This window comes from Arachis hypogaea, chromosome 14, assembly GCF_003086295.3.
Source record: "Arachis hypogaea cultivar Tifrunner chromosome 14, arahy.Tifrunner.gnm2.J5K5, whole genome shotgun sequence".
NCBI classification, from domain to species: domain Eukaryota; kingdom Viridiplantae; phylum Streptophyta; class Magnoliopsida; order Fabales; family Fabaceae; genus Arachis; species Arachis hypogaea.
The window spans coordinates 28,958,150-29,030,238 of record NC_092049.1 but is presented as its reverse complement, the minus strand read 5'-3'; the positions used below and the strand labels follow the sequence as shown (position 1 = coordinate 29,030,238).

The window sequence follows — 72,089 nt, the reverse complement described above, 5'->3', positions numbered from 1 at the left end:
CCAATAAGAAGGGCGAGTGGCGAGAAGCTATGAAAGCAGAAATGGAGGCTCTAGAGAAAAATGGAACTTGGGAAAAGTGCATCTTGCCAGCAAAAAAGAAGCCGGTTGGGTGTCGGTGGGTTTTCACTATTAAACACAAAGCAGATGGTACCATTGAGAGGTATAAAGCAAGGTTAGTAGCCAAAGGCTATACACAAACGTATGGCATTGACTACTCAGAAACCTTCTCACCAGTTGCAAAGATTGACACCATCAGAGTCCTTTTTTCAATAGCAGCAAATGAAGATTGGCCTCTCCATCAGTTTGACGTCAAGAATGCCTTTCTCCATGGGGAATTGAAAGAAGAAGTGTACATGGAAGCTCCTCCAGGATTCTCTGAAAAATTCCAGAAAAATGAAGTTTGCAAATTAAAAAAGGCTCTCTATGGACTCAAACAATCCCCACGTGCCTGGTTCGGAAGATTTACAGTGGCTATGAAAAGGTACGGGTACAAACAAAGTAACTCTGACCATACTTTATTTTTGAAAAAAAGGGAAAATATGATCACATGCTTAATCATATATGTGGATGACATGATCATAACTGGGAGCGATATAGAAGAAATTGCAAGATTGAGAAGTAATCTATTCAAAGAATTTGAAATGAAGGATTTAGGAGGATTAAAGTACTTCTTGGGAATAGAGGTTCTACGCTCCAACAAAGGAATCTTTATTTCCCAAAGAAAGTATATTATGGATCTTCTTGCAGAAACAGGAATGGTCGATTGTAAGCCTGCAGATACTCCTATGCAGGTTAACCATGGGCTAAAGTTTGAGGAGGGTGCCAATCTGGCAGATAAAGAAAGGTACCAACGACTAGTTGGGAAATTGATTTATCTGTCACACACTCGGCCAGATATAGCATATGCAGTGGGAGTAATAAGCCAATTTATGCATCAACCTCAAGAAGATCATATGGAAGCTGCCATGAGGGTTATCCGATACCTGAAAGGGACACCAGGAAGTGGGATCATGTTCCAAAAAAATGGGCACTTAAACATTGAAGCATACACTGATGCTGACTGGGCTGGTAATCCAAATGATAGGAGATCCACATCAGGCTATTTTACTCTTGTGGGAGGTAACCTAGTGACATGGAGGAGTAAGAAACAGAAGGTGGTTGCCCTTTCAAGCGCAGAAGCTGAATTCCGGGAAATTGCCAAAGGGATAACTGAAATTTTGTGGATCAAAAAATTGATAACTGAAATTGGTTTTCTTCCAATACTACCAAGTCAATTAAGGTGTGATAATAAGGCAGCAATCAGTATCTCGGAGAATCCTGTACAACATGACAGAACCAAGCATGTTGAGGTGGACAGACACTTCATCAAGGAAAAGATTGAGGATGGTAGTATTGAGCTTCCATTTGTAAGGTCAGAAGATCAATGGGCAGACATTCTTACCAAAGCTGTCACAGCCAAAGCTTTTACTTGTGTTCTTAGCAAGCTCAGCATTGGTGATCCCACTGCTCAACTTGAGGGGGAGTGTTAGAATATCTGTTAGAATATTCTAATTAAAGAACAAATCATTGGGTATAAGAGAAAATCAAGGAAAATCAAATGTAATCAATTAGGATTATTTCTATATTTAGTTTCCTAATTACTCTATATTAAGAGAGCTATTGTAACCAAATAAGAAAATAACCAAAAAAAAAGACTTTTCTGATCCTACTCTCTCTATTCCTCTGTTGTTTTACTTATCCTAATCCTCGATACCATCGCAAGATAATACATGAATTTTTAGTAAATAACATAAAAAAAAAATCTTTAAAGGACCACAAATCTAAAACTAGAGGTGACAACACTACTCAAATTCGTAGGTACCAACTCCGCCCCTATCCGCTAATTACCTGTTCCGGTACGGGACAAATTTTTTACGGGATGGAGTCAAATTTAGGTAATACCCACCCCTACTTGCCCCAATATATATATAATATACGTAATACATATAAAATAATTAATAAAATAATTAATAATATTGTACCATATTTAAATTTTTATCATAATTTATGTTATGTATATGATGATGGTTATATAAATTTTAAAATTTAATTTTATTTGTTGGATTTTAATAATTATAGGGGCGGGTACTCGTAGAAGACGGGCTATGGTTCAACTTTTTACTACCCACAGGTAGGAGTGGGACATGTTATATGTGGGTTATTGTAGGGCGGGGTCAGTTAGGACAAAAATCCACCCCTACTCGCCCTATTACCACTCATATCCAAAATTGACTCACTCAACCAACAAAATATATTTAAATGTATTTTAGATTTAAAAGACACGTCAAATTGTTACAACTGACACAAGAATAGTTAAATCTCTTAAGTATTAGTTCAATATCACACAATTAATTCAGTAATAATAAAAACATATCATTTAATTAAAAATGACACATAAATTTTTAATAAATGACACTAAAAGTATTTAAAGAATCACAAGTCCAAGAATTTAACTCACTCAATTAATAAAATATATTTTAATACATCTTAGAATTAAAAAAATACATCAATTTATTGCTAAATGACATAAAAATAGCTAGACCTCTTATATATAAATTCAATACCACATCATTTAGTTGAAATGACACCGATACAAAATTTTAATAAATGACACTAAAAGTATTTTAAGAATCACAAGCCCAAAAACTTAACTCACTCAATTAATAAAATACATTTTAATGCGTTTTAGAATTAAAAAAAATACATCAATTTATTGCTAAATGACATTAAAATAGTTAGACCTCTTATATATAAATTCAATACCATATCATTTAGTTGAAATGACACCGTTACAAAATTTTACAAAATTTTGGTGTCAAAAAATTCCTCCTCCTCCTTAACATCATCATCATTATCATTTTTTTTTATTTCACATTCTCATCATTCTTATTTCACTTTTTTAACAAAAACCTATATTACTATTATTCGGTCTCAAAATTAAAAAACTTTTATATTACAGTTAAAAAATTTTAGTGTTATTTTTTTGATAAATTATGTACACTTCAAAACTCTTATTCTCCTCCTCTTCTTTTTCTTCATCATCACCTTATTTTTCTTTTTCTTTTATCTCCTCTTTTTTGTCTCACTGCCTTAACAAAAATCAAAATAAAAAATAAAGAAAAAAATTAACCAAAAAAACAAATAAAAAATACTGTAATAATTATCAAAAAGAGAAAAAAATAAAAATAAAAAAAACGTAAAAAAAAAGCTTAGGATTGATATTTAAAATACCAAATCAGCCTCTTTAAAAATTAATACAGTTTAAAACAGAACATAATTTAAACAAAAATAACAAATTCTAAATCTTAAATTTTATCACTGTATTTTTTATTTTAACATTTTACTCTAATAGTGCATGGTTGAATAATAATAATAATAATAATAATAAATAATGTTAATTAATTATATAATTAATTTTAGGAAATTTGGTGAGTGAGACCAATTCTAGAAATGAAAATTAAATTTAATTTGAGTTAGAGGTTAATTTTACAAAAACTGAAAAATGAATATATAAAAAATTAACGTAATTAATTTTTAAATCTAGAAGCTGATTAAAGTCCAAGAATTATTGGCTAAACATGATTCAACAAAAGTAAGAGTAAGTAATTCCACAGTTTCTTATTTCATTTGGATCAATTTGCTAAAAAATCTAGAGGAAAAAAAAAAGAATCATAAAATGTGAAACCGTGTTGGTGTTGGCCAATTGTTGAGAAAGTGCACCTGATCCAATAATAAATAAATATTCTTATTAATTAATTAATTAATTAATTAATTAATTAATTAATTCTTCTTGGCTCCTCTTACTTAAACTTCGCTCCCAACGTCAAAGTTTCTCAGAACCAAAACCAAAGCGCTCTTCTCTTTCAATTCATCGTTGAAATTTTGAAATTAGTTAATACTCCTCTCTCATCACTCATCACCAAACCTTTCACATTCTCTCTCTCTCTCTCTCAACCACGCCTTAGCTTCTATACTTCAACAGACATGGTATGTTCTCTCTCTCTCTCTCTTAATCTTTTTATTTTGCCCTACTTCTTAGTACTGTTCCATTGAAGAAATGGTTGAACCTACGATGCTCTCTTATTGTGTTTCTTGCCTACCATATGATGATTTATAATTTCATTTTGATCACAACAAAATGATTGATTTCTTGTTCTTCGTTAGTTTAATTATATGAATGATGATGATGATAATGAATTGGCTTTTGAGACGGCGAAAAGAGGGGTACGGTATTAACTATTAACCGCACATATTCGGTGGTACCTAATTAATTAATGAATTAATCGCAATGCATTTTACGGATTGTGTGAATGGAATATTTTACAATGTGGATGGTGCCTTTACTCTTCAACGCAAGGTGTAAAGAAGAAACAAGAAAGGGGATAGGGGTGGGTGTATTCTTTGTGTTTCCGTTTCCCATGTTTATTTATTGTCTCAAAACAAAAACATATAAGTATACAAATTTATGTACTTTATTTGACTGTTAAAATAATAAAAAATATTAACATACTTTTCATTAAAAATTACCTTTATTCCTACTGTTGTTAGTGACGAAGACAATAAATTTATAAACGTAGAAAATGAAATTTTGAAAATAAAACTATATAATTTTATGCGTATAATATCTAGTTTTAATTTTTTTAGTAAAATATTAAATACTAAATAGTAAATACACATTGATATCTGTGTTATTACATGTTTCGTGTATTAATAATGAATTTAGCCTACCCCTTTGCCATTTTAGTACTTGATTCTTTCCTTTATGATGATTAATTTCTGTCTCTTTCTTCCCAAATTGTTCTACTAAAATTTTATGGCTTAACGCGTATCAAGGATCCCTTATACGCTTAGCCCTTAAGTCAAGCAATGCAAATATCAATGTGGAATTTCTTTTTTCCCGCTTTTGTTATTGCTCATTTGTTATATGAATAATTTGGATTCTCGTAATAAGTGTTAAAAAATTATGACATATCAAATTCATTATTAAAATTAGTGTATTTCGCAATCGAAAGAGAAAAGTACGTTACGATTTTTTGAAAGTTTTAATTTTTAGTTTAGTTAATTTTTCTCTCTATAAAATTAGGTTTATATGAAGCAACTATTTCTAGTTTTATTTTTAGCCATTAACATTTAATATTTATTTTTCTTTTACCAACTTTATTCTTTATATATATTATTATATTATTTATAGAATTCTTATTATTTCTCTTTATATGAGTCTTTTTTTATTATTTATTATTTATATTTTTTATTAATTTTTTATTTGATATTATATATTTTTATAATGGTAAATTTTGTGCATTATATTTATTATTATCTTTTTATAATATAATTTATTGATCCCATTAGGTAGAATAAATTAAACAAAAAATTAACCATAAATAATAATAGTAAAAAATTATAGTGTAATAAAATAGAATACTAAGAGTACTAAAAATATACTATATAAAAATATATAAAAAAACAGTATAAAAAAATTTAACATGTATAAAAAAATAACATTATAATTTAATGTTATGTCTTTTTTAGTAATTATCTGTCTAAAAGTGATTTTAACTAATATTATCCAAATAATATTTATTTTATCAAAATCAATTTTAGAATAGAATTGCCAAACATAAATCATATTGACACAAATTTACTTCTACTCAAAATTAATTCTATAAAATTACTTTTATTCAAAACAAACCACAATCCAAACACATACTTAGTCGTATACATATATATAATTTAATTTATTTTTAATATATTTTATATTAAAGATTAATTTTACTATATACAACTTATGAAAAAAACCAATAACCGAGAAATACATATATAACTCTGAATTATTTCTTTCTTATGAATAATGTCCCCTTTTTTTTTGTTAATTATATTGCATCATTGACTGTGATTTTTAAGTTACAAAAATTTAGTTAAATCATCAAGTATCTGAGTTTTTCACTTTTTTTTTTTACACTTTAAATTATTTTGAAACTAAAATAATTTAATACCTGAGTTTTTCACTTTTTTTTTTTACACTTTAAATTATTTTAAAACTAAAATAATTTAATTAATTGGACCTTAATTTTGTATCTATTTAAAAAGAAAGGGTGTTGTCTGGCATCGTTATGTGAGAAATTTTTGTCCAATTGGCGGACTCTACTTTATTTCAATTTGCACTTTTGCAGGCCAGGCAACATTATTGCAAATGCACTAGCAATAGCATAGGAATTATCGTTAAAGCCGTATTATCTCAGTCTCACCTCTACTACTTACGTGTGCTTTGTCATTTTCTTTCGGACTTGAATATCTTTTCTTTTAGTTTAGTCCCATTGATGAAATCAGTACTTTGGTGTTGGGAAACTAATTTTGTTAACTGATGTGTTTTTTCCTTGCATCCAACTTGATAAAATTTATTTTTTGATCAACTAATTTTCTGTCAACTATTGTGATTTTACCTTGCATCCAACTATTATTTTTTTTTTTTTTTAAATTTACAAAATAATATTCAAATAATTGTGCTCAAAGTCTCTATCATTTTTTTTTTCTTCGTTTTATATTAAAACAGAAAAAGATTTGAAAATGTGGGTTGGTAAGTTGGTTCCACTTGTACGTGTATTAAAAATGTTACACATCACACATAGACACTTGATCATTTTTAAAAACTTTATAGGATCAAATTATTTATACTTTATAACTTCTTTTTCTTTTTTTTTTTTTTTGTTATTTTTGTATTGAAATTTAGTAAAAGATATAATAAAACTCAAAAATGATATTTTCTTATTTTAGTGATTAACTATATTCTTTGTAAAATTATAACAGTAAAGATTTAAATTAATTCTTAATAAATTTCAGATAAAATATTTTGATTTCTAATTATATTTTATTACTCTTAAATTTCTAAAACTATTTCTATTAGACAAATGGGTCTTTTTGTCGTCCTTAACAAATTTTATTTATAAGATAATTCGATTTTGAAAAATATCACAATAAAACAAATTATTCACCATTTCACCTTTCAATAAATACGTGATAGATAATTTTTGGAGACTTCTAAATTAATAAAAAATTTATTAGATATCAAAATGTCTAATCTAAAATTTGTTAAAAAATAATTAGGTATTTACTCAAAATGTCTAATCTAAGATTGAGAAACTATCAATTAAACAAGTACTCCTAATTTTATTTATTTTTCTTCTACATTATTGGTTGGCCTTCTTTAATACGCTCAACTATACCAGTGTTGTTGAATGTTGATTACTTAATCAATGCATTTTCTAGTAGCAAAGGGTAACAACTAACTACTGCATTAGAAAATTATTAATAGTAATATAATATGAAATATGTTGGTGGCAGGTAAGTAATGGGGAGAAGAAAGAGACCAAAATTGTGCTCACAAAGCCAATGACATTAGAAGGGGAATCTGATTCTGATTCTGATTCTTATAAAGCCCCTAATCTTTTGCAACGCATATTAAGTTTGTTTAAGAATGTGCGGCCAGGATCTGATCTCTCACGCTTTCAGGTAAATTCTTAAATTATTAATAGCTTAAAAGATAACTTTTATTATAAGTTCTTCGTCATTCTCTTCCTATGATGAGTTAGCTTTATGAATGAGTTAGGTTCACTTGATTAATTATAATATAATTAAAGTTTAATTTTTTGCCTTTTAAACTAAAGAACATTCAATCATGTATCTAGTTGTATATATTATAATTGCAATTTGCAAATATTAATAATCTATTAAGCCTCTATTTTTTTACCCTTTTTGCTCAACATATCAATTACGTCTTGGATCGGATAACTATGATATTAAAGGAAAAGTTGAGGGGCAGTAACTTTTGTATTTTTTAGCCAGCACTTAACCATCAAAATAAAAGTGAATAATCTCCTATCATTTAGATGTAATCTCACACCATTAAAAATATTATTAATAATCAATTAATAGTTACAAAATACCAAAATTGCTGCCCTAAGCATTCCTCGATATTAAATATGTACAGCGTATGTTGGGATACAACAATTTTAGAAATTGCAAAATATAATAAGAATTTGGTACTTATCTACAATGTATAGAAATTCTCAAAAATCGATATGGAAAATAGTACAATATAATAAATATACAGTTATGACAGATGATATTTTTATATATAAAGGAATATAAAATTGTTTTACCTTATTGATATTAATTTGCAGGTGCCAGCATTGTTTAATTTGCCAAAGTCGCAACTTCAGTGCTATGGTGAGTCAGTGTACAGCACAGGAATGGAGTTAATAAGAGAATGCAACAGAGGGCAGAGTCCATTGGATAGGTTGATAGCAGTGATGGCATGGTCCATTTCAACCACTCGCCCTGCAACTTTTGGTGTTGCTCCCTATAATCCCATTCTTGGTGAGACTCATCATGTTTCTAAGGGAACTCTCAACATATTATTGGAACAGGTACTTAATTAATCACTTCTCAATTCTATGTTACTTGGTTTATTTTTATATGTGAAAGTGAAACAGCAAAAGTGAATAAGAGTTTGCATGTTATGGTAAAAAAAAGTTAGTAACTATGTCAAAATAGATAAATTATGATAAATAACTATTTGTAGCTTTCAAAAGTTTTACAGGTATATAAAACATCTTATTATGGAGATATTACATAATTATTCTGATTGAAAAGTACATATATGTATGATCTATTTTAAATTATTTAATTCATTGCATCTTAAACGGAACTCAAAAATTTGTGTGTAAATTTTCTTAGAGTAAAAGTATTTAAAAGAAAAAGCATGTGGGTTTGATTTTAATCGACCTCATTATACATGTATAATTATTTTTAACAATATGACTATTTATTATAATGGGATACATATTTCTATTTGAAATATCATTTTATGATTAGATAAAGTACAATTTATCTAAGTATTCTATGAAAATGCAATATTTATATTCTTAAAAAAAATTGAGCGTTAGCTCTAATGCACCATCCAAGTGTTACTATAGAACAAAAAAATGTAAAACCATGATGTGAACACAACCTTTTATTTGTTGTTTTTATGTGTGCAGGTTTCACACCACCCTCCAGTAACTGCCCTTCATGCAACAGATGAAAAAGAAAACATAGAAATAATTTGGTGCCAGCGACCTATCCCAAAATTTTATGGTATTAATTATCCCATGATAAAGAACAAATATCATTTAGCTACACCAAAATGAATTATAACGTCACAACTCACAACAATAAGTTTTTCCCATGTTTTGAGCTTTGCCATGGCAAAAATAATTAACCTTATTTCTTTCATGTTAATGACTAACTGGATGTCATTAAAGAATTAATCAAATTAAGGGACAAAATTTTTCACATTAGCCATTTGCTTGACTTTAAATTTTTTATTTTTATTTTTATTTTTTAACATGTCAAAACAGGAAATTAAATCTATCCATGTCAAAATGCAAGATTTTTAACATTTGTTAGACAATTAATTCTCTCAGCTTTTTAATCAAGTGCTATGAATTTGATAATTTCAAGCAAACAATGAAGTTTATTAAGAACTCACAATGCCTGAATTTGGTCATAACTTTGGCATTATTTACTAATTTTACTAAGTTCTTAACAAATTAAAAATGTTAATTAAATCACATAGATTCATCACAAATGTAACAAATATGCAGGAACATCAATTGAAGCTCAAGTACATGGTAAACGGCAATTGAAGCTTTTGAATCATGGAGAAACATATGAAATGAATTGCCCTCATCTTTTATTTAGAATAATTCCAGTTCCTGCTGTCGATTGGATTGGCAAAATTAATATAAAATGCATAGAGACAGGACTTGAAGCTGATTTATCTTACAAATCAACTCCTTTTCTTGGATTTGGTGGAAATCAGAAAGTGGTCAAAGGAAAAATCCTTAATTCATCAACTTTGAATGTTCTGTATGAAGTTGATGGTCATTGGGATAGGTATTATATTGTCTTTAAAATTTTTCACTTATCAATTCTTAAATAATTAATTTTATTCTATGTTTAGATTTATGCTAATTTCATAACCATTTTGATGGTGCAGAACAATAAAAGTGAAGGATACAAGTAACGGAAAAGTAAAAGTGATATATGATGCGAAAAAAGTCATTAATGGGCTGCAAGCACCAATTGTTAAGGATGCAGAGGTAACATATAAAAGACTATTTTCTACCGCTATTTTTCTCTTCACTATGATAACATATGTTATTTGTCTCATAAGATTCACATTGCGTAATCAACACTTGAAAATGAGTTTTACAAGATCTTGTACTTTTTCATCATACGAGCTAGTTTTTGCGGTAATAATTCTCCCAAGAACTTATAATTCATTACATAGACTTTTAATTTTTACATGTTGAACGACCACAAAAACAATTAAAATTTCTTTCTTTTTTTTTATTCTTTTTCTTTTCATTTCTTGTTTTTAGATAGTGATTTAAATAATAGTATGTCACGTTTTTTTAAGATTTAATTATTTTATTAGTTTTTATAGATTTATTGGATATTTAATTAGGTTTCTATATTTTTATTTTTTTTAATTAGGTCTTTATATTATATCATATTTTATTACTAAGTGTCTACTGTGATAAAAATGTTGAAATTAACAGAATATCTTGTTAAACTATACAGAATATCTTGTTAAATTATACAGAATATTCAGTCAAGTGTTAAGCATATTCGTTTTTGGAATATTTCGTTCTCCAGTATTTTTGTCATGGTAAAAATTTAATTACAAAATTTGATATGATATAGGAACTCAATAAAAAAAATAAAAAATTAATTGAAAATTCAATAAAACTATATAGATAGAATAATTAAACTTTTTTCTAAATATGCATGACATGAGATTGTGTTGTTTATGATCAGAGTGTGTGGCCAACCGAATCGGCTTATGTTTGGAGTGAAGTGAGTGAAGCCATAATGAAAAAAGAATGGGAGAAAGCAAGAGAAGCAAAGCATGCAGTGGAAGAGAGACAAAGGGAACTCTTAAGAGAAAGAGAGTCAAAGGGTCAAACATGGATTCCAAACCATTTTTTGGTGTCTAATACCAAAGAACATGGTTGGGACTGTTCGCCTATACATAACTTTGTATCAAATGCCCCCATCATAGCACAATAATCTTCACCAAAATTTATATTCTAAAGTCTCTGTATATATTATATATCTCAATCTTTTTCAAGCATTCAGTACAACTTTTTCCTTTTTAGTAAAGAATAAAGTATTTGATCATTTTTCATAAGATTACAGGTTAAGGGTGAGCTTTTGACAAAAAAAATTTTTTGAGTTATTTCTTTTTAAAATTTAATAAAAAAATAAAAGTAATCTCAAAAAATATTTTTTTATTTTTTTAGTATTTTTATTTTTATTATTAAAAATTTAACAAACATACTAAAAAATATAAAAAAAATATTTTTTTATTAAAATAATGGCACCCAAACAAGCATCACATAAGTCTTTAACCAAAATTATATTTATAAATTCTTGATTATTAAAAAAATAAATTATATTGATTTTTTTTTAACAACAGAAAGAGGCTCAATTTTTTTAATATTGCAAAAAGATGTGTATTTTTTATTGTTATTTTATCGTTATGAGTTTAACACTGTTATGAAAAAAATTTTACATTTTAAAAGATAAAAAATGTCATTGCTATTTTATTATTTTTTTAATCGATTAAATATAACATGTCAATGCCGTTTTGTGAAAAAATTATTTAAAAAAAAAAATAAAATTGACGTTTTGTGTTATGGTATATTTTTTTAAACTAAAAAATAGAATACGACAATACTGTTTTAAGGTTTTTTATATTTTTTAAATTAGAAAGGAAAAATGATGATGCCATTTTGTTTAAAATGAGTTTGAAAATTTAAACTGGTTAAAACGGTATTGATGTTTTACCGAAAAAGCAACTGGCACAAATAAAAAATATAAAATCAACTATAAAAGGAATTCAGCTCCCGTAAAATATTTTGAAAAAAGCATAATAGAGGTGAAGAAGAAGTTATTCTTTCTGAGATTTTGAGAGAGTTCCTTAGTTCTTTAAGTTGCATATTGAGAATGAGAAAATATGTGAGTGAATGTAATGAATATATAAAATGAAAGGTTATGTTAGTTTAAAAATATTATTATTATTATTATTATTATTATTATTATTTATTTTGTGTCGTTATTGGTGTAGCTCCCGTTGTTGTCACAGATGGTAAATTTGTTGTCGGAATAGAGTTTAATTCTAGAAAGACTGTGATTGCAACAGTTAAAGAGTATACCATTCGAAAAGACGTCGATTACAGGGTGTATGAATCAAAACCGACAACATTATATGCTACATGCGTACAATACGTAATAAAGTTGTATTTAGCTTATCAAAGTTAGTTTTATAAAAAAACAGTATTGTTAGGTAATAAGGAGGTATAACGGTAGTCACACGTGCACCAAATCTACCATCTCTCAAGATCATGCAAAATTGGACTCTGATACAATTGCAGAAACGATAAAGTCATTGGTTGAATCCAACCCATCTCTAAAGGTGAAATCCGTTAGTGTAGAAGTGCAATTGAAGTTCAACTATACGATAAGTTATCGCAAAGAATAGTTGGTTAAGCAAAAGGCAGTTGAAAAGATATTTGGTAGGTGAGAAGCTTCTTATAAAGCTTTGCCCGCATAGTCTAGAGCAATGGTTGCTAAAGAACCATCAGTAGCTGATGAGTATGAAACTGCATATGCTTATCGAGGGAATGAGTTGGTTGAGGATCTCCGAATTCTGATGCGAGTCTTTTGGGCTTTCTACCATTGTATTAAGGCATTTAAACATTTCAAGCCGCTGATACAGATAGACAGCACATAGGCTTGGTTTGGTAAAGCTTTTATTTTTCAAAAGTAGCTTATAAAAGCCAACTTTTAAAAGATGGCTTTTTAAAAGTTGTAGCATTTATGTTTGGTAAATTAAATTAAAAATAGTTTTTAATAAATACAAGCAACAACAATTGCATTTGGTAAAATAGCTTTTAAAATTTAAAAATACTATAATAGACATAAATGCAAGTATTAAATTTGAAAATTAGTTAACATATGAGATTATATTAAACTTTTAAATTTTGAAAAGCACAAGTCAACTTTGAAAAGCTCTATCTTAGGTGCTTTCAAAAGTACCCCGATCTTTTAAAAGCTGCAAGTACAAGCACATGATCGTTTTAATTTACCAAACACAAAATGAGGAGCTTGAGCTTTTAAAAAGCACAAGCACCTCTTCGAAAAGCTTTACCAAACCAAGCCATACTTGTATGGAAAATATAAAAGGATTCTTTTAGTTGTAGTATCACAAGATGGCAATGAAAATATTATGCCTCTTACATTTGCTATAGTCGATGGTGAGACTGTCAATACCTGGCACTTTTTTCTTAGTCATCTACGATCACATGTGGTTAATCGAGATGGTGTTGGTCTTATCTCTGATCGACATGAGTGAGTGGAAAGCTAGTATCCATCGACAAAGGCCTTATTGATGGCATCCGTATCCTGGCCCACACAAAGAGAAATGCCAAAAGACCATCCATGTCCTTACAGTTATACCTTGATACTTGACATAATGATCGATACATGTGTGCAAGGCATGCAGAACCTAACTAAACTTATTAATATAAGAAAACTGGCGAAGTAATGGCGAATACTTCCATTCAGTTAAAAGAGAGAGATGAGAGATAGAGAGAGGGTGAAAGAACATCATACAGATGGGAAAGGGATACCGAAAGATAGTTAATGACAAATTGTCACTAGGAAGAATTCCAAAAAATATTGGAAGTTAAACCCACCATCCACGCACCATAGGAATGGATTCCAGAGAGCGGTGCAAGATAGAGCGTACGAGGGAAAGCACTGAAAAGAAGAAAATACGGAGAAAAATTTTGTCACTATCTTTGCCGATAACTTACCATCAAATACCGTAGTGGAGTTGATATGGAAAGTATTCAAGAGTGGGAGATGTAGCAAATGTGTTCATGCCTAAAAAAGTTAGAGAAAAGAACCCATTGCCGTTCGCTTTTGTAAGATTCAGCTCAAGAAGTGGAGCACAAAATGCGATGTAGCATCTGGATGGGTGGGTGGTGTTGGAGTGCAGGATGCAGTTGATGGAAGCAAAGTATAGAAGAGAAATCAGAAGGGATAAAGGTGACGAAGAGAAGGTTGTGCATGGAACCATAGGCGGTGACCAAAAACGGTAGAAACGGCAAGAAAGGAAAGAGTTTATAATAAAGGAGGAAAGACATACATGGATGTGCTCATGAATGGTGGCAAGAGGGATGGGTTGGTGAATATGAGGCAAGAGGAAAAGTTTCAATCTTTTGGGAATTCAAAACTTGAACTCCACATAGTAGAATCAATGGTGGAGAAAATGAGCAGGAGCTTGATTGGAGAAGCATTGAGTCCGATTCATTTTGAGGATATGAGGGCTGCTGTTATGCGTGATTGGCACACTATCGTAGAAGTTAAGTTGATGGGTTCGATGAAAATGGTCATGACCTTCGATAACAAAGAGGTTATGGAGGAAGCAATAAGATCTCCTTTTCTCCTTAATCACTTTATTGAACTTAGAAAGTGGATGAAGGGGGAGGTGAATAGAACACGTAGAAAATGAATTTGAGATATTTGGGTTAAAAGTACATGCCTGGAGTAAGGAAAACATGATAAGGATGGCAGAAGTGTGGGGTACTGTAGTAAAAATAGAAGAAGACGAAGATGGGCACTATAACTCCTTCAAGGCACTTGTGGACTCATACTTCTCCTTCAAGTCTTTTGGCTCCAAAATATCATCACCTGTCAGAATAATATTATCCACATATATAATTAAGATAGTAGTTTTATTAGCTACAGAATATTTATAGAAAAGTGTATGGTCATCTTGGCTTTGAGTATAACTGGTGCTTGGCTTTGAGTATAACTGGTGCGCGGAATTAAACTTCGCACAATTGAACCAGCAAGTGCATTGGGTCGTCCAAGTAATACCTGAGTGAGTCAGGGTCGATTCCACGAGGATTGTGATTTGAAGCAAGTTATGGTTATCTTGTAGATCTTAGTCAGGCGGATAGAAAAGTTGGTTGGTTGTTTAAAGCGTATAAAAGTAAAATAAAGAAAACATTACTCAATTGATGGTGAAAGCAATGTTAAGAAGGTGGTTAAGGCTTCGGAGATGCTTTATTCTTCTGCTTAATTCGGTTTTGCTGTCTCCTCCAACTGTGAATGATTTCTTCTATGGCAAGCTGTATGTGATCAATGCCTTTGTTGAGAGGTCGCCAATGCTCCTCTAGATCTGAACCCCAAGATTAGTGCCGATCCAGTCTGATTGAAGGTGAAGCTCCTACAGTCCATTCTCCTCAGTGATCCTACTCAAAACGCCACAGACAAGGTCGAATCTTCCAGATCAGAGAATGCTGTGCTTTTGGAACTAGCCTTTACCACAAAGACCCTAATCTCCCCATACCTCGGCTGAACTAGTGTCTCGAGAAGTCCCCAACGAAGTCATGGATTAGCCGTCTAAGAGATGTATAATCAAGCTAGTACTTCATCATTGTCCGATAAAAGACTCACTCTGAACCCATGTAGAATGAGATAACCTTATGCCAGTTCAATGCATTCATAAGGATGAAGAACGAATATACATCTTAGAATAGAGAATCAAACACGGATTGAAGATAGAATAGTAATACTTCATTAATCCATAAAACTCAGCAGAGCTCTGATGATTGGATTTTTGATGGTTTAGAATTTCACAAATGAAATCTCGTTGAAGTATAGTCTCTAAACCAACAATAATCCTTTCATGCAAAAATTTGTTTGTCACAAGTACAAACCCCTAAAATCTATAAACCGAAGTATTTAAACCTCGGGTCGTCTCTCAAAGGACTTGCAGGGTAGTGTTCTTGTTATTGGTTATGGACTTGTTTATTTTGGGGTTTTGGATGAGGAATGTGAATAGTAAATGGTAGGAAAACTTTATTCACAAAATGGTCTTGGCAAGGTTTGGTTGTCAAGGGTCTTCATCATTATCACTAGCCACAAGTATGGTAGTTGCAAGGATTAATCCCACTTAGTCATCCTTAAATCGATTAACAAAGGAAAGTCAAGTGAGTTATATCAATCCTAGTCCATAAGTCCTAGCTTTCCACTAATTGGATTAATGAAGGCTAGAGTTAATGGCTATCAACTATCAATCAATTGGACACTAGTGACTCAAGAAATCCTAAGTTACCTTCTCAAGCCAAGAACATAAAACTCTAGTCTAACATTCTTCCAAGCATTTAATCAAACACTTGGAAGGCACAAAAGAAAAGTATAGTCAATCACAACAAGAATGAATTCTAACTACAATTGAATGTAAAGAATTAACAACAACAATCAAGGAAATCACAATTATCATGAATTACCTCAAATTGCATTATTGAAAGAAAATAAAGAGAACAAGAGTATCATGATTACAAAACCTAGAAACAAAATAAGAGAAATTACAACAAGAGAATAGGGATAGAGAGAAGAACCAAAGTGTAGCAATCATCAATTGAAGGTAGAAGTAGAAGGAGACTTGAATTAAACCTAGAACTATGAGATCCTAATCTAACCCTAATTCCTAATCCTAATTCTAGAGAGAAGAGAGAGATTCTCTCTCTAACTCTAACTACTTTTAAAACTAAACTATGACTAATGATTAAAAGTAAAAGTAAAGTATGAAAAGTATGTTGATTCCCCTTCAATCCTTGGCTTAAATAGCATCAGAAATGAGTTGGATTGGGCCCACAAGGCTTCTAAAATTGCTGGCCACGTTTGCATTAAGTGGGTCATGTGCCACCATCGGCGCGTCCGCGTACCGTGCGCGTGCGCGCCCCTATGCGCGATGCAACTATGGAAAATCTTATATCGTTTCGAAGCCCCGGATGTTAGCTTTCCAACCCAACTGGAACCGCATCATTTGGACCTCTGTAGCTCAAGTTATGGTCAATTAAGTGCGAAGAGGTCAGGCTTGACAGCTTTTTGGTTCCATCATTTCTTCATGAGTTCTCAAACTTTACATGCTTTTTCTTCATTCCCTTAATCCAATCTTTGCCTCCTAAATCCGAAATCACTTAACAAACATATCGAGGCATCTAATAGAATCAAGGTGAATTAAATTTAGCTATTTTAAGTCCTAAAAAGCATGTTTTCACTCTTAAGCACAATTAAGGGAGAAGTTATAAAACCATGCTATTTCATTGAATAAATGTGGGTAAAAGTTGATAAAATCCCCAAAAATCAATACAAGATAAACCCTACAAATGGGGTTTGTCAAGCTCCTCCCCTCAACCTAGGAGGTTTAGAGGCTCATACTGATAGAAAATACAATGTGGAATTCAAAAATATGCTAAAAGTGTTCGATCCTCCTAAAAGTGTAAAAGTTCTCAAATAAATACTAGGCTAATGACTAAGGATTACATGAAAGGGGTAAAACAGTCTTTTAGTGTGAAAATCCACTTCCGAGACCCACTTGGTGAGTGTTTGGGCTGAGCCTTGAGTGTCTCCATGAGCTAGGGTGGCTCCTTGGCATTGAACGCCTACTTGGGGGTCCTTTTTGAGCGTTGGAATGCTGGCTACTCCCTTGTGGGCGTTGGACGCCAGAATAGGGCAGATGGCTGGTGTTGAATGCCAGTTTTGGGCCTTTAATTCTGAAGCAAAGCATAAACTATTATATATTGCTGAAAAGCCTTGGATGTTAGCTTTCCATAGCCGTTGAAAACGCTACATTTAAACTTCGGTAGCTCTAGAAAAGCTCTTTGTAGTGCAAGGAGGTTAGATCTTGACAGCATCTGCAGTGCTTTCTCTGCCTCTGAATCAAACTTTTGCTCCAACTCCTCAATTTCAGCCAGAAAATTTCTGAAATTGTATAAAAACACAAAAACTCAAAGTAGAATCCAAAAATTTGAATTTTACACTAAAACCTGTGAAAACTTAATAAAACTTAAACAAGTATACTAAAAACTATATGAAAATGATGACAAAAAGCGTATAAAATATCCGCTCATCACAACACCAAACTTAAACTGTTGCTTGTCCCCAAGCAACTAAAAACAAAGTAGGACAAAAAGAAGAGTAAGATATAATAAATCTCAGAGTTTTCAATTAAGCTCAGTTTTAATTAGATGAGCGGGACTTAGTAGCTTTTTGTTTCTAAATAGTTTTGGCATCTCACTATCCATTGAAACTCAGAAATGTTGGTCTCTTTAGGAACTTAGAATACAAATGATATTATTGACTCTCCTAGGTTAGTTCTTTTTTATTCTTGAACACAGCTTTTTAGAGTCTTGGCCTTGATCCTAAGCACTTTGTTTTCTGGTTTACCACCGGATACATAAATGCCACAGACACTTAACTGGGTAAACCCTTTCGTATTGTGATTCAGCTTTGCTAGAATCCCCAGATAGAGGTGTCCAGAGTTCTTAAGCACACTCTTTTTGCTTTGGATCACGACTTTAACTGCTCAGTCTCAAGTTTTTTTTACTTGACACCTTCATACCACAAGCATATAGTTAGGGACACTGTCCATTTGGAGTGCTTAGGCCAAGATTTTACTTCTTTTACGCCCTCCTAACCATTGATGCTCAAAGCCTTGGATCCTTTTACCCTTGTCTTTTCGTTTAAAGGGTTATTGGCTTTTTGCTCTTGCCTTTTGGTTTAAAGAGCTATTGGCTTTTTCTGCTTTTTATTTCTTTTTCAGCTTGCTTTTTTTTCTCGCAAGCATATATATATATATATATATATATATATATATATATATATATATATATATATATATATTATTGTTTTTTTGCTGTTTTTTCTTACTTCAAGAATTAATTTTTGAATTTTTCAGATCATAAATAATATTTCACTTTTATCATCATTCTTTCAAGAGCCAACTTTCTTAATTTCAATTTCAAATATACAATGTTCATTCATATATTCAGAAAATAAAAGCAATGCCACCACATCAAGATAATTGAACTATTCTTAAGATAAACTCGAAATTCATGTATCTCTCAATTCTTTTCAAATAAAATTTTCTTTTAAGTAAGGTGAGAGATATATGGAACATTTTATAGCCTTAAGAGATAGATAAAAATGATCATGCAATAAGAACACGAGAACAGACAACAAAACATAACAGAAAATAGAAAAATAACATAAGGAAAGGGGATTAAGAGAACGAATCCACCTTAATGATGGCAGCTACTACTCCTCCCTGAGGATCCAATGTAGTGCTTGATCTCTTCAATGTCATGCCCTTGTCTCTGTTGTTCTTCCCTCATAGCCCTTTGATCTTCTCTTATTTCATTGAGGATGGTAGAATGCACTTGATGCTCCAACCTCAATTGCTCCATATTAGTGTTCAATTCTCCAAGAGAATTATGCACTTGGTCCCAATAGCCTTGAGGAGGAAATTGCATCCTTTGAGATCTCCCAGGGATTTCTTGCTGAGGCGGTTGCACAGGCTCATGTGCATGCTCTCTAGTTTTCTCCATCCTCTTCTTAGCGATGGGCTTGTCCTCCTCAATGAAGTTGTCTCCCTCTATGATAATTCCAGCTGAATTGCATAGGTGACAAATGAGGTGAGGGAAAGCTAACATTGCTTTGGTGGAAGGCTTTTCAGCTATCTTGTACAATTCTTGAGGTATCACCTCATGTACTTCCACTTCACTCCCAATCATGATGCAATGAATCATGATGGCTCTGTCAATGGTCACTTCTGACCGATTTCTAGTAGGGAGGATAGAGCATTGGATGAATTCCAACCATCCTCTAGTTACTGGCTTGAGGTCAAGCCTTCTTAGTTGAGTAGGCTTGCCTTAGGAATCTGATAAACCACTATTTTGTGGTTAATCCTGTGCTAATTTGAGTGGTTTTTATTAACTCTTTACTCACTTATTCATATGATTTGCATGATTTTACAATTCCTTCCTAGTTTTGTTCTATGATTGAAAACTTGCTTCCTAAGCCTTTAATTTGTGTATTTTAATTCCCCCTTGTACCATTCGATGCCGTGATCCGTGTGTTGTGTTTCAGGCTTTACAGGGCAAGAATGGCTTAGAGGATGGAGATAAAGCTTGCAAAAATAGAAGGAACACAAGAAATAAAGGAGATGACCAGCGAGTATCGACGCGCACGCATGGCTCACGCGTGCGCACGATCTGGAGATTTTCACAGTGACGCGTGCGCGTACCTGACGCGTATGCATGACACGCGAAGATGGCCAGCGACGCGTACGCGTGACTAACGCATACGCGTGACATGCGCGACCTGTAGAAAATGCAAAAAATGTTGGGGCGATTTTGGGCTGAGTTTAGACCCAGTTTTCGGCTCAGAAACATAGACTAGAGCCAGGGGACAGCAGAGACTCAAGACACATTCTCATTACGCATAGTTTTAGTTTAGTTTTTGAATCTTAGAGAGAATTCTACTCCTTCATCTAGGGTTCTTCACATTCATAGTTTTAGAATTTATTGCTTTTACTTTGGATATTGAGAAGAGTCATTACCTCCGTGGGATTCGCTATTATTCTAGTTTGCTTTCTTATTCCTTTACTCTTTTGATTACTTATTAACTCTATTCAGATAAGGATGTTGCATTTTGGGATTTATTAATGCAAGGTACTATTTTCATTTTTTATTAATTTTCAGTTATTATTTAATTTATCATGTCTTCCTTTTATTCCCTTTTTAATTATGTGAAAGTTATATTCATGTTAATGGAGTAGTTTCCTAACTTGATTGGGAGTTGATTAAGGGGAGAACCTTGAGTTGGAATACTCAAGTGTTAATCTTAATTGGAAGTTGTTGGCTGACTCTTTAGTCTCTGACTCTAATCTTTTCTTAGGAAATGATTAGGACTCGAGTGATAGAGTTGGGTAGTTAGTTACTTGACTTTCCCTTATTAAATAAGGGATGACCAAGTAGAACAACACCCTTTTATTATTACACTTGGGAAATTCAACAAGGATAAAAATTCCAATTAATCTTCTCCCGGTCAAGGCTTTTATTTGAATTATATAAATTCTCTCGTTAATTTCCATTGCTTCAATTTACAATTATTTGTTTTTCTGTTTCTCAAACTCAAGAATTTCTTGGAAAACCTCTGACCAATAAGCTGCACTCTTTTGTCAACTCGTTGGGAGACGACCTGGGATTTTTAATCCCAATATTTTGTTCTTAATTTTGTGACAACTCTTTTCTAAATTGATACGCAGATTTTAGTCGGTTAAGAACTGTACTCGCAATGTATTTCTTACATCAATTTCTTAATCGGCCAATTTCCGCCACGTCAATTTTTGGCGCCGTTGCCGGGGAGTTGCAACAGTATGCTAATTTATTGGTTGGAATTTATTTATTTGAATTTTTTATTTTATTTTATTACCATGAGCTGTATGTTTCTTTCATTGAATGACGTGTTCGTTTCCTGATCCGAGCTTAGCCGCATTTGACCCTGAAATTGAAAGAACTCTTTCACGTATTAGGCGAGCTTGGCGTCGGTTAGCCTCTGAGGGTGGTGAAGTGGTTATTGCCAATTCACCAGTCTTATCTGAGAGATTATCTGAACCGCCATTTGAGAAAAAAATAGGCTCCCCTACTACTGATTCAGTTGATTTACATGCAGGTAATATGGCGGAGTCCCGGAGGATTACTCTCTAGGAAGCAGGAGCTCCAGACTTCACCTTGCAACCGTATCACGCGCGTCACCCAAATCTGGCTGCAGAGTTTAAACTGAAGACTGCACTAATCAACTTGATACCTAAGTTTCACGGCTTACCTGCTCAGGAGCCTATAAAGCACCTCAGAGATTTTCAGACATCCTGTTCTACTGTTAGGCGTCATGGTGCAGATGAAACTTCTATTCTGCTAATCGCCTTCCCATTTTCTCTTGAGGGAAAGGCGAGGGAGTGGTACTACACTCAACCTGAAGTGGTCGTTACCAACTGGGATTCACTCAGAAGGGAGTTCCTGGACAAATAGTTTCCGGTTGAAGTTACAGACAGACTGAGGAAGGTGATCTCCTGCATTATCCAAGGAGAATTAGAGACCCTCTACGAATACTGGGAACGCTTCAGAAACCTCTTAGATTCATGTCCCCATCACGAGATTGATGAGATGGTGTTAATCAGCTACTTCACACAATGCATGAAGCCTTAGGATAAGACCACATTAGATACTGCAAACAATGGCTCTCTGAAGAAGTACAAGACGGCGACAGAAGCGTGGCAGCTGATCGCTGATCTAGCTGAATCTACCTGGAATGCTAGGCATAGCACCAACCATCCCAAGACTGTTGCGGAGGTGTCCTCTAGCAGTGAGACTGCTGCTCTCACACAGACTCTAGGAGAGATGACCAACATACTGAAGCAGCTACAACTGAATCAACAACAATCTCAACCTCCCTCACCACAACATAGTCAACAACTGGTTCCTCAGAGAGTATGTGGGATATGTGCATGCTATAGTCATTATACTGATGAGTGTCCACAACTCCAACAGGAAGATAACACCTTGGCAGCTACTCACAATTTCTATGACCGCCCAAATCAAGGCTCCTATCAACAAGGCGGCAATTACAACCAAGGTGGGAACTATAACCAAGGTTGGCAAGACAACTCCAACCAGGGCTGGAGAGATAATTTCAACCATGGCTGGAGGGACAACTATAACAGAGGAGGCAAAGACAACCAGGGAAATCAGAGGTGGAATAATAATAACAATCAGTAGAACCGGAATCAGCAGAACCATTCCTATCAACAGCAGAATCAGAACCAGCCTTACAAAGTACCTCACCTAAGGCAGACCCAAGGACCTCAGCAAAACCAATAGCAGATCCCTCAGATCACTTATCCCCCTTCCTCTTCTAACGACGAGATGCTTCGTTCTCTTGCACAAGGACAACAAGACATTCAGACTACACTGAACTTTACTCTAAATGGTCTGAATGCCACTTTACAAGCTCTCGTCTCCCGGATAGATTCTCTACCTACTCCCAACAACCAGCCTTCAAGCTCCAGTGGGATTCCTTCTCAACCCTTACCCAATCCCAAAGGTGGCATCAATGCCATCACTTTGAGGTCCAAAACCACACTGCAAGAGAAGAATCATGAGGAGCCAAGCCCACAAGAACACGCCCCAGTTGAGGACATGGTTGAAGTGGAGGATGTTAAAGAGGAAGCTGAAGTACAAGACATGGTTGAAGAAGAAGCAACTCAACCAGGGAATGGCGTACCAGAGGAAGCTGAAGCTAAATGAGACGCCATTCCTATCCCATTTCCACACCTTGCAAAGAAGCCCAGAAAGCATATAGAACTCGACCCAAAAATGGTAGAAATCTTCAAAAAGGTTGAGGTAATTGTTCCCTCTTTTGATGTTATTCAGTAAGCACCTAAATATGCGAAGTTTCTAAAGGATTTGTGCATGCATAGGGATAAGGTTAATGAATTAGAAACTATTCCTTTAGGTAGTTCCATATCTGCTTTAATGGGAGATATACCTGAAAAATGTAGTGACCCAGGTCCATGCATGGTTAACTGTACCATTCAAGGTGTAATATTTTCTGACTGTATGTGTGATTTAGGAGCGTGCGTGAGTATTATGCCTTTGTCTATATATGATGCTTTGAGGCTCCCTCCCTTAAAAAGGTCGGCAGCTCATTTTGTGTTAGCAGATAAAAGCATTATTACAGTGGTTGGAATTGCTGAGGACGTACTGGTGAGCATTAAAGGGCTCACATTTCCCATTGACTTCTATATCTCGGAAATGCCCCTTAATAACTCAGGGAGACCGTCATCCATCCTGCTTGGAAGACCATTCCTGAAGACTTCAAAGTTCAAGCTGGATGCCTTCTCAGGAACTTATTCTTTTGAGATAGACGACCGAGTAGTGAGCTTCAATCTGAATGAAGCCATGAAGCATCCTCCGGAAGATCATTCCATCTTCCAATTCGACATCATAGCTGCAGTCCACCAAGAAGAAGTAGAAGAGATGCACATGGAGTAAGGTCCAAGTGTGGGGAAACCCTCTGAACATAATGAAGATATTTTGCCATCATCACTAGCTCCAGAAGATCCAGTGCCTAGTCAGGAACAGAAATTAGAGTTAAAGCCCCTTCCACCCCACCTCAAGTATGCTTACCTTGAGGATAATCAGAAGCTCCCCGTTATCATTGCAAAGGAACTCACACCCCAACAAGAGGAGCAATTGCTTACTGTGCTGAGAAGACACAAGAAAGCAATTGAGTGGAGCTTGACGGATATAGTAGGCATCAGCCCTCAAGTTTGTGAGCACAGGATATTTTTAGAAGTGGGAGCAAGGCCTGTCCGTCAATCCCAAAGAAGACTGAATCCCACCATCTTGGAGGTTGTCAAGAAGGAAGTGACCAGACTGCTTGAAGCGGATATTATCTATCCCATCTCAGATAGCGAATGAGTAAGCCCAGTACAAGTGGTGCCCAAGAAGTCTGGAGTCACTACAGTGAAGAATGAGCAAGGAGAGCTCATATCAACTAGAGTGCAGAACGCCTGGAGGGTGTGCATTGATTACAGGTGCCTCAACCAGGCCACTCGTAAGGATCACTACCCCCTGCCATTCATTGATCAAATGTTGGATCGCCTGTCAGTTAAATCACATTATTGCTTTTTAGATGGTTACACAGGCTATTTCCAGATTCATATAACTCCTGAAGATCAGGAAAAGACTACTTTTACATGTCCCTTTGGAACATATGCTTACAAGAGGATGCCTTTTAGCTTATGCAATGCACCAGCCATTTTCCAAAGGTGCATGATAAGTCTTTTCTCTGATCTTATTGAAAACGGTATGGAAGTGTTCATGGATGATTTTAGCATATAAGGTGATTCCTTTAGCCTTTGCTTGGATAGTTTATCTAGAGTCTTAGACAGATGTGTTAGTTCAAACCTTGTTTTAAATTTTGAAAAGTGTCATTTTATGGTTAAACAATGTATTGTTCTAGGACATGTTGTTTCTAATACTGGTATCTTTGTAGATCCAGCAAAGGTAAATGTCATTTCTAGTCTACCTTACTCCTCCTCTGTGAGGGAAGTCCGTTCGTTCCTTGGCCATACAGGTTTCTACCAGAGATTCATCAAGGACTTTAGTAAGGTAGCATTACCTTTATCCAGACTGCTATAGAAGGATGTTGAATTTGAGCTGAGTGAGGACTGTATGGAAGCGTTTGATAAGCTGAAGATCGCCTTGACTCAAGCTCCAATCGTGAGAGGACCAGACTGGAGCCAGCCCTTTGAGATTATGTGTGATGCCTCCAACCATGCTGTAGGAGCGGCGCTGGCCCAGCGCACAGGTAAGGATCCTTTTATAATTGCTTATGCATCTAAGACCTTAGACGCTGCTCAGTCTAATTACACCACCACTGAAAAAGAGCTTCTGGCTATTTTTTTGCTCTGGATAAATTCCGAGCCTACTTACTTGGTACTAAGGTGGTAATGTACTCAGACCATATAGCTCTAAAGTATTTACTAGCTAAAAAAGAGTCCAAACCAAGGCTAATACGTTGGATACTGCTGCTGCAAGAATTTGATTTAGAAATTAAGGATAGGAGTGGTTCTCAGAATTTAGTGGCGGACCACTTGAGTCACCTTGAGCACATTAAGGATGACTCCACTCCTATCAATGATGCTTTTCCATTTGATAGCTTGTATGCAGTATCTGAAGTAGTTCCTTGGTATGCACCTGTAGCCAATTATCTAGTTAGTCACACCTTCTCTCCCAATTTTACTAAGCATTAGAGGGACAAGCTGAAAAGCAAGTCCAAATATTATATATGGGATGATCCATATTTAAGGAGGTATAGTGCTGACCAGATAATTAGAAGGTGTGTGCCTCAATCAAAATTTCGGTCCATTTTAGAGGCCTGCCACTCCTCTGAGAGTGGTGGACATTTTGGCCCTCAAAGAACAGCTAGAAAAATTTTAGACTATGGATTCTGGTGGCCCACTCTTTTTAAAGATGCCACTGCCTTTTGTAAATCTTGTTCCCCATGCCAGAGGTTTGGTAATATATCCAAGAGGGATGAGATGCCCTAACAAATTATGTTGTTCTGTGAGATTTTTTATGTTTAGGACATTGACTTCATGGGTCCGTTTCCAAACTCTAGCGATTTCTTATATATACTATTAGTTGTAGATTATGTTTCTAAATGGGTGGAAGCAATTCCCACCCGTACTGATGATGCTAACACTGTTGTCTCTTTTGTTAGAAACCATATTATCTGTCGCTTTGGATCACCACGAGCAATCGTGAGCGATCAAGGCACCTATTTTTGTAACAGGAGACTGACCGCTCTACTGAAGAAGCATGGCATTATTCACAATGTAGCAACCGCTTACCACCCGCAGACTAATGGACAAGCAGAGGTGTCTAATAGAGAGATAAAGCGTATCCTGGAGAAGATAGTCAAGCCTCATAGGAAAGACTGGAGCACCAGGCTACAAGATGCGCTTTGGACATATTGGACAGCATACAAGACACCTATAGGGATGAGCCTCTTCCGCCTAGTTTATGGAAAGGCCTGTCACCTCCTAGTGGAGGTAAAACATAAAGCATTCTGGGCGGTAAGAGAGATCAACATGGGATTTGAGAAGGCCAGAGCTGAAAGAAAGATGCAACTACAAGAATTAGAGAACCTTCGCCTAGAAGCATATGATAACTCCAGGCTATACAAAGAGAAGATGAAAGTTGTGCATGACAAGCACATCAAAAGGAAAGAGTTCAAACCTGGGGAGCTGATTTTCCTCTATAACTCCAGACTGAGGCTCATGCCAGGCAAGCTGAGATCCAGATGGGAAGGTCCCTACAGGGTAGAGAAGGCAGAGCCATATGGAGTCTTTCACCTGAGTCATCCTTCAAGCCCCAAATTCATCAAGGTCAATGGATATCGCTTAAAGTTATATCATGGTGAGAAGGTAAAGAAAAACAAGGAGCTGGAGATCTTTGATGAGCGGATAATTTATACGCTTTTTGACATTATTTTTAGTATGTTTTTAGTAGGATCTAGTTACTTTTAGGGATGTTTTCATTAGTTTTATGTTAAATTCACATTTCTGGACTTTACTATGATTTTGTGTGTTTTTCTGTGATTTCAGGTATTTTCTGGCTGAAATTGAGGGACTTGAGCAGAAATCAGATTCAGAGGTTGAAGAAGGACTGCTGATGCTATTGGATTCTGACCTCCCTACACTCAAAGTGGATTTTCTGGAGCTACAGAACTCGAAATGGCACGCTTTTAATTGCGTTGGAAAGTAGACATCCAGGGCTTTCCAGCAATGTATAATAGTCCATACTTTGGCCAAGAATAAATGACGTAAACTGGCGTTCAACGCCAGCTTTCTACCCAAATCTGGCGTCCAGCGCCAGAAAAGGAGCCAAAACCAGAGTTGAACGCCCAAACTGGCACAAAAGCTGGCGTGCAACTCCAAGAAGGACCTCTACACGTGCAACACTCAAGCTCAGCCCAAACACACACCAAGTGGGCCCAGGAAGTGGATCTATGCATCAATTACTTACTCATGTAAACCCTAGTAGCTAGTTTATTATAAATAGGACCTTTTACTATTGTATTAGGCATCTTTTGATCATCTTAGGATCTTAGGATCATCTTTGAACGCATTGTTCTTAGACTTTGGGGGCTGGCCATCTCGGCCATGCCTGGACTTTCACTTATGTATTTTCAACGGTAGAGTTTCTACACTCCATAGATTAAGGTGTGGAGCTCTACTGTTCCTCAAAGATTAATGCAAAGTACTACTGTTTTCTATTCAATTCATCTTATGAACGCGTGCCTGACAAACACTTCTGTTCTACATGAAATAAGCTAGAATGAATATCTCTTAGATCTCCTAACCAGAATCTTCGTGGCGTAAGCTAGAATGATGGCGGCATTCAAGAGAATCCGGAAAGTCTAAACCTTGTCTGTGGTATTTCGAGTAGGATTCAATGATTGAATGACTGTGACGAGCTTCAAACTCGCGATTGCTGGGCGTTAGTGACAGACGCAAAAGGAGGGTGAATCCTATTCCAGCATTATCGAGAACCGACAGATGATTAGCCGTGCTGTGACAGAGCATGTGAGCATATTTTTCACTGAGAGGAGGGGATGTAGCCACTGACAACGGTGATGCCCTTGCATACAGCCAGCCATGGAAAGGAGTGAGACAGATTGGATGAAGATAGCAGGAAAGCAGAGGTTCAGAGGAACGGAAGCATCTCCATTCGCTTATCTGAAATTCCCACCAATGATTTACATAAGTACCTCTATCCCTATTTTATTATATAATATTCGAAAATACCATTATCACTTTATATCTGCCTGACTGAGATTTACAAGGTGACCATAGCTTGCTTCATACCAACAATCTCCGTGGGATTCGACCCTTACTCACGTAAGGTATTACTTGGACGATCCAGTGCACTTGCTGGTTAGTTGTATCGAAGTTGTGAACCATGGTATTGGCACCATGTTCTTGGCGCCATTGCCAGGGAAAGAAAGAGCCATGAATTTTACATAATCAAAGTGTAATCACGATTGCGCGTACCAAGTTGCTCACGTTGCCAGGGATTGTTTGAGCCTGGACATCACAATTTCGTGCACCAAGTTTTTGGCGCCGTTGCCAGGGATTGTTCGAGTTTGGACAACTGACGGTTCATCTTGTCGCTCAGATTAGGTAATTTTCTTTTTTGTTTTGTTTTCACAAATTTTTCAAAAAAAAAACTTTCAAAAATTTCTTATCTGTTTTCGAAAAAAATAGAAAAATGTTTTCAAAAATTTTATTCAGAATTTTTAAGAATGAATTCTAGTGTTTCATGAAGCATGTAAAGCCTGGCTGGCTGTAAAGCCATGTCTAAATTTATTTGGACTGAGGCTTGCAATTTGTTATCAAGAGCAATATACTATGGCTGTAAAGCCATGTCTAGTGTTTTGGACCGGAGCTTTCATTGAAAGCTTGGCTGGCTAGTGAGCCATGTCTAATTCCTGGACTGAAGCTTTAGACTAACAATGCAAGATTCCTGGAATTCATATTAAAAATTTTGGAATCCTTATTTTTTCTTTTTCATATAATTTTCGAAAAAAAAAATCCAAAAATATTAGAAAATCACAAAAATAAAAAATATTTCTCTATTTCTTGTTTGAGTCTTGAGTCATGTTATAAGTTTGGTGTCACTTGCATATGCATCTTGCATTTTTCGAAAATTTCATGCATTCATAGTGTTCTTCATGATCTTCAAGTTGTTCTTGGTAAGTCTTCTTGTTTGATCTTGATGATTTTTTTTGTTTTGTGTCTTTTCTTGTTTTTCATATGCATTCTTGAATTCTTAGTGTCTAAGCATTAAAGAATTCTAAGTTTGGTGTCTTGCATGTTTTCTTTGCATTAAAAATTTTTCAAAATTGTGTTCTTGATGTTCATCATGATCTTCATAGTGTTCTTGGTGTTCATCTTGACATTCATAGCATTCTTGCATGCATTCATTGTTTTGATCTAAAAATTTCATGCATTGCATTTTTTTTTTGTTGTTTTTCTCTCTCATCATAAAAATTCAAAAATAAAAAAAATATCTTTCCCTTTTTCTCTCATCAAATTCGAAAATTTGGATTGACTTTTTTCAAAAATTTTTAAAAGCAAATTGTTTCTCATGAGTCAAATCAAATTTTCAATTTGAAAATCTTATCTTTTTCAAAATCTTTTTCAAAAATCAAATCTTTTTCAAAATTCTTAGTTATTTTCGAAAATTCCAAAAATATTTTTCAAAAATCTTTTTCCTATTTTTGTACCAAATTTTCGAAAATAACAATAACAATTAATGTTTTGATTCAAAAATTTCAAGTTTGTTACTTACTTGTTAAGAAAGATTCAAACTTTAAATTCTAGAATCATATCTTGTGATTTCTTATGAATCAAGTCATTAATTGTGATTTTAAAAATCAAATCTTTTTTTTAAAAAACTAATTTCTATCATATCTTTTCAAAAATATCTTCTCATCTTATCTTTTTCAAAAATATCTTTTCTAACTTCCTAACTTCTTATCTTTTCAAAATTTGTTTCAACTAACTAACTAACTTTTTGTTTGTTTCTTAACTTTTTCAAAACCACCTAACTAACTCTCTCTCTCTCAATTTTCGAAAATATCTTCTCCCTTTTTCAAAAATTTCTTTTTAATTAACTAATTATTCTTATTTTTATTTTTGATTTTAAAAACTTTCAAAAAATACTAACATTTTTCAAAAACCATTTTCGAAAATCACTAACCCTTTTTCAAAAAATTATTTTCGAAAATTCTCCCTCTCCCATCTTATTCTATTTATTTATTCATCTACTAACATCTCATCTCACATCACAACCCTCCTCACAGTTGTGTTTCTTCCATTATATTACATTCTTTGTCTCCCCTTCTTCGTCTACTCACACAGGGATCCCTATATTGTGGTATAAAGGATCCATATTATTATTATTATTTTTTTCTGTGCCCTCTTCTTTGTCATATGAGCAGGAGCAAGGATAAGAATATTATTGTTGAAGCAGATCCGGAACCTGAAAGGACTCTGAAGAGAAAATTAAGAGAAGCTAAATTACAACAATCCAGAAATAACCTTTCAGAAATTTTCGAACAGGAAGAGGAGATGGCAGCCGAAAATAATAATAATGTAAGGAAGATGCTTGGTGACTTTATTGCACCTAATTCCAATTTACATGGAAGAAGCATCTCCATTCCTGCCATTGGAGCAAACAACTTTGAGCTGAAACCTCAATTAGTTTCTCTGATGCAGTAGAACTGCAAGTTTCATGGACTTCCATCTGAAGATCCTTTTCAGTTCTTAACTGAATTCTTGCAGATATGTGATACTGTTAAGACTAATGGAGTAGATCCTGAAGTCTACAGGCTCATACTTTTCCCTTTTGCTGTAAGAGACAGAGCTAGATTATGGTTGGATTCTCAACCCAAAGATAGCCTGAACTCTTGGGATAAGCTGGTCACGGCTTTCTTAGCCAAGTACTTTCCTCCTCAAAAGCTGAGCAAGCTTAGAGCTGATGTTCAAACCTTCAGACAGAAAGAAGGTGAATCCCTCTATGAAGCTTGGGAAAGATACAAACAGTTGACCAAAAAGTGTCCTGCTGACATGCTTTCAGAATGGACCATCCTGGATATATTCTATGATGGTTTATCTGAGTTATCAAAAATGTCACTGGACACTTCTGCAGGTGGATCCATTCACCTAAAGAAAACGCCTGCAGAAGCTCAAGAACTCATTGACATGGTTGCTAATAACCAGTTCATGTACACTTCTGAAAGGAATCCTGTGAATAATGGGACGCCTATGAAGAAGGGAGTTCTTGAAGTTGATACTCTGAATGCCATATTGGCTCAGAATAAAATATTGACTCAGCAAGTCAATATGATCTCTCAGAGTCTAAATGGAATGCAAGCTGCATCCAACAGTACTCAAGAGGCTTCTTATGAAGAAGAAGCTTATGATCCTGAGAACCCTGCAATAGCAGAGGTGAATTACTTAGGTGAACCTTATGGAAACACCTATAACTCATCATGGAGAAATCATCCAAATTTCTCATGGAAGGATCAAAAGCCTCAACAAAGCTTTAATAATGGTGGAAGAAACAGGTTTAACAATAATAAACCTTTTTCATCATCCACTCAGCAACAGACAGAGAACTCTGAACAAAATGCTTCTAATTTAGCATATATATAACCAAAAATATTCAAATAATTAAGCAAATAAGTGAATAAGGGGATAAAATTACCCTAGTGCTAAATTTAATAAAATTATCATGCACATGATATGAAATTAAAGAAAAATTTGGTACATGAGTATGTGAATTGTACAATAGTGAGAATTTTGGATAGCTAGGCATGATTTTAGAATTATATAGAGTGTGTGTGTGTTAGGTAAGAGCTTAGGTTAGTTAAAGATTCATATTATAGCTCACTTGGTCATACATGTATCCTCACCCTTACCTTAGCCCCATTACAACCCTGAAAAGACCTCATGATATTTGCATTGATATACTAAATATTTGTTGATTGGTTAGATGAAGAACAAAGTTTAGAAAGCATGACTAGGGAAGAGTAGAGTGATTAACCCTAGACACTTGAGAGATTAGAGTGCATATACACTACCAGTAAGGGTTCAACGCTTGATTCTATGTTCCCTACTTTCATGAGCTGTCTTCTCACAAGTTTACTTGTCTTTACTGTATGATTTGAATTAGTGAAATCTGATTTATGTTTGTCTTGGAGACATTGTTTACTTTTAACCAAGTAGACAGAATCATCTCAGCATATAGTTGCATTCATATATAGGTTGCATTGCATGAGTCTTACTTTCCCTTATTCATTCTCTTTGTCTCCTTGAGCTAAGCATGAGGACATGCTAATGTTTAAGTGTGGGGAGTTTGATAAACCACTATTTTGTGGTTTATCCTGTGCTAATTTGAGTGGTTTTTATTAATACTTTACTCACTTATTCATATGATTTGCATGATTTTACAATTCCTTCCTAGTTTTGTTCTATAATTGAAAACTTGCTTCCTAAGCCTTTAATTTGTGTATTTTAATTCCCCTTTGTACCATTCGATACTGTGATCTTTGTGTTAAGTGTTTCAGGCTTTACAGGGCCAGAATGGCTTAGAGGATGGAGAGGAAGCTTGCAAAAATGGAGGAACACAAGAAATAAAGGAGATGACCAGTGAGTATCGACCCGCACGCATGGCTCACGCGTGCGCGCGATCTGGAGATTTTCACAGTGACGCATGCGCGTACCTGACACGTACACGTGAAAGCGAGTTTGTGCAGCGATGCGTGCGCGTACCTGACGCGTACGCGTGACACGCAAAGATGGCCAGCGACGCGTACGCGTGACTGACGCGTACGCGTGACATGCGTGACCTGCAGAAAATGCAAAAAATGCTGGGGGTGATTTTGGGCTGAGTTTAGACCCAATTTTCGGCCCAAAAACACAGACTAGAGCCAGAGGACAGCAGAGACTCAAGACACATTCTCATTACGCATAGTTTTAGTTTAGTTTTTGAATCTTAGAGAGAATTCTACTCCTTCCTCTAGGTTCTTCACATTCAAAGTTCTAGAATTTATTGCTTTTGCTTTGGATATTGAGAAGAGTCATTACCTCCGTGGGATTCGCTATTATTCTAGTATGCTTTCTTATTCCTTTACTCTTTTGATTACTTATTAACCCTATTCAGATAAGGATGTTGCATTTTGGGATTTATTAATGCAAAGTACTATTTTTATTTTTTATTAATTTTTAGTTATTATTTAATTTATCATGTCTTCCTTTTATTCCCTTTTTAATTCTGTGAAAGTTATATTCATGTTAATGGAGTAGTTTCCTAACTTGATTGGGAGTTGATTAAGGGGAGAACCTTGAGTTGGAATACTCAAGTGTTAATCTTAATCGGAAGTTCTTGGCTGACTCTCTAGTCTCTGACTCTAATCCTTTCTTAGGAAAAGATTAGAACTCGAGTGATAGAGTTGGTTAGTTAGTTACTTGACTTTCCCTTATTAAATAAGGGATGACCAAGTAGAATAACACCCTTTTATTATTACACTTGAGAAATTCAACAAGGATAGAAATTCCAATTAATCTTCTCCCGGTCAAGGCTTTTATTTGAATTATATAAATTCTCTCGTTAATTTCCATTGCTTCAATTTACAATTATTTGTTTTTCTGTTTCTCAAACTCAAAAATTTCTTAGAAAACCTCTGACCAATAAGCTACACTCTTTTTTCAACTTGTTGGGAGACGACCTGCGATTTTTACTCCCAGTATTTTGTTCTTAATTTTGTGACAACTCTTTTCTAAATTGATAAGCGGATTTTAGTCGGTTAAGAACTGTACTCGCAACGTATTTCTTACATCAATTTCTTAATCGGCTAATTTCCGCCATGTCAATTTTTGGCGCCGTTGCCGGCGAGTTGCAACAGTGTGCTAATTTATTGGTTGGAATTTATTTATTTGTATTTTTTATTTTATTTTATTACCATGAGCTGTATGTTTCTTTCATTGAATGACGCATTCGCTGCCTGATCTGAGCTTAGCCGCATTTGACCCTAAAATTGAAAGAACTCTTTCACTTATTAGGCGAGCTCGGCATCGGTTAGCCTCTGAGAGTGGTGAAGTGGTTATTGCCAATTCACCAGTCTTATCTGAGAGCAAATCTGAACCACCATTTGAGGAAAAAATAGGCTCCCCTACTACTGATTCAGTTGATTTACGTGCAGGTAATATGGCGGAGTCCCGGAGGATTACTCTCTAGGAAGCAGGAGCTCCATACTTCACCCTGCAACCGTATCACGCGCGTCACCCAAATCTGGCTGCAGAGTTTGAACTGAAAACTGTGCTAATCAACTTGATACCTAAGTTTCACGGCTTACCTGCTTAGTAGCCTATAAAGCACCTCAGGGATTTTCAGACAGCCTGTTCTACTGTTAGGCATCATGGTGCAGATGAAACTTCTATTCTGCTAATTGTCTTCCCATTTTCTCTTGAGGGAAAGGTGAGGAAGTGGTACTACACTCAACCTGAAGCGGTTGTTACCAACTGGGATTCGCTCAGAAGGAAGTTCCTGAACAAATACTTTCTGGCCAATTTCCGCCACGTCAGAATCCCTTTTTTCATTGTGCTCCTTCCACACAGATTTCTGAGAGCACTTGATCCAGTCTCTGATCAAAGTTGACTCTTCTAGTGTAAGGATGTGGGTCTCCTTGCATCAAAGGCAAGTTGAACGCCAACCTCACACTTTTCGGACTAAAATCCAAGATTCTCCCTCGAACCATGATTTGGGATTTGGGTTCACACTAATGTCATGATTTTTCATGACCCATGCATTAGCATAGAACCCTTGCACCATTAAGATCCCAATTTCTTGGATGGGATTGGTTAAGACTTTCCAACCTCTTCTCCGGATCTCTCTTCGGATTTCTGGATACTCATTCTTCTTAAGCCTAAAAGGGACCTCAGGGATCACCTTCTTCTCTGCCACTACTTCATAGAAGTGGTCTTGGTGGGCTTTAGTGATGAATCTCTCCATCTTCCAAGATTTAGAGGTGGCGGCTACGACCTTTTCTTTCCTCTTTCTAGAGAGTTCTCCAACCTTGGGTGCCATAAGTGGTAATGGAAAGCAAAAAGCAATGCTTTTCTCCCACTAAACTTAAAAGATTTGCTCGTCCTCGAGAAAAAAATAAATAAAAGAGAAGAATGGAGTAGAAGAAGAAGAAAATAGAAGAAGAAGGAGGGAGAAAGCAATTCGGCCAAGGGGGTTTGATGTGTACGTATGAAAGGTTAGAATAAGGGGTATTTATAGAAGTGGGTTAGGGTTGGGTTCGGTCATGGGTGGGATAAATGGGAGGGAAGTTTGATTTGAAGTGGGTGGGGGTTGGTAGGAGTTATGATGGATTTGGAAAAATGATATGGATGTGATTGGGTTAGGGTTTATTGGGAAGAATGTATGGGGAAGAGTGAAAGTAAAAGGGAAGAAGTGGGGTAGGTAAAGATGCTATGGGACCCACTGGTCCTGAGAGGCTAGGGAATTTAGATTCCCTGTCCTTCTTTCATGGGCGTTGAACGCCCAGCGCTATGCTCTTGGCTGGCGTTCAACGCCAGCTATGCTGCCAATTGGGGCGTTGAACGCCCAGGCTATGCCAGTGGCTGGCGTTCAATGCCAGCATGACACTCTATCCAGAGTGTTCTGTTTTCATTGCTGAACCTTTCTATCTCTGTTCAGACTGCTTCACATGATCATGAACCTAAAGAAATAACTAAAGAAAAACAAACTTAAGAAATTAGAGGAAATAGAAATAACTAAATAAGGCTGGGTTGCCTCCCAACAAATGCTTCATTAACGTCACTAGCTTGACGGTTAGCTCCTTATAGAGAGTGATATAGGCTCAGAATTTCGTCTCTTATAGTGAACTTTCTTCCTATCTTCTCATAGATGAGCTCTATATGCTCTAGAGATAAGACACGACTCACTGTATGTGGTATGACTGATTTCTTGGTGAAGACAACTCTCATGCCAGGTGAGAGGCCTTTAGTGGGGACTTTCTTGTCCTTCTAGCCTTTAGGTACTTTCTTCTTAGTACCTTTGTTTTCAGTGCTTGTTGATGGCCGCCCAACACCAAACTTAGAATTGATGTTTGGGGGCTTAGTAAAGCTTTGCACTGAAAGAGATGGTTGGAACACTAAGTGTTGCACAGTTATCTTTCTTTTTTCAGAGGGAGAGTTGGGGTGAGGCATCTTGAACAAGATGTGATCCTCTCCTAGTTGTAGAATTAGTTCTCCCTTAGCTACATCAATGATAACATTGGCAGTGGCTGGGAAAGGTCTTCCAAGGATGATGGATTCATCCTCATCTTCCCCGGTATCTAAGATTATGAAGTTTGCAGGGATGTACAGGTCTTCAACCTTTACCAATACATCCTCTACTAAGCCATATGCTTTCTTCATTGATTTATCTGCCATCTCTAGTGAGATATTTGCAGCTTGTACCTCAAAGATTCCTAGCTTCTCCATTACAGAGAATGGCATGAGGTTTATACTTGACCCTAGGTCGCACAGAGCCTTCTCAAACATCATGGTGCCTATGGTGTAAGAAATTAGGAAGCGTCTGGGATCCGGAAGCTTCTAAGGTAGCTTCTGCTGTACCAAAGCATTGAATTCTTTGGTAAGCACTGGAGGTTTTTCCTCCAAAGGTTTTGTACTAAATAACTTAGCATTCAGCTTTATGAGAGCTCCTAGGTACCGAGCAACTTGCTCTTCCCTAGTGTCCTCATCCTCATCAGAGGATGAGTATTCATCAGAACTCATGCATTGCAGGAGTGCATGCAAGGGAACCTCTATGGTCTCTACATGAGCCTTGGCTTCCTTAAATTCTTGGATAGGAATTTCTTCAGTGGGTGTTGAACACTCAGTAAGTAAGCCATTACTGGCGTTCAACGCCAGTTCTGGTGGTTCTTTGGGCGTTGAACACCCATCATGCATCCCTTCACTGGCATTTAACACCAGTTCCTTTGCCAAGTTGGGCGTTGAACGCCCATTAAGACCTTCCTTACTGGCGTTCAACGCCAGATTCCCTACCAGTTGGGGTGTTGAATGCCCAGTGAGGACTTTCTCACTGGCGTTCAATGCCAGCTTTGATGCCTGTTGGGCGTTGAACGCCCAGTGAGGTCTTTCTCACTGGCGTTCAATGCCATCTGAGTTTCTCTAGGTTCGGCCTCATCCTCTGTGGTGATGGCCTTGCACTCTTCTCTTGGTTTTACTTCAGTGTTACTAGGAAGAGTGTCAGGAGGAGTCTCAGGGATTCTCTTGCTCAGTTGACCAACTTGTACCTCCAAATTTCTAATGGAGGATCTTGTTTCAGTTATGAAACTATGAGTGGTCTTAGAGAGGTTGGAGACTATAGCTACCAAGTCAGAAAGGCTCTGCTTAGGAGTCTCCACATGTCCCTAAGAAGATGGGAATGGTGGTCTGTTGTTGAACCTATTTTGGGTTCTTCCACCTTGATTATTATTGAAGCCTTGCTGAGGCTTCTATTGATCCTTCCATGAGAGGTTAGGATGGTTCCTCCATGAGGGGTTGTAGGTATTTCCATAGGGTTCTTCCATGTAATTCACCTCTTCCATGGTGGGTTGGTAAGGATCATAAGCTTTTACTTCAGAGGAAGCTTCTTGAGTGCTGCCAGCTGCAGCTTGCATTCCAGTCAAATGCTTAGAGATCATATTGACCTGCTGGGTTAAGATATTGTTCTGAGCCAATATGGCATTCAGAGTGTCAACTTCAAGAACTCCTTTCTTCTGAGGGACCCCATTGGTCACAGAATTTCTCTCAGAGGTGTACATGAATTGGTTGTTTGCAACCATCTCAATGAGTTCTCTTGCTTCTGCAGGCATTTTCTTCAAGTGGAGTGATCCACCTGCAGAGCTGTCCAATGATATTTTGGAAATCTCAGACAAGCCATCATAGAAGATGCCTAAGATAAACCATTCTGAGAGCATGTCAGAAGGACATCTCCTGATCAGTTCTTTGTATCTTTTCCAAGCTTCATAGAGGGATTCACCTTCTCTTTGTCTAAAAGTTTGAACTTCCACTCTGATTTTGCTCATCTTTTGAGGAGGAAAGAATTTGGCCAAGAAAGCATTGACTAACTTTTTCCAAGAGTCTAAGCTTTCTTTAGGTTGAGAATCCAACCATATTTTAGCTCTGTCTCTAACAGTAAAGGGAAAGAGCATAAGTCTGTAGACCTCAATATCCACTCCATTAGTCTTAACAGTGTCACAGATTTGCAAGAATTCAGACAGGAATTGGTGTGGATCTTCTAGTGAAAGTCCATAGAACTTGCAATTCTGTTGCAAAAGAGAGACTAACTGAGGTTTAAGCTCAAAGTTTTTAGTTCTAATGGAAGGTATGGAGATACTTCTTCCATAGAAATCAGAGGTTGGTATGGTGTAGTCACCAAGAACCTTTCTTGCATCTCCTCCATTATTAGCATTGTCTGCCATGTCTTCAGCTTCTTGCTTGAAATTTTCTGAGAGGTTTCTTCCGGAGTGTTGTGCTTTAGTTTGTTGTAAACTCCTCCTTAGAGTTTTCTCAGGTTCAGGGTCAGGACTAAAGAGAGGTTCTTTATCTCTGTTCCTAGTCATAAACAAGAAAAAGAAGATATAAGAAAGAAGAAGAATGAGAGCTCTATGTTCAAGAACAGAGGACTCCCTGTGAGATGTGAAGAAGAAAGAGAAGAAGACTGAAGATAGAGAAGAGAGAAGAAGAATTCGAAAAAAGAGGGATAGAAATTCGAAAATTAGAAGTAAAAAGAGAAAATATTTTTGTTTTTATTTTTATTAATTAATTAAATTAAAAAATAAAATTAATTAACTAAAAAGATTTGAAAATTAAATGATAAATTTTCAAAAAATAAGAGAGAGAAATTGAGAAGACATTTTGAAAATTAGAAGAGAGAAGAATTAGTTAGGAAGTTTTGAAAAAGAAGAAAGAGAAAACAAGTAACTAATTAAGAAAGATTTGAAAACAAGATAACATAGAAGATTAGAAAAGATTTGAATTTAAAATTTAGAATTAGAAAAGATAAGATAGAAGTTGAAAAGATTTGAAAAAGATTTGAACTTAAAATTTGAAAGTAGAAAAGATAAGATAAGAATTTGAAAAGATTTGAAAAAGATAATATTTGAAATTTGATTTTTGAAAATGATTTGCTTTTGAAATTTGAATTTTGAAAATTTAAATTTTAAATTTTAAAAATTAAATTTTAAAATTTGAATTTGAAATAAGATAAGATAAGATTTTTGAATTTTTAAAGAAAGATAAAAAGATAAGATAGTAATTTGAAAAAGATATTATTTTTGAAAAGATTTGAATTTGAAATTTAAAACTAAGATAAGATAAGATAATGATTTTGAAATTAAAATTTGAAAATTTTGTTGTAATTTACGAAAATTAAATCAAAAGATAGGAAAGATATTTTTTATTTTTTAAATTAATGAAGAAAGAGAAAAACAAACAAAAAGACACCAAACTTAAAACTTTTAAGATAAAAGCAAGAGGAAAAATAAGAACACTTTGAAGATCAAGAAGAACACCAAGAACAAAACTTAAAGAATTCAAAGAAAACAAGAACATGCAAAGGACACTAAACTTAAAAATTTTGAAAACCAAAAATACCAATTTCAAAAATTTCAAAAGAAAAAACATAAGAAGACACCAAACTTAAAGATTGACACAAGACTCAAACAAAAGACACTATTTTTTATTTATTTTTTTTTTGAAAAAGACTCAAGAAATTCAAAAAAGACTCAAACAAGAACAAAGACTCAAACCAAAGATAAAGATTGATAAAGAAAAGTAAAGTTTTTTTAAAAAGTTTTGATTTTTTTCCGAAAAAAAAAGAAAATAAAAAACTCAAACAAAATTAAAAATAATACCTAATCTAAGCAACAAAATAATCCGTTAGTTTGTCCAAACTCAAACAATCCCTGGAAACAGCGCCAAAAACTTGGTGCGCGAAATTAAATTTCGCACAACTGAACCAGCAAGTGCACTGGGTCGTCCAAGTAATACCTGAGTGAGTCAGGGTCGATTCCATGAGGATTGTGATTTGAAGCAAGCTATGGTTATCTTGTAGATCTTAGTCAAGCGGATAGAAAATTTGGTTGGTTGTTTAAAGCGCATAAAAGTAAAATAAAGAAAACGTTACTCAATTGATGGTGAAAGCAATGATAAGAAGATAGTTAAGGCTTCGGAGATGCTTTATTTTTTTGGATCAATTCGGTTTTATTGTCTCCTCCAACTGTGAATGATTTCTTCAATGGCAGGCTGTATGTGATCAACGCCTTTTTTGAGAGGTCGCCAATACTCCTCCAGATCTAAACCCCAGGGTTAGTGCGGACCTAGGCTGTATGTGATCATTATCCTTAGTGATCCTACTCAACGCCACAGACAAGGTCGAATCTTTTGGATCAGAGAATGTTGCGCCTTTGGTTATAGCCTTTACCACAAAGACCCTAATCTCCCCATACCTCGGCTGAACTGGTGTCTCGAGAAGTCCCCAACGAAGCCTTGGATTAGCCGTCTAAGAGATGTATAATCAAGTTAGTGGTTCATCATTGTCCGATGAAAGACTCACTCTGAACCCATGTAGAATGAGATAACCTTATGTCAGTTCAACGCATTCATAAGGATGAAGAACGAAGATACATCTTAGTATAGAGAATCAAACACATATTGAAGATAGAATAGTAATATTTTATTAATCCATAAAACTCAACAGAGCTCCTTCCTTCAACCTAGGAGGTTTAGAGGCTCATACTGATAAAAAATACAATGTGGAATTCGAAAATATGCTAGAAGTGTTCGATCCTCCTAAAAGTGTAAAAGTTCTCAAATAATCTGGAAAGCCTTGGATGTTAGCTTTCCATAGCCATTAAGACCACTCAATTTGGCCTTCTATAGCTCCAAAAAATTCTTTTGAGTGCAAGGAGGTCAGATCTTGACAGCATCTGCAGTGCTTTCTCTGCCTCTGAATCAGACTTTTGCTCCAACTCCTCAATTTCAGCCAGAAAATACCTGAAATTGCAAAAAAATACACAAAATCAAAGTATAATCCAAAAATGTGAATTTTCCCTAAAACTTATGAAAACTTAATAAAACTTAAACAAACATACTAAAAACTATATGAAAATGATGGCAAAAAGCGTATAAAATATCCGCTCATCAATAACCAAACCCCTTCACCAGCATTTCAAGTCATTCAAACTAAGCTCTTGGGAATTGTTTCGATCCATAGAGAGACTTCTTTAGTTTGTAAACTTTTTTTCTTGCTAGTTTAGCCTCAAATCCAGGTAAAAATTTCATAAACACCTCTTCCTCTAACTTCCCGCCCCATACAAGAAAATATTCTTTACATCCAATTGATATAAAGATCAGTTGTAATTTGTAGCAAGAGATAAGAGAATTTGCACAGAGTTGAGTTTAGCAACTCGAGCAAAGATCTTTTGATGGTCTAATCCATTGAATTGTGTAAATCTCTTAACTACTAACTTAGCCTTATATCTCATTATACTTCCATTAGCCTTGCACTTAATGATGAAAATTCACTTGCAACCAACCAAATTTTTATTCTGTGGCAGGTCTATAATCTCCCAAGTTTCATTTTTCTTGAATGCATGTTACTCTTCTATCATTGCTAATTTCTAATTGGTATCATCTAGTACTTTCTTTATGTTATTAGACTCAAAGAAATTTAAAATTTTAGAAGTAAAGACTTGATGATTTTGAAAAAAATTTTGGTAAGAGACATAATTGAAAATATGATCGTTGGTGCTGATTTTGAGTACCTTTTTGGTGTAAGTTCTGAATTCTTTTCTAATGACCATTGGTAGGTTATTATTAGAAGTAGCAACTTTAGATTTACCTAAAAATTCTTGAGGTATTACAGTTGGGCCATCTTTCAGGTTTTTAGATTAGATTGGGAGATAGATGATGATGGGCTGGTCTCTAGTATTCTTGGGATATTTTCGAATATAACATCAAAACTTCTTTTCTAGTTATGGTATTTTTTTTTTGTTTGGATTCCAACTAATTCTTGCGTAATTTTAGAATTTATTTCTATATTTTTTTCAATTATTTCAGAATTTGTTTGATTTATGAAAGTTGTATCCTCAATATGTAAGATAGGAGTGAGTCAAGGTTCATGCCAAAAAAAAAATTCAATTAGACTCTCTTAAAGAAATTTTTTCTGAAAAAAAAATTTATGTTCTAAAAAAGTAACATCCCTACTTATATGAAATTTATGTATGTGGATTGAAATATTTATAACCCTTTTGACTTGAGAAATAGTCAATAAAAATATATTTTTCTGTCCTTTGATCAAGTTTAATTTGATATGAAGGTGTATGAAAAAATACAGTACAACCAAATACTTTTAAAGATAAGTCAAAATACAATCTACATGTTAAAAATTTTTTTTTGAAAGTATCTAACGATGTACAGTAATTTAACATGCGTGGGTAGTTAATTAATGAGTCAGACTGCTGTTAGAACAGAATCTCCCCATAAATATTTTGGAACATTACCCTCAAATATAATGGCATGTGCTACTTCAAGAAAATATTTATTCTTCTTTTCAGTAATGCTATTTTGTTGGGGTATATTAGGGTATGTAGATTGATGTTGAATAGCTTTTTTTTTTTTTTGAAGAAATTCACCAAAATTTTTATTAAATTATTCAGTGTTATTATCACTTTTTAATATTACAATTTTTGTGTCAAAATTATCTCTATTATTATTGAAAAATACTAAAAAAATTTAGAAACTTTAGATTTTTCATGCATGAGATAGGTCCAACATAGTTGTGTGTGGTCATCGATAAAAGTTACAAACTATTTCTTTTTTTGTTTAATTACTCTGTTGGTCCCTATAGTTTCGTAAAATTTTTAATTAGGTCTCTATACTTTTTTTCCTTTTAATTGAGACCTTGCACTAATTTTTTTTAATTGGGTCCCTACACTTTTTTTTTATTTGGGTTCCTGCACTATTTTTTTTTAGTTGGGTCCCTATACAATTAAGCCAATTACTGCCAAGAGGGACTTAATTGAAAAAAAAATTAGTGCAGGGACCTAATTAAAAGAAAAAAAAGTATAGGAACCTAATTGAAAATTTTGCGAAACTATAAGGACCAATAGAATAATTGAACCTTTTTTTTCAAATTGAGTTGTTATTTTCGATGAACCCCATACATCACTATGAATCAAATAAAAAGGTTTAGATGCATGATAAGGTTGAGAGTAATAAGAAACTCTATGACTCTTTGCATAAATACAACTTTCACATTTAAGTAAGGAAGAATCATTATTTTTAAACTAACTCAAAAATAAACGTTTGAGATATGAAAATTAGGATGTCCTAGCCTATTGTGCCAAAGCATTATTTAGTTTCTTATAGGCATAGAACTTATACCACTAAATCTTTGAACTACTTTATCCTTCGAAATATTTTTAAAATGATAGAATCCATATCTTTTTAGCACTACTAATCAATTTTTTTGAGATCCAGTCCTGAAAAATACCATGAGAATAAAATAATGTCACAATACAATTAGAATCCTTACAGATTTTACTAATAAAAAAAATTAAAAAAACTTTGGTACATATAGGATAGTTCTTAAGTCAATATTTTCGAGTAATTTAATTGTATCTTTTTCAGCAAGAGATAAAAAACTACTATTAGCAACTCTAATTTTCTCATTTTCAAAATAAGAAGAATCAAAAAGAGAGGCTGGTCATATAATCAGATGCACCTGAATCGATAATTTATGGTGAATTGAAGTTCGAAGTGCAGTTAAAAGACATAAAATTACTAAAATTACTTGTTTGAACAAAAAAATTACTAGGAATACTAAACACAGAACTAAATTTTAACTGCCTTATGAGCTGCTTAACTTGTTCTTTACTCAATGATGATTTTTTAACCTCATGAGTAGTTGGAGTAGAACGTATTTTGGGACCAAATTTGTTGCTTTTAAAATGTGCTGATTTTCATTAATCTTTCAGTAGGTTTTTCGGATATGACGAGATTTATTGTAGTGGTCACACCAAAGATTGAAAGAGTACTTCTAATTTGATGAACTTTTAAGTGCAGCAGGTGCCATTAAGAGTGTATTAGACTTTAAAAAATCTGTTCAGTCTTGTCCTTTTCCATCATTACATCTCTACGGATTTTCTCTCTTCTAAATTTAGCAAATACTTCTCCAATTGAGGGTAGGATTGCTCTTCCAATAATTCTTCTGACTTCATCTAGTTTCACGTTCAGGTCTACAAGAAATTTAAATATCTTCTCTTCTTTCACTGTTTGTTGGTGGTGTTTGGCATCAGCGGTTGAAGTTCACTTATAGTTATTAAAATGGTCAAGGTTTTATTACACTCGCTTCAATGTGTGAAATTATTTGGTGACATTGTCACTCTCTTGTTGAATTTTTCGTAGTTTTTAGAGTAAATTCATAAATCTAATATTTATTTCCAAGATCAGAATACATCTCCTTGATACTATCCCACAATTCTTTAGTAGTGTTATAGTACATATAGTTACTACAGATATCTTTTTTCATTGAGTTCACCAGGCATGTCATCACCATAAAATTTTTGGTATCCAACATGTTATATTGTGGGTTAGTGATATTAGGCTGACTTCGCTCATCAATGAGATATCCAATATTTTTTTTTCCACAGATGTACATTTAAACTAATTGAGATCATCTAAAGTAGTTTGACCCATTGAATCAAAATGTAGTTATCTAAACTAAATAGGAGTCACCACTAACTATAGTATCCGTTGCTTAGATTTTAAATCTAATAGAATGGGAGTGGTAAACTCCTTTTGTTCATGATTAATGACTGAAGAACTGTAAGCGATAGTTGTAAATCAGAATTACAATACAGAAAATTTAGCTCTAATACTAACTTGAAGTGTTTGAATTTATGTCATCTCAAATACATAGAAAATCATCTTTTTTATAGAAAAATTACAAAAATAGTTTTATCTAAAAAATAAAAAATACTCACTTAAAATAAAAGAAATTAATCATAAAATTCTTAAAATTAAATTAAATTAAAAAATATAATAATTAATTTTATTTATAGAAAGAATTTATAAAAAAAAAATAAAAAATCTGATTTTGATTTGATTGATTCAACATAATTTAATTGAAAACTATTTTTTTAGAAGATAAATATTTACATGTTGAAAAGCTAATTTTTTCAAGGACTAATCTTAAACAAAAGTTGATAAGAATTAATGTATTTTGACGTGAATTTTTTAGCAATTAAAATATATCCATTTAATTTAATATTTAAAGAAATAAAAATCTTGAAAAGAAATAAAAATCTCACTATATTATTTACTTACCCGACAATGACAAATAAATGCAAGGCGGTGAAGAGGGAATATTCTTGCTATATAAAGCAAGAAATCTCTCTCTCAGTTTGCACTTATATGATGTCTACACAAAATCCTTTGTAGCAAAAAAAGCTAAACTATACAAAGGGTTCCCAATTTATTTATTATCAACTTCCAACGAACTCTTATCAAATTGAAGCAGCACCAATATTGTTACTGTTGATTTTTTTCGTCATCACAACTACTTCTACCAATTTCAATTATGGTGCGTACCTTAGCTTCTTCTCTTTAATAATATCTCTCTGCACCTTCAATTTCCTTGCCCCTTTATAAACTTGATTTCTTTGTGTGTGTGTATATATATAATGGAGCCCAGAATTAATTAACAAATATATTTGAACAAAGTGTTTCTGATTTTTCTTTTTCTTTTTTGTGCCAAGTTCGTGTAAAAAGTATAGAACATTGTTAGGAAGATTATGATGAGAAGAACAAAGATTGTCTATCCTTAAATTCTTGTAGATATATACATGCGTGTGCCCATACCTTCATGATTGATAAACTTGTGTTTTTTTTAATTTAAAAAATAAGATAGCATAAGTCAAGATTTTTTTTTTTTTTGTTTTCATCTAGGATCAATATGTTCTTGCAATCATTTTTCTGTCGTTATGTGTACTCACTAATTTCATTACATCATTGCCGCCTCTTTTCTAAAGAAATGCCTTAGAAGTTAGAATGTATTAGGACGACAAGATATCATTATTGAAATGCCGAAAGCCGAAAATTTATTATTAGAGGGTTAAGAAAAATGATGAAAATAATAATATTTTTGGTGTCTAATATTAAGATCATATATCAAGCTTTAAGGGAACTCTTTATTTTTTTTCTTTTATATCCAAAAATGAAGGAGATTTCTGTGCTCCAGAAACAATACAAATAAAGTATGAAAAAAGACCAAAATCAACTTTACCTCTTCTTCCTACGCCTAATAATGTGACCGTGGGGTTACTCAATACACATCCCCTACATTCTTCTAAATATCTATAATAAATTAATAATACAAAAGGATTTAACTATCTTATACTCTAAAAATATATTTAAGAGCATAATAATAAAAATTTAATTTTAATATATTAAAAATTTAAAATATTTTACATAATTATTTTACTATATCTGTTTTTCTAGATAATTATTTATACTGTTAATATAAAAAATAGTTATTATTATTGACGTTACGATAAATAATTAAATACACGTATAAAATTATTTTATACTGACAGTACATTAAAATTAAAATTTTTTAATATATTAAAAATATAGAAAAAAAATATAATTTATTTTAATAATTTTTAATAAGATGTTTTTATGATTTCTATAACATATACCCTCACAACACAATATAGCCAAATGGCAAAATTAGACCCAATGCCAAATACGAACATAAAACAGAAAACAAACACATTTAAATGCACCCACGTGCATTGGTACTCGTCCTTGTTCCAATTTTGCCCTTTTAAAGAGTCAAACTTATACGCCCCTTTTTTTTTTAGTGATTTTTCAAAAGTTTTTTAACCAATTAATAATTTTTTTTTTTAAGAATTAGGAATGAGATTTGAATTTATGATCTTTAATCTTTAGATGAATATAAAAAAATTATACCATATAAATTATAATTTATTGTATATTATTTAAATTATAGCTCGTTGAATCACTTTTTAAGTTAGCGGTTAACTTTTATTAGCAATCTAATAAACAGCAAGTTTAATTTAAATTATATATATTTTGAACTCCATTATTTAACTTATTTTTAGTAATATTTTTTTAGTGTCATTTTTTTGAGATCTAATATTCATATAATCATCATTAAAAATAATTATGAGTGTTGGGAAAACTCAACAAAGATTTAAATAAGAACCTGTCTAATAGCAGAAGCATCAAAAATAATTTTTTCGTAACTTGTGCGATTAAATAGGCAATACCAAAAATACTCCAAACAGCAAATATAGTGGCAGAAATTAAATAATCAGGCACCAGAATTTTAACGTGGAAAAATCTCCAAAAGAGGGATAAAAAACCCACGGGACTTAATTCAAAAAAATCTTCTACTATCAGAATAATGAGTATACAAACAGTCTTTCTAGTGACACTAAGGCATCTCAATAATCAACAAAATACATCATTAAAACTGGTGGAATCAACATAAATCCTCCACAAAGTGGGTATTTCAAATCAGACAAAAGAGAAAGCAATACAACTAGCAAGTTATATCCTAATGTTCATCTCTACACCAGGAATAACATACTAAAATTTCATAAGAAATGAAGCAAGTTTACCAATTCAATTGGATAAAAATGACTTGTCCTTTTCCCCCAAATTTCCTTCTTCTCTCCGCCGCCGAAGCAAGGCTTCGTTTCTTTCTTTTCATTCAAAGAATGAAGCTTCTCTTTTCTCTCTCCCGTGGCCTGTGCCACTTTCTTTCTTTATTTATTTATCTTTTAATTTTTAAAATTTTTAAAATATTTGTGGGCCCCACTTGGTTGGGACCCACTAACAAATCTCCCTCTCACCAACTCAAGTGGAGATAGGTTGCTCCATCAAGCCCGCATTCTCTTTGTAGGAATCAAATTTCATTGTAGGTAAACTTAGTAATCATATCTGAACCATTATCATCAGTATGAATCTTCTCAAGTGCATATGACTTCATCTCAAGCACTTGTCGTATCCAATGATACCTCACCTCTATGTGCTTCGATCTGGAATGAAACGTAGGATTCTTACTGAGATGGATAGCACTCTGACTGTCACAAAATAACACAAACTTCTCTTGATTGATGCCTAACTCTTGTAGAAATTTCTTCTTCCATAAGAGTTCCTTAGAAGATTCAACAACAGCAATGTATTCTGCCTCTGTAGTAGACAAAGCAACACATTTCTGAAGTCGAGATTGCCACGACACAGCTCTCCCTGCAAAAGTCATCATATAACCAGAAGTAGACTTTCTTGAATAAAGATCCCCAGCCATATCTGTATCTGTGTAACCATCCAATAGAGGTTGGCCACTTCCAAAGCATAAACAAGCTCTAGAAGTACCATTAAGGTATCTGAGAATTCACTTCACTGCTTGCCAGAGTTCCTTGCCAGGATTAGACAGAAATCAACTAACAACTCCAATGACATGAGCAATATCTGGCCTAGTGCAAACCATAGCATACATCAAACTGCCAACCGCAGATGCATATGGAATCTTCTTCATTTCTGCTTTTTCTTTCTCACTTGTAGGACATTGCTGTGAACTTGGCTTGCAATGACTAGCAAGTGGAGTACTAACAGGTTTGGAATTACTCATGCTAAACTTCTCTAAAACCTTCTCAATATACTTCTGCTGTGACAACCACAGTTTTCCATTCTTCCTGTCACGAGTGATACTCATGCCAAGGATTTTTTTTGCAGGACCCAAATCTTTCATAGCAAAGGATCTGTTCAAGTCTTTCTTAAAATTTTCAATCTTCTTAGTGTCATGACCAACAATCAACATGTCATCAACATAAAGCAAGAGAATTATAAAATCACCATCAAAGAATTTCTTAACATACACACAATGATCAGAAGAAGACTTACTATACCCATGACCTTCCATGAAGGAATCAAACTTCGTGTACTACTGCCTTGGTGCTTGCTTCAACCGATATAAGCTCTTCTTCAACTTGCATACAAGATGCTCTTTTTCTTTAACCTCAAAACCCTCTAGTTGCTCCATATAAATTTTTTTATCTATGTCACCGTGAAGGAATGCAGTCTTCATATCAAGTTGCTCAACCTCTAAATTCAAGCTAGCCGTCAATCCAAGCACAACTCGAATAGGAGGACATCTTCACAACTAGAGAGAAAATCTCCTCAAAATCAATACCTTTCTTTTGCTCAAAGCCTTTCACAACTAATCGAGCTTTGTACCTTGGCCGTGAGACATTTTCATCTGCTTTCAATTTGAACACCCATTTATTCTTGAATGCTCTCTTACCCTTCGATAGCATCACCAATTCAAATGTATGATTCTCATGCAAGAATTTCATTTCTTCTTGCATGGCCTTCAACCAATCTTCCTTATGCTCATCAGACATAGCTTCCTGGTAGCTCTCTGGCTCCCTAGTCTCAATGTTCATCACATACTCATGAGGAAAGTATTTTTGAGAAGGACGATGCTCTCTAGTAGATCTTCTCAATTCAGGCTCAACTGGTGGTTCAGGTGAAATTTCTATATCTGGCACCTCAGGTTGAGGTGTAGGTTCATCATGCAAATCATCACCATCATTATCAACTTGTACATCTCCCCCATTAACAGGAGGTCTAGTGGAAGGACTAGGTTCATCATCAGCAGAACGTCTAACAGTTATTGTTGGCTTATTTGTCTTCTCAAGGTCTTCAAGAAAAAATCACATCTCGGCTTCTAATTATCTTCTTGCTCACAGGATCCCATAATCTGTAACCAAAGTCTTCATGACCATAACCCATGATGATACACTTCTTTGACTTTTCATAAAGTTTAGACCTTTCATCTCTTGGAATGTGAACAAAAGCCCTGCAGCCGAACACTCGCAAGTGACTATAGGAGACATTTTTTTCTCTCCAAACTTTTTCTAGAACATCACCATTTAGTGGAACTGAAGGAGAAATGTTGATCAAATATACTACAGTTCTCATCGCTTCATCCCAAAAGGATTTAGGCAACTTTGCATGAGATAGCATACATTTGACTCTATCATTGATAGTGCGATTCATTCTCTCTACAACTTCATTATGTTGAGGAGTCTTAGGAACCGTCTTCTCAAACTTGATCCCATGTCCTTTACAATACTCTTCAAACAGACCCCTGTATTCACCATCATTATCTGCTCGAACATATTTCAATTTTCTTTCTGTTTCTCTTTCAACACTTGCATGAAAGTGTTTAAAGATACCGAGCACATGGGCTTTAAATTTCAAAACAAAAGTCCACACTTTTCGAGAATAATCATCAATAAAAGTAATTAAATATGATGCACCACCTAGTGTCTTAGCATCCATAATGCAAACATCAGCGTGAACTAAATCTAGAACATGTGATCTCCTATGAGGTCCATAATTATGAAATGATACTCTAGCATGCTTTCCTACAAAACAATAAGTACAAGTATTTAAATTTGTACTTTTCACGGGAAGTGAGTGCTTTTTGACTAAGACGCTTAGTCCTTTCTTATTCAAGTGACCAAGACGTATATGCCACAAATCAGAAGATGAATCATCAGCTACATTCACATCTTCTTTGCACAACTTTGCTTGCAACCGGTAGAGAGGACTATTATTTTTTCTAGCAACAATGAGAGCCCCTTTGGTAATCTTGCATTTTTCACTACCAAAGGAAGTACAATTCTCCTCTTGATTCAATGCCTTCACTAAAATGAGATTGAACCGCATATCTGGCGCATGCCTAACATTTTTCAACTGCAACTTGCATCTCATGTTGGTTTCAAGCCACAAATCACCCCACACTAATGATATCACACACTCCTTTATCTCCCAATTTGATCTTGCCAAAATTTCTAGCAGTATAAGAAGTGAAAAATTCACGTTTCGGAGTGACATGACATGAGGCACCAGAGTCCATAATCCAAGTGGAATCATCACAGACAAGATTCACATAATTTTCATCATATGTGATAAGAACATCTTCATAAACAATAACAGCAGTTTCTTTATCACTATCTTTATCTTTGTCTTCATTTCTTCTCCTTGGTTGTTCTCTTTTCAAGAACCTACAACACCTCTTGATATGCCACGGCTTGCCACAATGGTGACAAATGAACTCCTTTCTTGACTTGTACTTTCCTCTTAACTTGCTTCGACTCTCTGACCTATCAGAACTGTGAGATGTTCTACTTTGACTTCTCCCTCGTGACTCTGAAACAAGTGCTTCTGACTTGGAGGAGGCATTAGCCAAACCTTGCTCTCTTCTTTTGGCTTCTTCATTCAGCATGCTCTCTTTAACCATTGCTAACGTCAACTTTCTATTTGGAGCTGAGATAGTCAGTGTCACAACCAGAACTTCCCAACTATTAGGCAAAGAGCTCAACAACAACAACGCTTGCAACTCATTATTCAAAGTGATTTCATTATTTGTTAGTTGGTTCACCGTCTCCTAAAAAATGCTCAAGTACTCCAACATTGATTTACCTTCAATATACTTCATATTGACAAGATTTCTAATCAAGAATGTTTTGTTTTGCACATTCTTCCTCTCATATAACTCCTTCAATTTGTTCCACATCTTCTCGGCATTCGTTTCAGTGTCAACATGTGGATACACACTAAGATCAAGCCATTGCCTAATCAAAGCAACTGCCTTCGGATTCAGCTTTTTCCATTCAGCATCAAATTTAGTACCTTTGGATTTATCCCCCTCCACAAGATCATACAAGTTCTTGCTATACAACCTATCTTCCATGAGGGTCTTTCAAATTGAATAGTTTTGGGAATTCAATTTGACCATATTCGGTCTATGAATATTTTCCTCTATTTAATCAGCACAGAAATAAATAACCAAAGCTCTAGATACCATTTTGTTGGGAAAACTCAACAAAGGTTCAAACAAGAACCTGTCTAATAGCTGAAGCACCAAAAATAAATTTTCCACAATTTGTGCGATTAAATAGGCAATACCAAAGATACTCCAAACAACAAATATAATGGTAGAAATTAAATAATCAGATACCAAAATTTTAACGTGGAAAAATCTCCAAAAGAGGGACAAAAAACCCACGGGACCTATTTCATAAAAAATTTCCACTATCAGAATAATGGGTATACAAACAGTCTTCCTAATAACACTAGAATATCACAAAAACTGATGAAATTAACATAAATTCTTCACAAAATGAGTATCTCAAATCAGACAAAAAAAAGACAATACAACTAATAAATTATATCCTAATATTTATCTTTATACTTGAAATAACATACTAAAATTTTATAAAAAAATAAAATAAATTTACCGATTCAATTAAATAAAAAATGACTTATCCTCCTCCAAATTTCTTTCTTCTCTTCGTCGCCGAAGCAGGACTTCGATTCTTTCTTTTCATTTAAAGAATAAAGCTTCTCTTTTCTCTCTCCCGTGGTCCGTGCCACTTTCTTTATTTATTTATTTATTTTTAATATTTTTATAAAATTTGTGGGCCTCACTTGATGGAGACCCGCCAACAATGAACAAGTAAAAATTATCTAGCTAACAATCTTTCTAATCTACTTTAAGTGGAACGTAAGCCAAAATCACTTTTTAATTTATGAATACTGAATAGCAAACTTCAAAATCTAATTTAACAGTGGTAAGTTGAAAATCTATGTGAGATTTTTAATATATGCATACCATTAGATTATATTTCTATAAATAATAATGTGAATCTTTTAATGAAAAAACTATTTTGACAATTTCACATTGTATTGATTAGTATTCCAAAATAAACACAAGAGAGAGACAGAACAATTAAGGTGATTGAATTTTTCTTTGAAGAATAGACCCAACTAGTATTTTTACTAGTAACATTATTACGGGAATATAAATCTTTTAAAATTACGTCGATTTTGGTATTATAGATTATGATATAAAAAATTTATAGCATTAAACTATTTTTATAAAATAGTCGTAAGGGACAAAAGTTTTCATTGGCTAAGAAGATCAGAGTCTTAAACAAAATTAAATAATAAATTTTTTTAGTTATTATTTTCAAATGAAAGAGTTTAATTTTTTTTACTTAATTTTAATATTTGTTATCTAAAATTTGAAAGAATTTAACGTGTATATTTTTATATTTAATTAGATATTAAGTTTATTGTACAAATAAAAATAATTAATTTTTATACTTGTTATTTAAAAATAATATTTTTTTATATATATAAAAATATAATTAGATATTAACATAAAAAATTTATATTGATAGTCATAAAATTAACTTATTTTTTTAAAACAATTGAATCTTAATTTTAACTTTTAATCACAACATTAGTATTTTTTTTAAATTATATGTAATAAATATTTAAAAGAAAAGAAGTGAAAATATATATTAAAAAGATAAGCAATAAAAATTTAAAATTAAATAAAAAATATGTATATACTAATATTTTTAATTAAATTATATTATGTTGTTAATTTTATTTTTATAGAACATAAAGGTAGAGAAAAATAAAGAATGAGAGAAATGAGAGAGAAAGATAAAGAAGAAGAATGAGAGAGGGAGTTTGTTAATTTTGGAAGCTAAGAAAATTTTTTATTTTAATTATAATGAAATATCTGGTGACACATTTTGATTTGTCAAATTACTAATATAAAATATAAATTATAAATTATATATAGAGTGGGAAGGATAAAGAGAAATAGAAAAAAAGAGAGAGGTAGATAAGAAAATATAAGAAGGATGTTTACTAATTTTAGAGGAAAATATTTTCTCTAAATTTTAATAAGAGGGTGTCATGTGACACATTTTAGTTATTAAATTAGTTAGTAATATATAAATATAATATATAATATAGTTATATTTCAATTTTAGTATTTCAGTTTTAATTTTAATTTAATTTAAATATAAATAGAGAATGTTTTGTTGTATATTTTGATTGTCAAATTCGTAATTAGTCTTGACAATGATATATAAGAGAGATAGAGAAAGAAAGAGAAAAGAGGGGAGAGTTCCTTAATTTTGAAAGGAAAGATTTGATTTCAATTGCAATGAGAAAGTGACATGTGGCACATTTTGGTTTTAAAATTAGAGATATATAATAGATATAATAGAAATAGATTTTAATTTTAATTTAATTTAAATACAAATAGAGAATGTTATGTTGTATATTTTGATTGTTGAATTCGTAATTAGTCATTGACAATGATATATAAAAGAGATAGAGTGAATGAAGAAATGAGAGAGATAGAGAAAGGAAGAGAGAAGAGGGGAGAGTTCTTTAATTTTTGAGGAAAAGATTTGATTTCAATTGTAATGAGAAAATGACATGTGGTACATTTTGACTTTAAAATTAGAGAGATATAATAGATAATAAAATTAGAGAAATATAATAGATAATAGATAGATTAATTGAGTGCTTGATTTGTACTTGTGAGTGTCTGAGTTATCAATAATTAAATATATAACTACTCTTTGTGAATTGTGAATATGAATGAAAGGACAAAGAAAATGTTATTTGTATTATACATAATCACAGAGAATGGGGTGTATATATTGGCTGACTTAGAGACAAAAGATAAAATGAGAAAAAATAATTCTACTAAAAGTATACTAAAAAGATTAAGTGTCAAAAAAATCTTAAAAAATAAATTAGGCAAAAAAAAAACCTTATAAAAAGATAATAATAATAATAATAATAATAATAATAATAATAATAATAATAATAATAATTTGATAAAAATGACACAAACAAACATCATGTTAATAAAAATAATTGGAATCGAAAAAGTACTTGTATATAATTTTTAATGGAACAAATATATACCCATACAAAAAATATATGAAATGTATAAGAAAAAACTCTTGCTTATCTCACTTAGTTTATGCATTTGGTAATTGGTACCATACACGGTTTTTCTCGTTCTTATAGATTTAGCAAGAATAATTTTAATCTTCTCTTGGAATATCAATTGCTATATATTTCGTTACTAAATAAATAACACAGTAATTAACCGTCAATGACTCATGTTAAAGAAGCATAAAAACTTAAATGAATTTTGCTATTTCGTACGATTATAAATTGAAACTTTTTTTATTAAAAATATAAAAAAAATTAACTTTTTAATGTATTTATTTGTCTTTATTAAAAGATAAAATTTAAATCTTTTCATTATTGATAATCTTTTCATGTATTCTAAAAATACATGTTAACTAAATCCAAATTTAAAAAATACTCAAAAGAACAATAAATATCAAAATTACTCTTAATACAAGATATAATGAAATTGATCTTAGAAACTCTTATTTTCATATAGTATTAATTACTTTTCTTTTCATTTCTTAGAAGAGGAGTGCTAGGGGCCAGCATATTTTATGAGTTGTAGCCATCAATTAGCTATCAATAGTGTATTTAATGGTATGAGATTTCATCTAATGGTGGAAAATCACTCATTTTTATTTTGCTGGCTAAGTGCTGGCCAAATTTTAACAAATTTGCTGGCCCTAAACTTTTCCTTCTTAGAATACTTATTTTGGTTAACTAAAATTTTTAGGTAGAAGATAGAATATATATCTTATTTTTATCCTCATTTAACAATAATTGAATTTGATGTTCAAAAATACTTTGAACTTTAATTTGCAATATTCACATATCATGTAATTGATTACTTGATTGGTTGTGAATACACCGAGCATCTTTATCATAGAGATAATACTTGAAATGTACCCACAACCAACACTGGTTAGATTAGAGCACATGTCATGCAATACTATCTCTGTCCAATTTCTTTCAGAGTATGTGTGGAAGATTGGAACTGTCAAAGCATGGGTAATATTTATGGTCAAGAGTTATTGATTAGGATTCTTTTAATTCTGAGGGTTTTTTTTTTTTTTCAAATCAGAATTTATTTTTCCATTGCAAATTTTAAGATATATTGGAATACTAATTAAAATTTTGACGGTTTTCTGTATTTATTTCTTGTTTCTTTGATCTAAAATTGAGGTAACTGTAATTTTTAATAGGATGAATAAAAGTGATTTTATTAAGATTTAGGGACATAAAGTAATTAAGATGTATAAATTTTTTGAAAAAATTAAGCTACCTAATCCCTTAGCAGAGTAGACTAGTAGTACATAGTTGTTGCTATCAAGTATCAATATCATTGTAGCAGAGAGTAATCAATATTGAAATTTAATTGGAATTAAATGTAAAAACTGTTTTGGGTGATGCGGTGGCAGGACAAAAACATTGTGCTGACAAAGCCATTCTCGTTGGAGAAAGAATCGGATGGTGATTCTGATTATAGAGCTCCAAATCTTATGAAACGAATACTGAGTCTATTTAAGAATGTGCGGCCAGGATCTGATCTTACTCGCTTTCAGGCAAGTTCTTTTTCGCATTTATATTTATTTGTGAGTGATGATGTTCTATATTAGTCTTTATATTAGACATAACTCTAATGATTTGAAATATGTTGTAGTTAATATTTTTTGTAAGTTTAGTTTTTGCTAATTTTAATTTTAAAATTTCTTATTTAATTTAGTCAATAAAATATTTTACCTAAATAAACAAAAAATAATTAATACAACAATTTCTTATATCCAATATTGAATCAACAATTTGTATAAAATATATATTAAAAATACAAAAAACATATTAAAAATAAAATAAATTCTATATATATTTATATACAAATATATAATAACTGATTTTTTATGTATACATATTATTTTTGCCATATAAAATAAATGGTGAAATACAAAATATATATAACGTTTTTGTATACTTAATATTTATAAACGAATACATAACTATTAATTTGATATCTGATTTTTTATATACGCATAGCATTTTTGGATAATGCAAAGATAAAATTGTTTGCAGCTGCCAGCAGAGTTCAACATGCCAAAGTCACAACTCCAATGCTATGGTGAAGAGGTATATTGTGGTGGTTGTGACATGCTAAGCAGATGCAACAATGGAGAAAGTCCAGTTGATAGGTTCATATCAGTTGTAGCATGGAGCATTTCTACAAGACGCCCTGTCATTTTTGGAGTTGCTCCTTACAATCCCATTCTTGGAGAGACACACCATGTTTCCACACCAAATCTTAATGTCTTGCTAGAACAGGTCTACATATATATATATATATATATATATATATATATATATATATATATATATATATCTTTAACTGTGATCTTGGCCAAAATGGTATGAATAATGAATTTTTATGTGGATTATTGTCATTGTGTGCAGGTTTCTCACCACCCTCCGGTGACTGCACTTCATGCAACAAATGAGAAGGAAAAGATAGAAACAATATGGTGTAGTTATGTTGTTCCAAAGTTCAATGGTAATTCATAATATATATTATTTGTGCATTAATTAATTAATTACAAGTTATTGTATTAGTATTTTAATGTTTACTTTATTTGGAATTTGGTAAAGGACAAAAATATAAATATTTCTTAAATATTACATTAAAATGTGTGAAAATAAAAAATATATTGAATTAGAAAGAAAAAAAAAAATCTGCTAAGCAAGTTAATCCACATCAATGTACTATGTTAACATGCTTCATGGTATTACTCAATTCTTGAATCAGGTGCCGCAGTGGAAGGTCAAGTGCATGGTAAAAGAGAATTGAAGCTCCACAATCATGGAGAGACATATGAAATGAATGCTCCTTATCTCATGATCAGGTTTCTTCCAGTTCCTAGCTGTGATTGGGTCGGCAATGTCCATATCCGGTGCCCGGAATCTGCCATTGAGGCAGAGTTATGCTACACAAGCCACACTCTGTTCGGATTCCGGGCAAGCCGGAAATCAATAAAGGGGAAGATCATTGATTCAATATCAACGAAGATTCTATATGAAATTAATGGTAATTGGGATAGGTATGTATATGTAAAGCATCTGTTTTTGAAGTTTTTGGTGTATATATTTATATTGATCATTCTAATAAAACTACGTTACGATGGTTATAATATCTCAAAATGTATTGCTAAATTTAAATTAGTGCTTTTTAGAAAGTGCTGCTTAAAAAATGTGTTACCAAAATGTAAAAAAAAATGTGACTTTAATTTTTACAGCATTTGAGTAGTTACCATAACATAATTATATTAGAATTCACCTATTTATACATAATTTGCCAAATTAAAAAATACTGCGACAAAACCAAATTTATATATACTAGAAGTCTAGAAATCAATGATCTTGATCATCAAATGTTCTATTGTCATAATTTGTGCTAATTAAATTGATTTTTTTTCCTTACCTTCTTAAACTTATGCCTTGTGCTATGCAGTATTGTGACAGCGAAGGATACAAATAATGGAGAAGTGAGAGTGATATATGATGCAAAAGAAGTCATTTCGGGGCTCCAAACTCCTGTTGTGAAGGACTCTGAGGTTATTATAGTAAAGATCTATTTATCAGTTTTGTACATAATTATATAACCTATTTGTATATCCTATAATTCCTATAATTCAAATATAAGAATATAATAAAAAGATTTTTCAATAAATTTTAGGCCTAAAAAAATATTATATAATGGGAATGAAATAAGAAACTAACAGAAAGATAAAACATGTCTAGTATTGTAATTCTTTCAAAATTTATTTGGTACTTTTATTTATAAGTCTATCTTAAAATTGTTAAAAGACTTGGTATTTTTTTCTTTTTCTTAATAAATTGTTGGTAAAAACTCAGGTGCAGTTAACTTCATGTGAAGTTGATAGATAAGAATCGTTAAATAATTTGTCTGATTTGACTAAATTATCATCTAATAATTTTCAATTATTAATTTTACGTGAAGTTAAGTGCACTTGAGTTTTTAATTAAATGGTTGAGTACTTAAATGACTTACTAACATGGTAAACATTAAAGGGGTATTATGATATTCACAATTCAGGGATAATTACTACACTAACAAATAATTAAACCATGTTGTTCAGTGTGTGTGGGGAAGCGAATCAGCAGTTGTATGGAGTGAAGTAAGCGAAGCAATCATGAACAAAGAGTGGGAAAAAGCAACAGAAGCAAAGAAATCTGTGGAGGAAAGGCAAAGGGAGCTTTCAAGAGAAAGGATCACAAAAGGAGAAACTTGGCTTCCTAAGCATTTCACTCTCTCTCACTCCAAAGAAGGAGGCTGGAATTGTTTTCCAATTCAAAACTGGGTCCCACCTTCTCCTATTCAGACCTTGTAATTTCTTTCTTACAATAAATAAAAGTATACATGGCAGAATTTGAAATTAATAAAAATATGCATCAAAGATTCGTTAATATTAAATTTTTATTAATAGCATGACATTTTTGTTCTAAATAATTTCTAAAATATATACTTTGATATTTATAGATCTTTAGTATGTAATTTTTATTCATTTTAAATTCTTTAGTATGTGATCCGACCGCTACAAATATCAAGTCATAACTCGCCATTATGAGTCATAACTCGGCAAAATGCAGCATAGTTCGGCGTTACGCGTTACAACTGAGCTCAACGGTCTACATCCTAGAATCAAAACGTCCGACCAGACATCATCACTCATTAAACTTTATTATTACTCTTTAATTCAGACATCATCACTCATAAATTTTTGGCCGACGTTGCAACAAGATTGTAAAACAAAAGTCAAAAGCTGTGACAACTACCAGAAACACAGTCCGATCACCCACCTTCCAGCCGAACTACTACACTGTTCCGAGGTATGCTGGCCGTTCAACCAATGGGGGCTCGACATCTTCGGCCCTTTCCCCCTAGCGGCCGGCCAGGTAAAACTTTTAATAGTAGCAATTGATTACTTCTCAAAATGGATAGAGGCACAATCCTTAGCAAAGATCGCCTCACAACAAATGATCTCCTTTTTATAGAAGCATATTATCTGTCGATTCGTCATACCTTGGCACATTATCACTGATAATGGACGCCAGTTTGTCGATAAAAAATTCATCTCCTTTTTACATAATCTAAAGGTCAACCAGCATTTTTCATCTGTAGAGCACCCACAAACAAACGGGTTAGCAGAGGCCGCGAATAAGGTCCATCTTACATGCCTTAAGGAAGAAACTTGACGAAGTCAGAGGGCTTTGGGCTGAACTCATCCCCAAGATCATATGGGGATACAATACCATCCACTCAACAACAAAGGAAACACCTTTCCGGCTAGTCTACGATTCTGACGCAATGATACCCGTGAAGATCTCTCAATCCTCACTGCGCATTGAAATGGACGACCATACTACAAAAGACGCAGCTCGGCAATCCGAGTTGGACCTCCTTGAAGAAGTCAGATCTTCCATAGCAATCAAACACCTAGCTATGCAACAACGCATAGCTCGGCGATATAATCAAAGACATCACCCAAGGTCTTTTCAAGTAAAGGACCTTGTGCTCAGAAGAACTGAACAGGCCAGAAAACCATCAAGCCATGGCAAACTAGCAGCTAACTGGGAGGGCCCTTACCGAATCATAAAAGTCATCGGCAATGGAGCTTACCAATTACAAACCTTAGATGGTAATGATTTGCCTAACACTTGGAATGTATTATCTTTAAAGTTATATTACAGTTAAAAGCCAGGGACAGGCGAGTACTCTTTTTTCTACTACTAAGATTTTGTCCAAAACGGGTTTTGCTTGGAGAGGTTTTAACGAGGCTTGCCTGCCTACACCTTTGTAACCAAAGGTTTGTTAACATATATAAGTTTCCTATTTTCATCAGATTAATTATCATATTAAGTACTTTTTCTTATCTCCGAATTTATACTATTATCCTGCCAAACTCTATTTCGAATCCGACTATTCAGACTTCACCAGTCAAATAAACAGCCGAGCTCTGTTCTATTCGGACTTCACCGACCAAACGAACAGCCGAGCTCTGTTCAATTCGGACGTAATGATCAAACAAACAGATGATCATTCAGATTTAACCAAATAGACTACCAATACTCCGAATCCGACTAATCAGACTTTACCAGATAGGAGATCTATAGTCCGAGTCCGATCATTCGGACTATGCCAATTAAACAAATATCCAATAACTATTCATACACAGCCTACTTGGTATTTACCCATCAACTTAAATTGGCCGAACCTAACCCATCAAATCGATCAACAGACAAAGCAAGCTCGAAAACAAACTCACTGTACCCAACTTGCATCTACTTTATTTGACATATCCTATCCTACACCTATTACAGGGTACCTCGCAAATAATCCTACTTATAAATCGAAAGATGCAACACAACATTTTACCATATGAAAAATAAACTGCCCACTTCAAACTGGCAGCAAAAACATCCAAAATATAAACAGTCAAAGTGCTCATTCTAAGAGCAAACAATTTTTACCAAACCACTATTACAAAGTTTAAACAAAAACATACAGATGTATGAAACTAGGGTTACTGCCCAACATTTTCACCTCCCTCCTCTTCAGCACCATCATCCTCAATCATGGCTCCATCCCGAACAATTTTGCCCGGATCCATCAGACCAAAATCCACGTTAGGAGCTAGGAACCTGGCTTGAAGAGAAGCTCGCTCAAACCCTTCAATAAAAGAATCCAAGATTGCTGTCTCCTTGCTCTTCTCTGTATTTTTCAACTTAGCAGTCAACTCTACCATCCGAGTACTCATACTCGAGAGATCAGCCTCTTTCTTTCTCACATCCTCCACTTCCTTTGCATAATTTTCCTTGGTCAACTTTAGCTCTTTCTCAATCTCAGATAATTTACTCTCCAGTTCTGTAACCCTAGCATTCTTCAAATTCAACTGTTCCTCCAAATTCACATCTAGCTTCTGCTCGGCAACTTGCCGATGTTTTTTTCTCTTGGCTGCGCCCCAAGCTCGCAAGCCGAAGTCCAATAACCTTCAGAGACATAGCAACTAATACATAGATATCCACCCAAAACATAATTGACAAAACTAAATCACATACATACCTGCATATATTTATCAATGGCCACATCACCGACTTCACCAGCCAATGTGACATCCGACGGCCCCGGACACACCTCGTCTGTCACCACCATATATGGAAAATCCTTCCCTCACAGCGACGACCCATCACTTTGCTCGGCCACATCATGCAACTTCTTTTGATTTTCAAAATACCATTGAAGCTCCTCCGTTGGAACCTCGTCTCGAATATCCTCGGACTCATCAGACAAATCAACCACATCATGTTTCATCTTCTTCAGAACAACCTTTCTCCTCCTCGGCTTGGGCTGGTTAACCTCGAAAACACTAGCGGCTTTGTCAACCTTAGAGGACGAGCCCTCCTTGTCCAAATTTTTGCTTTTTACTCACGCCCTCAGAGTCGCAGCAGACACTCCAGGATAGTTTCCTCCTGGAAAACAAGCCAAAACAAACAGTTACAACATATCTCGACCTCATTCATAACACAAAAAATTCAAACCCTCACCTAAATACTCTATAACGGCATCCCTATTATCCTCCCACTGAAGCAAGTCAAACACCGAGATTAGCTCTTTTCGATCAACAGCTTCAATTAAGTATTCTATGATGCACTCATTCCTTGCATTTATAATCTCCAGACCCAAAATACTCTAAGGCTCCGAACACCACCAGACAGGAAACTTCTCCCCGAAATGCTCATCCATATAAAAAGGAAACTCTCCCTCAACATTTCTAACCTTCACATACATTTCCTTGAAATTTTTAAAGGAGAATTTGTAAAGTTTGAAAACAGCAAATCGGGGTGAACTATTCAAGTTCACCCAACCCCCTTCCAAACCCCTTTGGCTTGAAATAATGAAAAGAACAACTCCACTGTCGGTTTCTCCTCCAGAAATTCCATTAGAATTTCAAAACTACGAAGAAATGCCCAGCCATTAGGGTAAAGTTGGGAAGGTGCACAATTTAGCTGCTTCAACACCTGACACTTAAAGTCCGTAAACGGCAGCTTCACCCTCAATTTCTCCAAAACACTACTATATATATAGAATGCTCAAAACCCTCCCCTCTGTGAAAATCCTGTCACTTGAAGAACAAGGAAGTAGCTCCACCCGAACCCCAGAACCTACCCTAACAATCCTACTACTATCAATCTCCTTCACAACATCTTCATCTTGAAACAGAAATGCACGACTCCTCACGTCCTCATTCACCCAATCATATGACCAATCAATCTTCTCTTTTTTCTCCTCTTCGAAACCCATCAGCAACCAACAAATGTAGAAGAAGAAGAAGAAAAGCAAACAAATGCAGGAGGAAAAACAAAGAAATTAGAGCATACCTCTTTTACTCATATTGCTTCAAAACATCTCTGATAAACAAGAAAGAGAAAGGGAGCCAAAGTGAAAACTTTCAGGATTACAAAAGTGTTTTAATTAAATACACTTTACCCAACTCTTTCGATTCCACTGCCCTCAATCAATCAGGGACATTGGAACCACGCACGTGCATTTAATTCTGTATCTCTCCTACCCACACCACCATTTGCCATCATTAACTCTTTAATAAAGCAATTTGAACAGGGGGCTACAAGGCCTAACCTAATTGGCCGAGTTACTCGCTCAATAACCGACTTATGTTTCATTAATAAGCTCAACCTGCTTCATTAAACACATTTCCAAGCTAAGCTTGGGGCTATGATCTGACCGCTACAAATATCAAGTCATAACTCGGCATTATGAGTCATAACTTGGCAAAATGCAGCATAGTTCGACGTTACGCGTTACAACCGAGCTCAACGGCCTACATCATAGAATCAAAACGTCCGACCAGACATCATCACTCATTAAACCTTATTATTACTCTTCAATTCAGACAATAAAGCAGAAATATAACTGACCTGTTTCATTCCACTTATAAAAAGGTATGATCTTCTATCCTAAGGGACAGATTGAATTCTCAATACTAACTTAAGCTTCGGAGTGCCTTTGCAGGTACACTCTCCCTTTGTTTCTTGTTCGCACTCTGCACAATTGGACATCTCTCCAGGCGTAAAGCTCAGATTTTCTCAAGGCTTATAGATCGACACCGAAAATAACAACTCGGCGCCGACTCCCAGAAGTCGAGCTCCCCTCCAGGTATCCACACAGGAATAGTATATTTTTGTTAAGTATTCAGTCTTTTTATCTTTTTTACATTTATTGCATATTTTAAAATAATAGCATGAAGAAATTTAGATATGACTTGATTTGCGATTGATAACCTTTTTTTTTTTATTTTATTTTTTATAATTTTACAAAAAAAATGAAAATAAAATATTTATTATTTTTCACTTTTCTTTTTATAAAAGTATTAAATAGAAATAAATCAAATGATTGAAAATAAGAATGAGAACAATTTTATGGGTCAAACATGCCCTAATATTGGCAAATTCATTGTTAGCTAAAAAGCAAGGATATTGTATAATATTGTCAAACTCTGCTCAGTAACATTGGATATTGTACTAAACAAGGTACTATATTTGAAAGATTTAATGATTTAATTAGATACAAATTCATAATACATACTATATATATATATCCATAAACATAAAAATATACTTAAAAAAGGAGGTGAATTGAATGATAAAATTAATGATAATTAATTTTTTGTGGATTTATATACGAATTTTAAATGTTCAAATTATGTAATAATATTTTTTGCACCACTTAAAAGTAATTTGAATTAACAATAATACTCCACATTCATGTAAAAAACTTAACTAAGTCATTCAAGCACTTTTTTGTTAACGCGCCTCTCCCACCCTCAAGTTATGTGAAATACACGTGCGTCCCCTCTCCCTCCTATTAACGTAATAGAATTATGTAAAGCTTTTTCTTCAACGTGAACATTTTTTTCACATTAATGATCTGATTGCAATTTTTGGATCTACTCTGCTACTGCGTCGTTCTTCTTCTTTTTCTTATCTGCTGCTCGTCGTTCTTCTTCCTATTCTTCTTCGTTTTCTTTTTCGATATGTGAATTTATCTTCTTCGCTTTCAGATTTCAATAGGCTATCAAAACAATGAATGATTCAACTTCAAATCAGTTGAATGAGAGTGATTTGAATTATTTTTCAGAATTGAATCAAGCGGACAAGGTTTTTATTATTGAATTGAATTGAATGCAATTGCTAAATTCTAGGCGCAGATGTTGTAAGATCCGGTTAATTAACGGCTAATTAACCCATAAATGAGAATTTATTCTAGAAAGCCAAAAATGTTATTTTTATGGCTTAATATGATAGAGGAAATTGAGACGAGAATTTCGGTACCAATTTTATAGAAATCGGACCAAGATTGGACCGAACGGGCCAAACCGGACCAACCGGACCCAAAGTGGGCCCTTGGCCCAACATAACTAAACCAAAACCCTAGTTTTCAGCACTCTCTCTCCTCACACAACACCAAAACACGCTGAAAATTGAGATGGAAGGGGGAAGAACACTCTCTCAACTTCCTTCTCTCACTTGATCTTCAAACCACCATAACTTTTGATCTAGAGCTCCGATTGCCGCTCCGTTTGCGGCCACGCGTTCACCGCGGAGAGCTCTACAAAACCCATACAATCAATCTTGAGGTAAGCCACGTTTTACTGTTCGAAATTCCAGCCCTTGATTTCGAGTTTCATGAGCAAAAATGTTGAGATTTTGGGTTCTTTGATGTTATAGGACCCAACTCTCTTGAAGGAGAAGGTTAATATTGTCTCCTTGGACCTTGGGTGTGGTAAGATTCTCAACCCTAGTGTGATTTTGTTGTTCTATGATGTTTGGGTTTTGAGATGTTGTGTATGAGTATGATGGTTGTGGCTTAGGTTGTGTATGTGTGGGTATTGGAGCTTGATTGGTGACTTTGAAAAGCTTGGAAAGGGTTTGGTGGTGAAAAATCTGTTCTTGGAGGTGTTGAGGCCTTGAGAGCTTGTGGATAAGTGGTTTGGAAGTGCTCCGGGGGAGCTTGGGAAAATCGGCTAAGGTATGGTTTTGGTTTCCCGTATCTAATATGTAATGTGGTAGGAAATACTTAGGCTAGAGACCCTAAGATAGGCATTGAATTGTTGGTGTTGTTGGATGGTTGAAATATATGATGTGTTCATATATGTGATTATGAATATTGATGCCTTGATTGTGTGAAATATGAGAAATGCATGTTGTGATATATGCTTGATGGATGATTGATGTTGAATTGATGGGTGGTATCATGTTGATGGTGAGTATGATGTTGATTATGTATAATGATGGTTAATTGAAAATGGTATTATTGGAAATTTGGAATGAGGAAGGATGTATGACATGATATTGTGTTTGTCCTTTAGCCATTTGATTGAGAAGTGTTAAAATGGTTGGATGTGGTTTTGGAAACCTTGGTAAAGTGTCAATGTGTGAGTTGAGGATGGCTTGTTGTTGATTTTGGTACATTTTGAATGATTTCAAAGAGAAGGGTTGAAATTGGCATGTTTGATTGATTTTGAAAAGAGTTGAAAGTGGCTTGTTTTGAAAATGGCACCTTGTGGTTTTGTATGAAAACATGGTTTTTGGGCATACTTTGACGAGACATAACTTGGACTACGGATCTCTGATTTGTGCCAAATCTGTTTAGAAATGAAATTGGATCCGGGATGTCCATGCCGTTCGAAGAACGGGTGAAAAACGATTTAAAATGAGGAAGTTATGTCCGTCGGAAGATTGGGGTTTGAATCTGTAAATTCTGCAGCTTTTAACTTAGAAAATTTTTAGCAGAATGACCCCTCGCGCGTAGGCGCACTTGGTGCGTACGCGCCGTTCTTCGAGAAAGCGCCATCCACGCGTGCGCATGGAGTGCGCGTACGCGTGGACCTATTTTCATCCCAAAGTTGATTTTTGAGTTTTAAAAGCCAAATTTCATACTTCTAAGCCTCCGATCTCACCACTTATGTCTTAAATCATTATGATATGCCTAGCATGAGAAAAAGGGCTAGTGAATGTGGTAACTTGCGAGTGAAGCAAGGGAAAAATGAATGATCATTGAGGATCAAAGATGATTTTGTGAGATGCGGAGAATGGCGGTGGAAGTGCTTGTTGTGCCATGGGCCGAAGGGCCGTAATTGTTAATGAATTGGCTGGTTATGGATTTAACCGTGAGCCGGATGGCTAGATTATTGCCGTGTTACGGCGGAGCCATGTTTATGGCCAAGTATAAATGCATATATGATGTTGATTGAATTGTGAAGGTTTGCACTTCCACCATTGGAGATGAGGGTTTCCCTGGGTAGTAGCAATGGCTAGCCACCATGTGCTCCAGGTTGAGACTCGAAGCTCTTTTGACCCTATGTCGTAAGTGTGGCCGGGCACTGTGAAAGGCCCGGATGAGCTCGCCCCCATAAATATTCACCAGTGATGGTGATGGATAAATATTCACCAGTGAGGGTGATGGATATGGATCATGATTATGATCAAGTTTATGATGAGTATAACTCGAGTTGGGGATGCACGACAGAGGGACAGTCCAATGGCTAGCTACCAGGACTTGTCGGGTTGGCTCTATAACCGACAGATGATATCATCAGCCACTAGGGACAGGCATGCATCATAAGCATACTACATGAATTGTTTGAGATTGCCTATTTGACTGCATATTACTTGCTAATTGCCTAAATGCCTTATTTGTTCCTATTTGTAAATCTCTTGTCTGATATAACTGTGTTTGCTATATTATACTCCTGCTGGTTGTTGGGAGGTCTGAAGGAATTGGAAAGGGAAGTATTAGTTAGACTGAAGAATCTTTAGTCAGTTGCCACTTACGGTTTAGCTTGTTTATAAGCTTTGATATTATCTGAAGGAAGTTCTAGGATTGCCTTCGGCTTTCCTCTATTATTATGTATTATATATGTGGAAGCTGTTACCGTGCTGGGGACCTCTGGTTCTCACCCATGCGGATTTTGTGGTTTTCAGATGCAGGACGCGAGGCTTCTCGTTGAGGCATGCTGGAGACTTCTGGATTAGCGAAGATCCTTTGTTCTCGGGACTCTGTTTTGGGTTATATATCTTGTTTAGATACTTTTATCTCCATTAAATAATACAAACTGTGACGACTCCTTCTAGAGGGGATTTTTGGAGAATAGGTTTTCTGTATTTGTGTCCCTTTGGGTTTTCCTTGGGGTTTTCCTTATTTTATTATATGTATATATTGCTATGCTCGAACCGGTTACCTTCGCAGCCGGATTTTGAGTCTTGATATTCCTGTTTTTGATACTCTTTATATATATGATCTTGCGTTAGCTTATCCTTTTCTCGTTACGTTATCGATCGGAGTGTTGCGCGTTCGAGTTACGGTTTTTGTTTACCCCTTTTTCTACAAAGGCTCCTAGTTATAATCAATTATTCATACTACTATACGTACTAAATTTTTGTTTTAGAGGTCGTAATACCTTGCCATCTCTGTCTTATGACTTAAGCATAAGACTCTGTATGATAGGGTGTTACATTATGGTATCAGAGCAGTTCGTTCCTGTAGAGCCTGAGGGATGGACTGACTATGCTTCTGTGCATTCTCTGTATGTGTGTTATGTGCTGTTAGTATATCTACTTGATATAGTTAGCATAAACGTTCATGAGCATGCATTTGGGACTTTGAAGCACTAAACTTTCGATATTGAGACTGATCAACTTAATATCGATTGTTTGATGTGTATAGGAACCAGATGGCACCTCGTGGACGCGGTAGAGGCCGTGGGAGAGGTCGTACTAATACTCGTGCGCCGGAGACTAACCCTAATGACCCGGTGAACTTTATGACTGCGTTGGAGAATATGGCTGCTGCTATGCAAGCCACTGCTGAGGCTCTTGGTCAACAGATGAACAACCATGGTAATGACGGAGGTGGAGTTCAGGACCCGATGACACTGGCAAACTTTTTGAAGGTTAATCCACCTAAGTTCAAGGGAACTACTAGCCCGACTGAGGCCGATACATGGTTTCAGGCTATAGAGCGAGCACTGCAAGCACAAGTGGTACCTGAAGGACAGCGTGTCGAGTTCGCTACCTATATGCTCATAGGTGAAGCGTCGCATTGGTGGCAAGGTATCCGTCGTCTTCTGCAGCAGGGTGATGATTATATCACCTGGGATGTCTTCCAAGAGGAGTTCTATAAGAAGTACTTTCCGACTTCTGCTAGGACGGCCAAGGAGCTTGAATTGTTGCAGCTGAAGCAGGGTACTATGTCCGTATCTGAGTATACTGACAAGTTTGAGGAGCTGTTCAGATTCTCTCGTATGTGTCAAGGGACTCCGGTGGAATATGAGGAATGGAAGTGTGTTAAGTACGAAGGAGGACTCCGGAGTGATATTTTCGGTTCGGTGGGGCCAATGGAGATTAGAACTTTCTCCGAGTTGGTGAACAAGTGTAGGGTTGCTAAAGAGTGTGTGAAGAGGGAAGCCGCTGAGAAAGGAAGTCACAAAGGATCATTTCCACAGAACCGAGGGAAGAGCTTTGCACCTAGAGGTCCGTCTTTCAAGAGGGGAGGTTCTTTTAGGAGGCCTAACAACAACTACTCCCAAGGGAAAAGGTTTGGGAAGCAGCCTCAGAATGATCAAACTTGTACTAGGTGTGGGAGTCACCATCCGGGAGTACCATGCAAGGCCGGATGGGGTTTGTGCTACAATTGTGGAAAGGCGGGGCATAAAGCCGCAAGTTGTCCAGAGAAGCAAAAGCAAGGTGCTGGGAAAGCACAACAGACTGGTCGGGTGTTCACCACCTCAGCTGTGGGTGCAGAAGGATCTGAGACACTCATTCGAGGTAACTGTGAAATGGCTGGTCAAACTTTAAATGCTTTATTTGATTCGGGAGCATCGCATTCATTTATTGCATTTGAGAAAGCCCATGAGTTAGGATTGAAGATCGTAACCTTAGGTTATGACCTAAAGGTACATAATGCTACCCATGAAGCCATGGTAACTAGGCTAGGATGCCCGAAAGTTTCGTTCAGGTTCAAGCAGCGTGATTTTGTCCATAATTTAATCTGCTTACCGATGATCGGTCTTGATCTTATCTTGGGATTGGACTGGTTATCTGAGAACCATGTCCTGCTTGATTGTTCTACAAAGTCGGTGTACTTTATGCCGGAAGATACAGAAGGGCCGGTCGTGGTGAATAATTATTACTTGAATTCGATGATGGTGAACTGTTCTGGAATCGAATGTCAGGGTATCCTGTTGTTAACCGCGGGTGTTTCGGGTGATGATCAAAGGTTGGATCAGATTCCGGTAGTGTGTGAGTTTCCGGAAGTGTTTCCCGATGATATTGAGGAATTTCCACCTAACCGAGAGGTCGAGTTTGCTATTGAATTGGTGCCTGGGGCGGGACCAATCTCAAGTGCTCCTTATAGGATGTCACCGTTAGAGATGGCCGAGCTAAAGTCTCAGTTAGAGGAATTGTTGGGTAAGAACTTTATCCGACCAAGTGTTTCCCCGTGGGGTGCTCCAGTGTTACTGGTAAAGAAGAAAGATGGAAGTATGCGGCTCTGTGTGGATTACAGGCAGCTGAACAAGGTCACCATAAAGAATAAGTACCCATTGCCGAGGATTGATGATCTCATGGATCAATTACAAGGAGCTGGGGTTTTCTCTAAGATTGATTTGCGATCCGGTTATCACCAGATAAGGGTGAGGGGTGAGGATATCCCTAAGACCGCTTTCAGGACTCATTATGGTCATTACGAGTACACTGTAATGTCCTTTGGGTTGACGAACGCTCCTGCAGTATTCATGGATTACATGAATAGAGTGTTCCGTCCGTTTCTGGATAAATTCGTGGTTGTCTTCATTGACGATATACTAATTTACTCCAAGACTGAAGAAGAGCATGCGAAACACTTGCGGACCGTGTTGCATATTTTAAAGGAGAAGAAACTCTATGCGAAACTGTCTAAGTGTGAGTTCTGGAAGAGTGAGGTGAAGTTTTTGGGTCACGTGGTGAGTAAGAAGGGAATAGCCGTAGATCCAACCAAGGTAGAAGCTGTGATGGATTGGAAGCAACCAACCACAGTAACTGAGATAAGGAGTTTTCTGGGTTTAGCTGGCTATTACCGAAGGTTCATCAAAGGCTTTTCGCAATTAGCTTTGCCGTTGACAAAGTTAACTCGCAAAGACACTCCGTTTGTTTGGACTCCTGAGTGCGAGGAGAGCTTTCAGACATTGAAGAAAAAGTTGACCACTGCACCTGTGTTAGTGTTACCTGAGCTGAACGAGCCTTTTGAGGTGTACTGTGATGCATCGTTAAAGGGCCTAGGGTGCGTGCTGATGCAGCATCATAATGTGGTGGCGTATGCCTCACGACAGTTGAGACCTCACGAAGTTAGTTATCCTACGCACGATTTGGAACTCGCTGTGGTTGTGTTTGCCTTGAAGGTGTGGAGGCATTATCTCTATGGGGTTAAGTTCCAAGTCTTCTCCGATCACCAGAGCTTGAAATACCTCTTTGATCAGAAAGAGCTTAATATGAGGCAAAGGAGGTGGATGGAATTGTTGAAAGACTATGACTTTGAGTTAAATTACCATCCTGGAAAGGCGAATATAGTGGCGGATGCGTTAAGTCGAAAGTCGTTATATGTGTCTTGGATGATGCTTCAAGAGGAGAAGTTGCTCAAGGGATTCGAAAGTCTAAAAATTGGTGCTCGAGAAGTATCTGGAACCTTGTGTTTGAGCCGATTAGAAATCTCGAGTGACTTTAAGTCCGAACTCCTAAAGGCTCATGAAAATGATGAAGCGTTATGGAAGGTGTTACCGGCTATCGAGCAAGGAAAACAGTGGAGAGTGTCGGAAGAAAAAGATGGGTTATGGAGATTCAAGGGTAGGATCATTGTGCCGGATGTTGGCACTTTGAGGCAAGATATCTTAAAGGAGGCACACAAAAGCGGATTCTCCATTCACCCGGGAAGTACTAA

The 72,089-nt window shown here is 34.6% G+C and overlaps 3 protein-coding genes and 2 non-coding genes across 5 annotated transcripts; 4 read left to right on the top strand and 1 right to left on the bottom strand.

The window, feature by feature from the left end:
• The first annotated feature begins 3,746 nt into the window (after positions 1-3,746).
• On the top strand, positions 3,747-11,272 carry LOC112741893 (oxysterol-binding protein-related protein 4C). The gene is made up of 7 exons (XM_025791059.3): positions 3,747-4,026; positions 7,378-7,545; positions 8,217-8,462; positions 9,075-9,171; positions 9,681-9,972; positions 10,076-10,178; positions 10,900-11,272. Exons 1-7 carry the CDS (start codon positions 4,024-4,026, stop codon positions 11,149-11,151), a joined length of 1,161 nt encoding a protein of 386 aa, XP_025646844.1. The 5' UTR covers positions 3,747-4,023; the 3' UTR covers positions 11,152-11,272.
• A 19,833-nt stretch (positions 11,273-31,105) lies between these two features.
• On the bottom strand, positions 31,106-31,213 carry LOC112745756 (small nucleolar RNA R71). The gene has a single exon (XR_003173668.1). It is a non-coding gene; the product is annotated as a small nucleolar RNA R71 (small nucleolar RNA).
• A 6,895-nt stretch (positions 31,214-38,108) lies between these two features.
• Positions 38,109-38,217, top strand: LOC112746325 (small nucleolar RNA R71). The gene has a single exon (XR_003174216.1). It is a non-coding gene; the product is annotated as a small nucleolar RNA R71 (small nucleolar RNA).
• Positions 38,218-45,575: 7,358 nt separating this feature from the next.
• Positions 45,576-59,546, top strand: LOC112741891 (oxysterol-binding protein-related protein 4C). Its single transcript, XM_025791058.3, has 7 exons — positions 45,576-45,785; positions 56,458-56,601; positions 57,104-57,349; positions 57,479-57,575; positions 57,828-58,119; positions 58,530-58,632; positions 59,179-59,546. The coding sequence occupies exons 1-7, from the start codon at positions 45,783-45,785 to the stop codon at positions 59,428-59,430; spliced, it is 1,137 nt and encodes a 378-aa protein (XP_025646843.1). The 5' UTR covers positions 45,576-45,782; the 3' UTR covers positions 59,431-59,546.
• Positions 59,547-60,407: 861 nt separating this feature from the next.
• Positions 60,408-61,482, top strand: LOC140178559 (uncharacterized). The gene is made up of 2 exons (XM_072215745.1): positions 60,408-60,738; positions 61,421-61,482. The coding sequence occupies exons 1-2, from the start codon at positions 60,408-60,410 to the stop codon at positions 61,480-61,482; spliced, it is 393 nt and encodes a 130-aa protein (XP_072071846.1).
• The last annotated feature ends 10,607 nt before the right edge of the window (positions 61,483-72,089 follow it).

Excerpts from the sequence above, each read along its gene's own strand:
- LOC112741893 (XM_025791059.3), top strand. Across the intron at positions 7,546-8,216 it reads CTGATCTCTCACGCTTTCAG|GTGCCAGCATTGTTTAATTT; the intron begins GTAAATTCTTAA and ends ATTAATTTGCAG. Across the intron at positions 8,463-9,074 it reads TCAACATATTATTGGAACAG|GTTTCACACCACCCTCCAGT; the intron begins GTACTTAATTAA and ends TTATGTGTGCAG.
- LOC112741891 (XM_025791058.3), top strand. Across the intron at positions 56,602-57,103 it reads CTGATCTTACTCGCTTTCAG|CTGCCAGCAGAGTTCAACAT; the intron begins GCAAGTTCTTTT and ends AATTGTTTGCAG. Across the intron at positions 57,350-57,478 it reads TTAATGTCTTGCTAGAACAG|GTTTCTCACCACCCTCCGGT; the intron begins GTCTACATATAT and ends CATTGTGTGCAG.
- LOC140178559 (XM_072215745.1), top strand. The coding sequence starts at position 60,408 with ATGATACCCGTGAAGATCTCTCAATCCTCACTGCGCATTGAAATGGAC. Across the intron at positions 60,739-61,420 it reads CCAATTACAAACCTTAGATG|GGTACCTCGCAAATAATCCT; the intron begins GTAATGATTTGC and ends CACCTATTACAG.